Below are 72,089 nucleotides of genomic sequence, written 5' to 3' on the forward strand. Positions count from 1 at the left end.
CACTTTAACTTTTCTCCGCCCACCCCTGGATAAAAAAACCAACGAGAGAGCAAGAATACAAAGACCGCCGACGTGTTGATTTTAAGTAAAAAATATATATACAAAGAAATTCCAAGAATACGCCGAAGAAATTGAATAAAACATTTTATCAAAGTTATGCAAATCATTTTTGGAATTAAAATGACGCCTTGTTTTATAAAACAAGCCACATTTTATACAGTTAAAAAACCAAAAAAGATATATTTGACAAAATACTTACAAATTCACTTAAATACAAAATATTTATTTGTAAGTTTACAATTCGATAAAAAATCTGTTCTTTGTGCTAATAATAATAATTAATTAAATTTTACGAGTAAACCTTAAAATGTCAAGTATAAATAAAACTTTGGTTATTATTCTTATCATCAGCTGCGTCTTAAATAAAATAAAATTAATATGAAAATAATTAGTAGTCGCTAGTATAGTAGCTCTTAGGACCTCTGATAAAATTTTTTTATTATTTAGTCGTGAAATCTCACTTATTCTCTAAACCAACAATTACGTGATTTAAGATATCTAATGGTCATTATAATAGTAATTAAATAAATTTTGACATCATTGCTTGGAGAACAAATTCATTTTACTTATTTTATTATTTGTGTTGTTATTACTATTATTAGGTTCAATGTTATCTAAAAATAAACTGTCCACATAAAAATATTTGATGCGGAATTGCTTGTGAAATAATTTATCTAATGTTTTAAAAATCCAGATATTTGTCTACTTTTCCACGGCTGAACGCGATGAAAAACAAAACCTAATTGCTTGATACACAGTAATTTAAACTTAAGCAATTTTGTACTAAATGAAAGTTTTGTATTAATTAGTTAGATAGAAACACACTAAAAAACGTTTTGAATACTTTCACATAATTTGTTCTGGTCTATGTAATATATTACTTATGATTGGTTTTTAATTAATTGAAAAGTAAATGAATAATTAGATGAGTTCAATGAATACATGTATTCGTTAAGCTACATTAATATACACACTCTAGGAAAGCGTTGTGTAGAATACAAATAACCCTTTACAAAAATGAATTTGAAAAATAGTACTTGTTTTTAGTAATCATAATCTAAATATATATATATATATATAATAAATAATATTTATAATAAAAATTGATCACTTGTGGTTAATATTACTTAAAATTAAAACTATATTAAAAATTAGTAAATTCAGTAATTTTTTGTGGATTTTTGGGTTTAATATTTTTTAGTTTTATATTAATAATATTTTTAATAAAGTTTTAATTTTAAATAGATATATATATATATATTATATCTACGAAAATGAATTGTTAATTTATTATCAGGCCATAGTTTTTCTCCAAAGAATTTGAAAATATAAAAAATTGTATTAAATTAAAAATATCACTTAAACTATAGCGGATTAGTCATATTAGTATACTTTAAATCTACATTAGATGCTGTTTACTTATTTGAAAATTTCAGATTAAATTGCAATTTTATACACTGTCAAATATTATCCCACGCATTTTTTATTCTCATTCGTATTGCCTTTGGGCACCGCGTTTACAGATGTGGGAACGATAAATGTCCACCGACAGATCTACTCAACTACTGCACTGTCCGTAGCCCCAGCAGGATTCCAGCGGTGTCTCGCTGTGCTGGGCCCCGTGCACACGTCGCAGCATCATCGTAACGCGATCATTTCAGTTCGATGAACGTTTCCCATCCATATCGTAGCGGTTGTCGGGCGGTGTGCAAGGTGGGCAGAGGGAAAACGCACGAAGAAAACTTTTTCCACCTGACCAAAACCCAATGAAATCTTCGCACAGGACACGTGTCTTGTGTACATATGTACGCGTGCACGAGTTACATTTTTCTTTACACACAAAAAAGGCACATACATAATATGACAATGATAATAATATTGCACAAAGTCGTGACTTGGTTAATCCGAGCGTTGGCGTCATCGAATGACCCACAGGCATCGTTATAAAAAGAACCCTCGAAATGAATGCACTTCACTCTAATTCTGCTCATAGGTCACGCGGAGCTTATTGACAACAACATTTTTCATTCTATAGTATTAATATAAGACTCGTGTAAACTGTCATCGATTGTAATCCGTATAAACGATTAAACACAACATAGTAATTAGTGAACGAATAAAATAAAGAATCAGAAAATAATAATAAACATTGAAAAAACAAAATGTAAATAAATCTATAAAATTCTAATTTGTTTGAACTACTTTTGTGCGAAGGAAATCAAGTCAAATTTTGTCATGTTAGTTTATTTATATATTTTATTTAAAAATATCCAATGCGTTAAGGGGAATCAATTGTATTTCTATAAGTGGTTAAATAATTTTTGTTTTACGGCGATTTGAAATGAAAAGTTTCATTTACCACCTCCACCTTTAATATTTCAAGAGATTAAATAATTGAAATATTTTCATTCGGAGGTAGGTAATGGGACTTTTCAATTTTAGATCACCTGAAAAAATATTATTATAAATTATTGGTGGTTAAGAAATCACTCGTTAATTGACAATAGATTTTCGAATAATTCATTATTTTATAGTTGTAACGGTTTGATTTGATACAGTAAGCGATTAATGAAAATTAAAAGAAAGAGTCTTACAATTTATTAGACGTACTTCTTTTACACAAAAGATTATTAATCTGATGATTAGAAAACTATAAGAGTATTCTAATAATATCTACATATTCGTATGATAATTTTTAATAATGACTCGGATCTCAATTTTACGTCAATACATTAACCTATTTCCCCTCTAATTTTTATTTGACTGTATTTTCTACTAAAAAACAGTGTACAGACTCACGTAAATTTGTTGTACACCAATTCGTTAATAGTACACTTTACTCGTGAAACGTTAAATAAATTCTTGTTTACGAATTCGTTTTGAAATAAAAATAAAATGTAATTTTTTTATTACAGTCATACAGTCTAATGCTTTTTGTTTATTGAAAGTTGTTTGTGAATTTTTAAGTCACCGCTTTCCCTCCGACTCTCTTAAAATCCTTTTCTTTTTGTTAGTGTTGTTTTCGCCGTATAAATAATATGGTGCGCATATATATGTACGCGTATATAGATACGAACACGCTACGTTTGAGGAGAAAAAGGGATGAACTAGCGGGTAAGGAGATAAAGAATACACAACCTCAGAGGAAGGAAAAGAAGAGTTTGTGCGCCCCAGCAATCCCGTATTCCGAACAAATCGTACGGCAAATTGAATCATGCCGCTCTGGGAAATCCGCCGAGCTGTTCGGTCGACTGGAAAAGGCGTGAACTAAATGCTGACGAAGCCTTTTGTATACAGTACACATCACCTACAACACCAGTCATCACTTCCCCTACAGCCGGGTTGCCAGAATGACCCGGGGCGGCTTTCGATACTTAAACACCACCAAGTATTTTTCACAACAAATCTATTAAATTCAATAGATACATTTCTAGGCCTTCTTTAAGATTAACTAACATATATCAAGCACGTACGAAAAATAAAAACAAGAGTGTTAGTCGGTAGTTCACATTTTAAAAACTCAGATAGAGGCAAGGCTGCATTTAATACCACCTTCAATTCCACCGCCTCCAATGACCTTCTTAATTTGCTCATCAAAAATATTTTTCTCTGCATCGCTATTTTTTCAAATTTGAATTAACAAAAAAAAAAAAATGGTTTCTAACTTTACGTTTTATATTGCTAGATAGTTGGCTAGCGTTTACTCCCTCGCTACAGGTAACCTGTTATTCGGGGCACGTGCACCCAGAGCCCCCTGATTATAGGTCATTTTTATTAGTCTAACTAACAACTCTAATGAAAATAGTAATCGATAGTTTTACAAAATTAAAAAATATAATTTAAATTATCTCCATAAACTGACTATTTTAATTGTAAATAATCATCGTTAATGCTAGTTTTGCTTTTCTAATAAGGTAAAACTCTAATATACTTCCCCTATTTATTCTATTGAATAATAATTAAGAAATCACGATTTCGATAGTGCTATCATTATCTCGAAATTCTACGAAATATTTTTACTGATATTGAATTATTTTCGTAATTGTGCAAATTAAAAAAAAAAAAAATTTGAACTTTATTTGTAAATTTGATGATTTTAATCTATTGGAGTCGTAAAAAGATCATAAAAATCGTTTCAAACGGCGTCTGAATATATGCAATTATAATACAAAAATGTCGTGAATTATTAAGGAGTGACTAATATTAAAAAAAAAAAAAAAAACGCTGTAAAAAGTGATATTAAAAAAAGTAATAATTAGTTTGCTGAAATAAAGTAAAAATTAAAAGAAGCTTAATAAACACAATTAACTAACGCGCAATTTAATAATTGCGTGTATTAGATAGAATCGGTCTAATATTTAAAATTAATAAGATTGATCAAATTAAGTGTAGCACAATTTATTATTCGAATCTCATTGACATTAAAATGAGTATGTTTTAGATTTATTTTTCTAATGAAAACATACAACGAAAAATTAAAACAATAACTATTGTTATCAGTACACATATTATAAGATCAATTGAAGTTTTGTCCCCTCTGTGTGGGGTACTGCATATCGCAACATACACACTGTGTATTATTATATTTTATACCCATACAATGAGTTGTGTAATAAATATACATATGAGTGTGTGTGTGTGTGTATACTCATGTACGTATATAATATGTGTGGACAAACACACGACGGGCAGATGGGCGGAACATCCGCTGGATATTTTGACGCAACGCCCCTATAACCAATCGTGTTGCGAGAACTCCTACGCCCTACACAGAATCCATAGTGCGTACCACAAGGTACGTACAGTGCTCGAGGTATGCGACCGCGGCCAGCCGATCATCTCAGTCTGGATCCCTCCGCGTGTGCCGAAAGGCTTCTCCACAAACACCTACACACGCGTTGTGTCGTCACCGCAGATAGCCGTCGTTCGGTTCCGTAGTAATTAATGTTACAATCATATCACATTTATAGTATCCAAGTACACATAAGTGCACGTGTGTGTTCTGCTCGTTGTTTTCCCGCAAAAATGGTTCGGTCGCGATATTTTTAAACGGGCTCGTTTGGCCGGCTTACGGACGTTTCCTCGGGATTAAGTAGCCGCCTCCGCAGTACCTCAGGAAGATTATCGAAAAACAAGTCCGATCAATCGATCGGACTTCAGTCGACTGTTCCTCGAAATGATCCAAGAAAACCGTTTTGAAACGTATGGATTGCCAGCATCGTTTATTAAAAATGTTAAGGTAAAATACAAAATTATTATTCCCACGAGTATTTATGTTAAATATGATATTATATTTGTGTATTTTTCTAATGGCTAAGTGTAACATGCAATTATTTCAGCCAAGGGAAACAAAAGATGTTCAAATTTATTCATTTGTATAAATACTGAGAAAGTTTAAAGCTGTGAAACTCGAATATTTAGTTTTTGTTGGTAATTTTTAGCACATTAAATAGGTAATTTAGTAAATACGATTGTTTATCAAAGTAAATCATTTAACAATATTCAATAATATTTATGACACATTTGAGATGAATATTTAGTATAATGAAAAACTAAAGTTTCCATTTACTTCTTGGAATATAATTCATTTTATAGTAAAGTCACCTTAATAAAACGGCATACTTGTAAATAATTATTAATTTTCATACTAGATATTTATTCCGAACTAAAGATACGGTTGAACATTAAATAGCCATTTAACGATTACCGTCGATCGATGTACTCACTTGGATTCACCTACCTCATATAAATGTCATTACATAGTGTAGGTAGTGATCTAACAAGATTGCTCTTCTGATAGTGTTTTTATAGTTTGCTTCAGGTTTAGGTATTGAAATATTTTACTGGATGACTTGCGTAATTAATGAACATTCTAATAATATATGCACTGTACCATCGTGAATAATAAATGTTTATTAATTTATGTTTAAGAAAAAATATTTTTTAATCAATTTTGTTTTAAATGAAAACATAAATAATAAATTGTATTCGTCAGTTGGTTTAAATTTACTTATTTCAGTTTGTTGGTAATGTCGCAACAATTATTTCTTTATATTTATCTTAATGAGATCATCTTGAAGTCTCAACAATAGAACTAACTAGTTTGAAAAAATGTAACTAATAATAAGTGATTGTTTTGAAATATTTTTAAAGAAATCTTTAAAATTTACTTGTCAAATTCATTATTAAATTTTTATTGCTACAACATAAATATTTGAAATTTTTTTTATCTTATATAAGAGTACAATTTCTTAACGCAAAATGTTCGTACATCCAAAATTAACTATTGAAACATTCAATATATTTACAGTACGTGACTTAAAATAATTTTTGTAATTTAAAATTAGACGTATAACTTGCTGTCTATTAGATACACTTTTCAAAAATATGCATGCAAAAAACAATCACTAATATAACACAAACATACAGTTATTATTTTTTAAAACTATCAATATTTCTTTAAATGACTAATAATTTGAAGTGTATAAGAAAACTTAAATATATATTTATAAAATATAACAATTAAACTTGTATATAAACATTGTAAAATAATTGTTGGCTACAAATTTTATAAGAATTGTTTGATATAAAAATAATTTAACTGGAGAACTTTTTAAAGTTTACGATTTTTAAATGCACCAATATTTTATTATAATTTAAGCAATATAGTTAAAAATGCCCTGTTATACCTTTTAATGAATAATTATGTTTATATATTCTAATCAGTGGCGAATTTTAAGGGATATTGATGCACCCTTTACATTGATAAAGCTATTTTGCCATAAAAATTTTAAATAATTTCTTTTTTTTTTATTAGAACTTGAAAAAAAAAGGTTAACAAGTATTTTTATAATAACTTGCCTGTTGAATGTTTTTTTTTTTGCTACCTCCATTATGATTTTACGCCTTTGTTTCTAATCATGATAAGTTATAGCGGTAGGATAAAGCCACTTGTGCACTTGCGTAATGCTTAAACGCATAGATTAAAAGCTAAAAATAGGTATTTTTTATTTAAAAATAAAAAGAGGCCTGCAACACCTAGCGTCATCACAGTTTAAGTTCAACTTAAGCGTAAGCCATAAAAATAGAATTGCTTGTTTAGATAGCCCTTCAAACTCCATTCAAAATAGATTATTATCGTTATTATTTTGAAATAGTCAAGGAGGCTCTTTAAATTTCAGTCTTCGCTGAAGTTCGCCTAAATTAAATACAAGTTGTGACTTACGTTATTTCTCAAATTTATGGCTCAGTTATTACTAATATTTAAATCGACATAAACTTATAAAAATAAATCAAAAGGTATTAAAATGTATAAATCAAAGGTAAAGCGAAAGTGGTAAAAGTCAATTTTTGGAAAAAATGAATTTAATTTGAAAATAAATGTACTTTTAGTTCAACGATAGCTATTATTATGTAAAGTAACATAATTGTTGCATTTTCAAAATCTACATTTATATTAATCTTTATAGAATTAAAATATTTCAAATTATTCTTATGAAAACTGATCTAAATTGATTTACATCACTTTCGCTTATATAAGTTCATATTGATTCATTTTAAACTAAAATTGCTTGCGCACATTATTAATACATTTTAAAATATTAACATTTAATATCTGTTACTACTGTGTAAATTACCTAAAATAATTTTTAAAATTGAATTAAAAAAAAATTGTGTCAAAACTCTCATGGATTGTTGTATTATTTAGAAAATTTATGTTTTTAGTTTTGTGAATATTTACATTATCTGTAAATACTCTAAATAATAATTATTTATTTATGTAATTATTACATGGTGCTATTACTAGTTGTATATTTTTTTAACTAAGTAATAACTATAAATAAAATCATAATAATTCACTTTTAATTAAAGAGTAAAACAATCAATACTGTTAATACATGATAAATTACCAGTAATAGATTAACCTACGTAGAGTATAATAAATAACCTCTAGTTTGCTTTAAAAGTATAGAATGAATTTTCAAAATGTGTGTATATTTGTGTGTGAATTTTTTTTTTTAAAGCTTCGACGCTAAGGCAAGTTTATAATGTTATTTTATAATATACATATACTATTATGTGCACAGTGATTGAACTTGTTATCTGGTTCTCATTACGACAAATACAAGCTCAATGAAGTCTGCATTTAATTCGGAAAAATCTCCTATTGAAAACATTTGATATTATGGTCATGTAAGATTTACTCTCCGTTGACTTGACTGGAGAATTCCGTTACACTATTCACAAAACTGTTTGTTGTATCAGAACACAATTGACATATACTTTAATATAATTTTCATAGACGGTCTTGCTATAATTTCTTCAGGTGTGTGGTCGGCGTGTGTCCTTTTGTTGTCCTAAAAGCACAAAACAAAAATTTCCAGCTTATAAATAAAGTATAATGTATTATTTAGTCCACCGAGAGTTCATTAATTTCCCATTTGCAGCGGCATCATCTTTACTCTTCAACTACCTCATCTTACTTCTCTAGTGATGAAAGGGTATCATTTTTTTATAATGCATTATATGATCGTACATACAAATGATAATACAATATAAACACAAACACACTACAGTAACATTTGTGTTTGATCATTACCGACCATGTAGTTAAACAAGAATTAATAGACACTAATAAGTTTTTTTGGTATTATTGTTATTATTATGTATATAATTATATGTATATAGTTGAATAATAAATTGTTTAGTGTTATTTAAAAAATTTTAACGAAAAATAGTGCGCATAATTTTTTTAAGTATTACATTTTTAAAATATTTTTCCGACACAATTGTAATATGGCTAAATAAAAGAAGCCGTATGCTATCATCTTATTATCTTTGTAATTAATGAACATATTATTTTATTTAAGAAAACCTTCTAAAGTTTCATATTGTTTTAAATAAGAAACTTTCATTTTTTTTCTTTTTATTGGTTTTTTATTTTTTGTTTAGATTAAATGTAAATCTTATTACATGTTTTATATTAACACTTATATAGGTAGGTAGATTCATCATACTATTTCCCTAGGTGGCATTAATATTTTTACACAAATCCTCTTTTAACGTCAAGATTATAAAACGAATAAAAAAGGATAATAACGAGATTATGAATAAAATTATATAATAGCTAGAAAACTGATTTGTTGCTTCACTCTTGTGGTTTTTTAAGTGACCTCTTACCCTATCAATGGCTGTTTCAGCGCCCGAAATCCGGTGGCGGTCGACGCGTGTGTGTTTTTATTACAATTTCATTGACTCGATTTTACAAGTTAAGCCCCATAGTTGTCGCACATAATATAATATGTACAGTATATTATTCCGGATGATAAGTCCCCGTGTCTCCTCTCTTTAACAATAAACCGCACACTTAAAAGTGTATATACTGTACAGGGTGACATGGCTGTTCAATGGACCATGGAGTGACTGAATATGTATGTGTGTTGAAGGGCAGATGTTAAATCCTCTCTGGTAGTTGGTATTATATCGATTATCGTTTCCTCTGTATATATCTATGTATATATTATACACATAGACGTGTAATAATAATGAATGGACCCCAATACCACATACTATGTGGTTGCCGCCGCCAAGTCTGAAGTAAAAGTATATAGATAAGTCGTTTGAGAAGTGGAAATTCATAAACTCGATGTAAGGGCGAGAGGAAATTTATTATTATCATGTTTTTAAAACAGCCATTATTGTATATTTATACATAATTTTAACACGTCCGTCCGTTGTATTTGGCCGGTACGACATTTTAAAATAGCAGCACCTCCTCTCTATAAAAAATATTTTATAGTATACATTATATTATTTCTCTGTGAGCGTACCGCGTGTGTGTAATATATAAGTATACAAGGCGTGCGTGCCTGACTCCTGTTTTACACATGCCGCCACAGAGCTGCTATAACAAATTATACACATAATATAATATAAACGCCCCCGACGGTAGTCTTACATATGCAGGCTAAGTCGCGTGTCACAATCGCCTGCAATAAACCATCAAGTAGGGTAACATAGTAGTCATTCATCTCTAACAACTTTTTACCACTATCGTATAATTGAACATATTTTAAATACATAGCTAATCAAATCAGAATTACACCTCCGTTAAAAATGTATTCTAGTCGCCTCTAAGCATTTCCATAGCTATTTCGTAATATCGTAGACTTGACAAAACTATTTCTTAAATTTTATTGACCGTTTGGCGACGACTTTTTACTTCGATTTCAAAACCAGAATATAGTTGTTTTATTTTTGAAAGAGGGATACCTTTTACAATAAGGGTTCATTCAATTATTTATCGTAACCCCTATCATGTGCCGGTGGTTGGCTATAAATGTTAAAAGTTACGATCACTCCGTGTCATCGCGATTCAGTTTTCCCAAGAACGGTAGGGAGGCAACGGATATTCAGACAACTTATTATTTTTTAAAAGAATAATAATATTGATCGTATACGATTATTAATCCTTTCGTCGGTAGAACGCGGTAGCTATTTCTACAAAAGTATGTTTTCATCCTATTTATCACGCTGTGCGTATGAGGAATAAGAAGCCGTTCATATCCTACCCATGAGTAACCACCGCGTGTCTGTATTAAACACCCTGTATAGACTTATATGCGCACCGGTCCAATTTACTTGGGATATGTGTCCGCGACGTTATTAATATTATTTACTGGGCGAACTGGTGTGGTGCTGTACGTATGGATTTTATTTATCGATGTCACCTCGCACCGGTCGCTTTGCGGCTTTTTTCTTTTTAAACCGGAGAAGAACATACCGACGGCGGGGAGGTGTCGTGGAAAACGAAATGAGAAGTAGTATAATGTGTGTATACATGCACGTACACGAAGGTAAAAAAAAATATTAAGTGTAATAAAAATTGTATATTTAAAAATATTCAAAGTACGCTAATAAGTCATGCTGCGTTTGGAATATATGATACCAGTTGTCCATTATCTTCAGCCAGGTCCCCGACGAAATATTGCCCATATCCTCTACTTACATCTCACCGACGATTTTACTTTATTATTTTGTATTTCTGTACACTGTTCTTCGTATATTATTTTGAATTTCTTATTTTTTCGCGAAAAAAAATCTTTTGTTATTAGTATAAACATACAATTTTAGCTCTTTTCTATGGAAAATAAAATCATTATTTAATACATCAAGAACTTATTTTCATAAGTCTTATTAAAGATAATATATTTTTTAATGTTTACTACAATTATTTTCCCAAGAATAAATATGTTCGAAATTAAACGAGGAGAAATTTATATTAATACTGAATTTTTAGATAAATTACATTTTACGCTATTTCTACTTAACACTATTCTTTGTTCCCGACTGATAATTATAAAAGGTAAACTTGATTATAATCAAGTTTAGCTTTTTCTTTTGAAAACACAATACACTCATCTTTAAACACATTTCAGTATTTTCTGTAATTATAATTATTCTTATAGGGAAAAAGGTGAAACTAGAAGCACGACATAATTAAAATATGTATACAATTTTTATCTTGTTTTTGTCTTCTTCTAGAATTATATTACTAAAGAATCATTTAATATTTCATCCTCATAACTGTATTGACTACTGTAAAATTAATTAAATTTTTGCTAATATGATTAATAAAAAACGTGTTTAATATATTTTTCAAAAAATTATTTCAGCCTAAACACAACTACTTAAAGACTAAAAATTATTTTTTAAAAATACTAATGTTTAAAATACAGTTTAAAAAAAATTAACAGTAAGTACTGCTCGTGTAAAAATAATTTATTATTGATTATGAAATCACATTGAATTTTATCAACATTAACATATTTTTTCTTGGTTTATATCTTGTTGAAAGATTCAAGTAGTAATTTATTTGAAAATAATTATTATTTTGTTAAAAAAATTATAGTATTTATAAAAATTTACTTATATGATTTATTTTTTTCACAGGAGAAAACTGCCGATAAAGTCAGACATTTGACGGCAGATGACGCCATCTGCGAAAACAAAAGTTTGAACTTTAGAGACTTGTACGACTTACAATTTGTTAAGGTATGTGTTTGCATTACATAGAATAGAACCTACTCTTTATTCATCTATTAAAAATGTGTAATATACATACCAATTCGGAATGTCATAAAAAAATAACACGACGCTAATTTATTTTTATAAATTCAAACTATATTATTAAGATTTCTTTTTACAAAAATGATTGACAGCATTTTTGAGTTATAGGATTTTTTATGGCTACGAACATGATTGTATTTATATTATTATTTACGACATGTAATCATTTTTGAATAGGCATTGAATTTTATTTAATTCTAATATTTACATTTATTTGCTCATCAAAAATAATTAAATTACATAAAACACGGTTTTTTATTTGTAAATATATTGGAACTAGAAAACAATTTTTATATCGGCTAAAAGTACCATTATGACAAACTCAAATTTTAGAAGTCGAATTCAAATTTAACTATAAAATTAAAATCTGAATTTTTATTGAAACGTTTTTCTTCGACACTTAAAAACAACACATTTTTTATAGTACTAATATAATAGTTTGAACAATTTGAAATACTATAATTATATTAGTAGTACTATTTCGAACTTGCGTCGAGTTTTTATAAGTTACATAAACTTTCATAAATGATTTACTATTATACATCGTAAAAATGATATTTTTATTCCAAACGACTGCGCGTTTAATAGTCGAGTAATTTGTATTTAAATTTAATAAATGACGCTTAATGGTGTTTGTACTTTGTGTCCACTGGCACATGATTATATCATACCATGTTCTAAACGAATTATTATGTAATAACTCATTTGTTGTCATCGCCTTCTTCTTTCCCTCCTGTTCAGGCAGGTCGCGTTTACAAAAATTATTCCGGGTCTTTGACTTTTCTCTTTAAACTCGCATTATTCCCGTGTACATACAATAACACGACAGTACTTACTGTTGATATTAAACGTATTACAATAATAATATGTAAACGCCACCGCCTCCCTGAACCGCGGACAACACCACATAATGCAGCCATCTGCTGCTCTCAATAGCCGGGCGTATGCCAAAATCCGTACAATCCAACTCACAAATAAAACTGCGGTGGGTGCTGCGACCACTGTAGATTGTTATTGTCATACGTTATTTGTAACGGACGTGTCTTTTTTTTTTTGTGTGTGTCTTGAGGGTTCTCGGTAATATCATTTTTTTGTGTTTAGTTTTCGGTTTTCGAAAAAGTCAAAAAGCCACTCGAACGTCCAGAGCAGCAGCTGACGTTACAACCTCCTCGCGCGTTTTTATGGATTTTTAATACACCATCGTCGACACATAATAATAACAATGCCCACGCCCCTCTTGTACACGGTCGGCCTTGTACACGCATCTTATGTGTATAATAGACACACGTATAGATATACAGTGGCAGTACAACGGTAATATACAGTGAAGTCGCAAAAAAACTCATTGTTATTATTATTATTATTATTATTATATTATAGACAAACAATAATTTTAGCAAAACATACAGGTCACCCCTCTTTATATTATACTGTGGTTAATAGAAAATCCACGCGCTCTTATGACCAACACTCAGAAAACTTTACGTTCACACGCCGGTACTATACCCATTATCTTTTTATATGACTTTCATATAACCCACCATCATATGGCATACTCTATTTTTTGCTTAATCATACATTCTACAATTATATTGCTCTTACAATTTAATGATACTCATATACATTGGTGTATTTGATAATTACTGAATTTTAGGGATACACGTACGACATTGTGCAAAAAGACATGTCGTATTTAATAAACCCGTTTAAACATTTTCTAAAAAGGTATATTAATTAAAATGTTCTCGGAAAAAAAGATTATCAATATGTATTTTAATGATATCCCCACTTTTTATATCCATATTAAGAATACGACAACTAAAAAAATAATTGTCTATAAACTCGTTTACTACATAATTTAAGTCATATTAACAAGTGGGAAGGATGGAGTAAAAGTGGTACAAATAAATATACCAAACTTAACTCTATCTTTGGTTTCAATTATAACAATATGATTTTGTATAGTAGCAATATCGTTGCATGTTTAGATATAAATATCTATTAGTCCTTAAGGGATTCAAATGATATTTCAAACTGTCCAGAAAAATGATTTAAATTGACTTAAACAACTTTCGCTTTAACCTGCCCACAATTGTTCAATGGTAAAATTGTACTAATGAATTTTTAATGAGTACCCGAGAAATTTTTTTTGTTAAATAAATCGTATTTATTATTATTCGAGTAAAAAATTTGTTAATTTGATAAATATTTTATTGATCTATAGTTATTTTTAATTTGCTTAACAAATAAAATTTGATAGGCATTTATTGATTATAAATGTTTTGTTTTTCTAGGGTAGTAATGGGTAAATAAACAATAAAGTAATGTAATAAATAATATCTATCAAAATATGTAGAAATTAATTAGAATTTTTTCAAAATAATGATTTAATATTTTTAAAAACTCTAGGTTGCAGTGTCGCACATAGAATATAATAATGACGGTATAGGCAGGGTTATTACTTGGACATATTAATAAAAATTCATCAAAATTATTCATTTTTAAAAATGTTTATTTAATAATTAAGGAAGTATTTTGAACCCATTTTCCTTAGAGTTTTATTTGAAACCTTAGATACTATTTCTTTTGCAAAATATTGGAAATGTGAATAAAAACTATATACTCAATGATATAATTTTATTGGATTCCAAAAAATACATATTCGTTTTGGTGAGTATTTTTTTGTGTGTTTGAATACAAATGATATGTACCTATGTTATCAACGAAATTTGTCGTTCCGGTGTATAGATTCAAAAGAGCATGTGATGGACGTAATTCTTGATGTATATGGAAAAGACAATGCCAGCCATATTGTTTAAATGGCGGGGTAGGATATAAAAAAAGGAATAGGGATGCTAGGAGGGTACGAACAGACAGGCTGATACAAAAAACAGTAGTAGTAGTCAAAGAGAGAACCGGTGTGAAAACAAGGATAATTTGTTTGCCCCGATGTCGTTTCCCAGTGCTTATTGGTGGATGTGGAGAGGAAGGAAGAGGCGACCTGTCATTCGAATCAACGTACCGTGACTGTCGCATGAAAGGGGCAAAACGTTTCACATACCGTTTATGCCCTTACCGACATATATGTATTTTATTATTACTGTCGAGTAACACATTTTAAACAAAAACATGTTTTATTATTTTAACTTTATTATGGCCACTATAAAAATAAAAGATAAAGTCACTTAATCTATTTAACGAAGTATAAATGAAAAATTAATGAAAGTGACCTAGAAACAATATAATTTTTTTTTTTTGAATTTAAAAACAAAACATATTGAAGTCTATTTGTTTGATTATCTTCATTGCCTCCATGAAAATTTTATATTTTTTTTTATTCACTTGAAGTAGGTATATACCGATATTAATTTTCATTGGCTGTAAACATTGTCATAATGTATGCAATTAATTGTAACCGCATAACATTAATAACATTTTTCTTATTTTCATTCAAATATTTGCTGTTCGTAAAATAAATAACTAAAAAGTCGTATAATATATTAGCATAAATTATTTATGCTAAAACGACCAAAAATTATTGTTAGTCGTTTAATGTATATAATTGACAAATAAACATTGCAATAATAAAGCCATAAAAATATTGTCAATATCAAAAATAATAAAATACATAATGTTGTTTAATATAAATACAACTAAACACTTATAGACTATAAAGTTGTATTCGAAGAAATAATGCCTATCATTTTAAAAATATACTGAACAACGTGTTTTACAACTTGTACGGGTTTTGTAAAATATTGTATAATTTATATGACACTGCACTATTTTAAACGTCATCGCATATATTACACAGATACAAAATAAACTTGGCAATTTCGCGGTATAAATTTTATAATATTAGGAAAAAGACCAATGCCCACGTCGTCACCAACCATGACACCCGAGAGTACATGCGACTCACACCTTTACCAATAAAATGTCTAGACCACATATTTATGTATTTGTATGTAATCGTTGTTCGTCAAAAGCTTTTGTGTTAATATAATTTGTGTTTCCTGATGAACGAGAAAAATTATAATAACATACTGCAGAGAGAATGAATGAACATATACGTAAGTACATTTTGTCGGTTAAATAGATAACCGGTCGGACTACCTCGTATATACTGCCACCGCAAATTCTGTATGTCTCACAATATTTCTTAATAGTAAAAGTACAAGTAGCAATAAAACACTTCCCACCAACGGCTGCCTTTTTGTATGGTTGATAATTCAAACCCAAAGGGTATCGACAGATCGAATGATACTGCAAAATGATGTCTTAATACAGTTGACACATCATTTAAGTCTCTACGTAAGAAAAAATGTAATCATTTTGTGTGAAATTATTTATTGATAAAATTGATAAATTGTTAAAAACAATTGCACTGTTGTAAAAAAGGATTATACTGCTAAGGCATAGTTTTATCTAGTATTAGTAAGTTTAATTTTTAGTTTAAGAGCCAAAATAATTAAATGAAATTTCTTGTACCATAGATTCTTCTATTTAAATATTGAAAACTAGAAGTATGGTAATTACAATTACCATACTTCTATTTTTACTGCCCATTCTTCGGAACTTCAAAAATTATTCATTATCATCTGCAATTTATTGAACGTTATATAGAAGTTTTAAGGTGCATTTACATTTTATATCACTGGGGATCTCTCATAAATATGAACCTCGCTTCATTGCACATAGGGTAATTTCTTTATTGAGTAATAAAATTACACACTATTAAATAAAAAAAAATATAAATGTGTATCTTTATCAATTTTAACTACCTTAATATTAAACAATAATTTAATGATATAATTTTGTGAAAATATATATATTTATAATAAAAACAGTTAATATGCTATTCTTGTTAATAAACATTTTCTAAAAATTTAACATTCAATTTCTCTTAAAATAATGAGTTTTTTGAAATTAATTTTTCTAGGATTTTGTTAGTTACATATTTAGCTTCATTTATCTACTATAAAATAATTTTTATGTCCATCCTTTATATCTTATAGAGGTGTTAATTTAATTTTTTTTTTAATGACAACATATGTATTAAACTAGCTTATGAAATAGAAATGGACTAAAAGTTGATAACAATTTTTGACCCTATATTTTGGAAGGTATTAATATTTTTAATTGAAGAATGTAGGAAGAGTGCGGCAGAATGGTGCGTAATCATAAAAATAGCAATATCCGCTTTTCACCTCCAGTCTATATTTTAAATTGCTAATAACTTACTACATATTGATCTAAAAGTTGTTGTCATTCATTCTTGATCATTTTCGATTTTATATGTTAGATTAATACGTATGTTGCCATTTAAAATTGACACCCTACAAGATATAAAGGATGGACCTAAAAATTACTTCATTATAGATAAATGGAAATAAATATGTATGTAACATTGTTGTAACATATAACATGTTAGCAACATTTAAAAGAAAATGTAAAAATATATTAATTTTTTTAAGAGAAATCAAGTGGTTAGCGTTAAAAGAATTACCTTGTATAGACACAATTAAAATAAAGTAAAAAATGTTATAAGTGATTGGATATTTATTGTTTCTTAAAAAATATTTCTTATAACAATAAACATAATTTTTTGAGATGAGAAAGAAGGGTTTAAGCACTTTAGACAAGACCTGCAAAAATGATCGGAATATGCTTATGATGAGCAAATTATACCTTATAATAATTATAAAATGTCGTAAAAATATTAGAACTTAACACACATAATTATTATGTGTACGCACTTTGAACATTATTTTTGCTTCCAAAAGCGTAACTAGGTACATTAGGATGTATGCAACGTTAGTATCGAAGCGTAATAACTAGTATACCAAATGAGTTTTAAAACATAAAATAAAAACTTTACCATAAAAATTCTTTATCTTGCACTCTTAAAAAAAATGTCCATATAATATATGGACATATTATGTACTGGAAGTTTTTAACGCATACAATGTAAGGAAAAATATTATACTTATGTACGAAGTTTCGATACTTATTGTTAAAATTACATTACTTGTTTGTAATAGTAATTGCCGCCGTATACAAAGGGTACCCCCTAATATAATCCGTAGTAAGTTTGGCTTTAGTTTAGGCTTTACATAATCAGTGAAATAGAAGTTACATGCACATTTTTATATCTTATAAAACTATTTAGTGGAATAAAAAAATAATTAACAAGCAGTATTACAAACTACAGTTAATACTAAGGTCGCCGACCAAACACATTATAGTATGACATGTTAATACAGTTTTTATAAAATCTGCGGGAGTCCGGTCTTAAATACGTGTATACAAGTGTTTATTCGTTTGTTTTAAACTTCAAAGACGCTCAACAGTACGGACATTATACAGTATATCGTGTCTGCGTATAAAAACAGTGTAGAGTAATTTGTTTTCATTTTTATGGGCACGTGCTATCCACAACTATCTTACGTATATTATAATCACGTCAAAGTATAGCGCCGTTTACGATTTTCATGAACGTTCAGTCTGATATTTTTACGACACGTCGAAAAAACAACAAAATAATAGTTATCATATTATTATTACTCGGATGAACAAAAAAAAAAACACATTTGTTGTTATATATTTAGGCAAATATCACGGATGTAACGACGGGACGTCTAGATTTCTTTAATGTTTTTTGTCCATCCAAAACTCGAGTTGGTCACTCAATAAACCCCTCGGTTATGATTTTAGATATTGTTTATTTTATTTTTCTAGTATGCACGATAACCATTAGACATCGACCACGTAGGATGAGCACCACTACTACATAGACGTATTCATCATAATTTACACTAATTTAACAGCATGGTAAATTATTCGCTGTACTAGGCGCGCTCGATCAAATAATAATTTTTATTCGTTTCATACGCGTGGTCACATTGAAATTGTGATAGTGTTTCGTCTGTAAAATTCTTTTAATACACCTCACAGCTGTCCTACACCATCGTTAAAGTCTATTCATGTGTAGTAATATCTGTTAAATTAATGGCCGTTTGGAAGAGTTGCATTGTAAATCCTTAAGAAATTTTTGTCATATTTCAGTAAGAAAAAGCAGCAGTATATTTAAATTAGCTTACATGATATGTTGAATTATTCTGTTAACTATTGAATAGTATTTTTTTCAAAAACTAACTGTTAAGACTTTAAATTGAAAATGGTGTAAAATAAAATAATCACAAAAAACAATGGAAAAATTGCACAATATACCCAAGTAATTGATGTAGATTTATTAAATTTTAAATCATTTGTAGGTTTTAATGATTTTATTTTATCTGGTCAACGTTAAAAACTTAAAAATATTTTAATATTAAAAAGAATTATATGGTGTAAGGTGTTGTAATTTAAGAAAGGTAATATTTTTTCGATATCGACTGCAATACCAGGTCAGGTTAGTTGTACGCATAATTTATACGTTAGATATATATCAAATGGACTGTCCCTATTGGTTTATCGGCAGTTGCGTGCAAAACCGTAAACAACCTAAAAAATATATTGCTGCGCGGTAGTTTTGTACGTTAATATAATTTAACCATCCATCGATTCAAAAATATGTTAGGTATAATAACTGAATACATCAATAATCATTCGTATCTTCGTTTTTTAGAGAAATTAAAATAAATTTTAAATAAAATTTAATTTGTATTTTTAAGTCGATGATTCTTACTTTGTGTCTACGACTGGTTGTTTTTATGACTTCTGCTTAATCGTATGGAACAAGATATGAGATCTAAATATTAATGACGATTTACTGATCAACGAAAGAGTATATTTACTATATTATCATTTACAACTTTATCGGTTGGAAAAATATTTCGATATACAAAACATCGAAAATTGTATGAACACCGGAGGACTATAATATGTAACCAATCTGTTGTTGCATATTGCTTAACAATATATAATTATTTTTATACATCTAAAATTTATTTATGTTACCAAAATGTTTGATAAATTGCGTGTTAAAAGTTTTCCATTGAAATAATAATTATTTCAATTAAATAATCAAAAAAAGCTTAGTTGTCTAGGGAAAACTTCTTTTTTTGTGTGTGATTTCAATAGTTACATTTTAATGATATCGAATTATTTATCTATAAATATTATACTATATCGATTGATTACATATAATTAATAATGTCAAACTGCTTGTCGTGTCAATTTTAATGCAACGCGTTCTCGTCTGTCGAGTAATTAATGAAGTCATTTGTTAATGTTTAAATCTTATTCGAATGAATATGTTAAGTCAATGTTATTCATACATTAAAAAATATTAAAAGAGCATAATATGTATGGGTACGACAACAAGACTGAAAAATGATTGACTTTAGTTCCAATATCCTAGTAAATAATTTATGCCAAGGTCGTTGACTACCATATTTTGATTTATTATTCGTTTAAAGAGAATTTATTTCCATTTGAGATGTGTTTTATACAAAACTCTTTATTTCTAGCATTTATATTATATATTTTTTTAAAGGTCTTTAGGAAACCTAAATAAGTTATGAATTTTTTTCTAAAAACCAATTAGCTACATACGAAATTTAATGTTGCGTATTTTTACAAATTTCGAATTTTCAGTCCTATTTTATGTTTTTAACGTTATTTTAGTAACGTAAATAAGAATAATATTCAAGGAAGTAAAACATGTACATAATCTAAATTTCACACCATAACGAAAAGGTTCTAATATAAAGTAGTAATTGCTGTGGATAATGTCTATTAGATTAAAAAGAGTTTTCTGTGATCAGTCAATGAAAATCTCTGATATTTTTATTGTATTTGAAAACTGGAAAAGCTATAAAAATATTAGAATTTTAAAGAAGCCATTGATATGATAACATTTTAGAGAAGCCATAAAAATGCTCAAATTTTAAAGAAGCCAAACAACTGTTCGAATTTAAAAAAAACCATAGAAATGTTCATATCAAAAAAAATCATAATATACTATATGTTATTAAAGTTATGCATTATACTACGATTGAAACTTGACTATTCTCCGAAATAAAATTAATAAATCTTTTTTTCTTTTTAAAATTTATGTATTAAATTTTAGTTATCAAAATGTAATTATATATGTATTAAGGTTCAATATTTTAATTTTTAAGTTTTTACATTTATTTTTATGTATATTTAGACGCTAAAACAATACTTTCAAGTGTTTATCATAACATATATTAGAGTTTAAAATAACACATTTTACTACTATAAGTACTTAGTTATATATTAATATTTTTCTTCATTTCAGACTGAAGTTCTGCAATGCCGAGGCTGTTCCGATCCTATCACCGACAGATTTTTGTTGAAAGTATCTGATAAAATATGGCACGTGTCTTGTTTGAGATGTTGTGTTTGTAACTTGATATTAGAAGACGAACCTTCCTGTTTTGTTAAAGATGATTCTGTTTACTGTCGTCAAGATTATGCCAGGTAAATATTTCTATTTGGCTTCTTTTTGTTTGTAATACAAATAAATAATTGTAACTATTTCATTAGCTGTTTGGTAATCATAAACAAATAGACAGCTGCAAGATGAATCGATTATCTGTTAATTAATGTTAATATACACGCGTTAATTTAACAGTTACACGATTGACTATTGTGTCGAGTAAAACAATATGTGCAATTATAATTTCATCCGTTTACAGCATGCGTTTACACAAACAAAACTGATGCTAGAGCTTGAAACATGCATAATTTTCAGTTAATGTAATGTAAATCCCGACACCCGTTAGCTACAGCGGTTGCAGAAGGTTTCAAGCTGTTGAACAATTTAAACAAAATTATAATGTATTTTTTTTTTTTAGTTGGCCAACACTTTTGTAATTATTTATTTATTGAAATCATCACAGTACCTTCTCGATGCGTGTCCAAACAATCAGTTATAGTATAGGGTAAATCTAAATAATATGACATAATTGTTGTTACCCAAAAGTACAGTGTATTAAAAATGAAATCGACAAAAGAATAATCCTCTTAGGTCTTGTTGATATCGGTGTACAAGGGTTTAATGCAACAACAGAGATATTCGTGAGACAAACCTTCTAGAACTGGTGTAAGACAAATCATTAACGCCTTTTTACGAGCAATGATTATTCTGGCAAATCATAAAGGTCTCCATAAGTGTACGGCAGTATTGTTTATTTAAAAATTTATGACCTCCCAAGTCATTGAGAAGTGGCCGAATTTTCAACGCGGACCGTAAACACAAGCCGCCGTTTATAATAGGTGTTATCCGTAGTGTTTTTTATGTATTTTTTCGTGAACCCAGTATCTGTGATTTATGTGCTTCGTTGAGTAATGCAGACACAGAAGCGGGGCCGGTCGTATAAATCATAAAATCAGACATGTTTCGGGATACTTGGTTTGAGAGAGCAGTAAACGTGTAATAATATGTATGCGTGCACAATGGTTCGCACCTGTGTTGAAGCGGGTTGACATTGACTTCTGTGGACCGCGCGAGAAGATGATTTTTTTGTTTTTTTTTTTTGACATCCTATCCACCCCCGAATGACGACAATACTAGGACATCTTACAGTTGTGTAAAAAACCGAAACTAATCGCCACCGACCGAGTAGTTGGTACCATCAGTGTTCCTATTTGTCTCTAAATTTTCTATGCGGTTGCCTTTTTCTTTTACTTCGCCTTGTGTTCGGTTAATGGAGAGTAGAAAATGTAAACAAAACTGTTAACATAATGGACAAAAGGATGAGTTTTTAACGGTGTTCCCGATTAACATATGATTATAAAGGAAAGTAAAAAGTATGAAAGAAAAAAATCACCGGTTTTATCATACAACATTAATACATATTGTCGTAATTAATATAAAAAAATAAAAATGTTCATAATGACTCTGTGATGTCCAAGTGAAAATAAAACATATCGATAAATATGTTTTTAAGTGCTGATCAATCGCGAAGAATTCGCAGTCTTTAAAACTTAACTAATTTATCGATTTTGGTTAAACTAAATATTTTTGGCGACAACCTACACAGTAAATATCTTTATATCGTCGAGAGCATACTTCCCACTCGGATTTCTAGATTACCATACATATTGTGTTTATAAATGAACGAAAAAATATAAAACTAACAGAGACCCGGCTCGAAATCCTACTCATTACTTTTATGAATGTGTAAGTGTATATAAAAACACTACAAGGGGGCCAATTAAATAGCACGTATCGTCCTATAAATCTGCCAGTCGGTACACACTACTAGGTACGATAACGGAATTAATTTCTACCTACACCGATGGTGGTCTCTTCACAGTTTAACTATAGTCCCGAGCTTCTTTTATTTTATCATCAATGTATTTGTCTTTTTACTCATTCAATCGAGTTATTTGTGTGTTTCCTGGACGACTCGCTGAATTATTACAAAGTAAGCTAATGTGTAACGATAGGAGCGTGGTTGGTGTTCATTTCAAGTTTTCACTTCATAGTACAATAAATTAAGACGGGTACTTTTTTAATTACTTGTTGAATGTAAGCTATTGCTCTGTCCTATTACGTTAAACGAATTATTAAAAAGTCGTTAATCTTTTTAATACACGCACTCGTTAACTCATTAAAATTGTAATGCAATGTCCATAACTTAATTATTTTAGTTGATAATTTTCAACAGTTCAATAGCATTCAAATTAATATGTAGTTATAATTCTAATTTACTTTTCATACGACCAACGGTTATTGCATAATTTATAGGCACAGTCAAAAGTATCGAAATGTATTAAATATTTTTTACGCTGCAAGTTGCTGCAAAAACGACGAAAAGCTTTAGAATGATATATAAAAAGTAACATGGCAAGGTATGATGATGGATTGGATAACATCACCATGTGTGCCTACAATGACAATACTTGAGCAAAAAGGCATCCATTTCCGGGCGTATATAGTCACCGGAGGCTGTGTGATAATAAAATAAAATCTGTTTTCATCATTCGATCGGTGTTGATGACCTCAGAAAACTAAGTAACATTTCGGGGTCAGACCTCCGCGCCCGTCTTGCGATCCGATCAATACGAATTATTACATTAATAATAATAATGATAGTAAAAAAAAAAAATTGATCGTAATATTGGTCTCTCGATGATGCGGCGGCAAGGTCGAGTGGTTCACACTTCTTCTTTTTTAAACACAACTATGATATACGGCTACGTGTAGAAAACGCATATCGCCAGAACAGTGTTATGTCCCTGGAGACGAGGAGAAGCGGAGGAAAAAAAGAGAGAGATGACAAATGGTTCCTCAAACGTCCGATCGTATACAATAAAAAAAAAAAACAAAATAATATAATAATAATAATAATAATAATAAATATATACCGAAAGGAGAACATGCCTACTCATCCGGAGTGTTTATATTATTTGTACAAAGGTTACACACTCGAGAGGCATCGTCTATAGTGTACGGTCAGTACTAAGAGCGAATGATAGAAATCAAAACCAAGCTAGTTTTATAGATGATAGTTTCAATGTGCAGTGTATATATTTTTATGAATATATATGAACCCTCGACAAAGATTGATTTCTCCAAAACGATTTGGTTTTTATTTATTTTTCATTGTCATTACCGTAAGCGTCAATTTTGTATTTCCATCATCATTTTCAATGCGATTATTTCTCTAAGAACTACTCCCTATATCCAATATATGTATACAGTACTACATTGTGTGTACGAATAACAATGAATAATGTTACAAAATAACAATAACACTATTGTAAAAAAAAGTATATTAATAATTTATTTTTCTAATGACAGTTTGTTTTAATAATCCTAATTGCACGTGAATTTTATGAATACTTCTTAAAAAATAGTCTTTGGAACTTTTTGATTTTATTTTGATTAGAATAAAATCTCTAAATTGACAATTGTTTTAATTATACTATTTAATTAAGTTAACTATTACAGCTACAGCTGTAATAATATATTTATACAGCTTTTTTACTAATGCTTTACGCATGCACAAATTTTTGCATTTTAAACATATATGTTTTAAATATATATATATATATATATATTATTCCCTCGAAAAATATTTGAGTACAAAATTTAGAAATTAAGAATACTATAAATTTTTTTTCGAATTTATTTGAGGAAATTTAAACTCTGAAATTTTAATTAAAAAAGTTCATAGTAATATTATATACATATTATGTTTTAGCTATTTCATTTGAAAAATGTACAATTGAAATTTATTGATAAATTATTTCTTAGGATAAATTGTGATTAGCAATATTTTTCAATTTAAAGCAAATAGTTTCTTTCTTGTTAATTATATAATATTACACTAAACATATTATATTTTAGATATATGTATTATTTTTTTAATTACATTTAGTACATTCGAACGATTAAAGATTTTAATATTATTATAATGTTTTTATATATTTTCTGTTGTAAAATATACATAATTAATAATGGGAAGCCTTAAAATCTGACGGAGATTAATTGTTGTTGATCAAACAATGAGTACGTAATATTTAAATAATAACGATCAAGTTTATGCTTTATTTGTGTTACATTATACAGTTATATAGATAGTTGCCAAGATCTTTTTAAAATCTAATCATTTAGTATAAGTAGTATTAAATCTTTACACACTCGGTCAAAGTGAAGTAAAACTCGTTCTTTATTATTTATATAGGAAACATAAAATAAGTTTACTGACTATTTGAAAATCTAATGCATTCATATATTTATATTTACAATTATGTTATTGAACTTAATTAAAAAAAAATTCATTTGTTCTTAATGGATGCGATAGTCAACTTAATAGGTTTTTTTCTTTAAAAATTTTGCGTCGAATTGCATTTGATGGTAAGCTTAAGAGCAAAATGTTTGAATACATTCGTTCCGGGCAAAACGGAACGGACGTGTGACAAATCATTATGTCAAGTTGGGTTGTGTTGTTTTAAAATTTTTCATAAGTCTTAGGAACATGAGCGTTTTCTAAAGGTACACACACGATTCGTCCTTCTTGCGTGATATTTTTTTATAACGTACATAATATACACCCGAGAAAAATAATAGTAATAGTAATAATAATAATAATAATAATAATAATAATTGTATGTACGGCGGTGCGCGCGTGATTTTTTACAAAATGCTGCATATTACCATGGACCGGTGAGTTCTAAACAAAACACTTTTCTCATTTATTCCGCCGGTCGCCGTTACTAATGCCTTAAAAAACAGCTATAATCCGTCCTCAACAAAAAAGCACACATACGCGCTCATATTTTGTTTTCTTGAATAATGTATATAAATGCATGTGTGTTTTTCTTTTTCAAAAAGACTTGCGTGTAGTAATCGTACAACGCATGTATAAATGCCGCCGTTGTCCTCCGAACTGTTAAGGTAATAATAACATGATATATATTTATATGTTCAACGTTTATACACATAATAGAACAGTTGTAATAAGTTCTACCCTTTGTACGGTGTGTTAGTAGATGGTTATGAATTACTGACCACCCAAAAGTCACTTTTTTACTTTTTACTACAAGCAAATAATATCACAGTGAGGGAGCAAAGTAATTATATGTTTTTATTGAACAATATAAGCCGACAGTTATCTACTGCTGCATATATCTGCATTTATTTTAAAACGCGAATAAGTTTTTGATGTGTTTTAATTACTGATGACAAGCCATAATTAAATATTACTAAGGGAAGCCAAACGCTTATTACTCTTGGCTACGTTTCTGGCTCGTCGCTGGCCACGTTTAACTCTTCACATAACTCATAGGCACACTCGTGAAGACGGGTTTCATTACACTTGAATGTTTTTTTAGGTATATAAATGAATAATGGATTTATTATGATAAATCGAAATTCCCACAGCAACTATGTTTTGATTTTAGCTTAAACTTTTTTTAAATAAATATTAAACGCAGGTCCATATTGTCGAGTTGGGAGTCATAAGAATAGTATTATAGTATTTTCAAATACTCTTCATAACATTAGTTAAAGGAATTCCTAATGCTCATTTTTATTTATCATACAGACAAACGTAAATTTTTCTTAAAATGTTTAATTAAGTTTTATAACATCATTTAATAAAACGCTAATTTAAAATAAGTGATTGTTTTTAAGTTAATATAAAATCGTATCAATACAATGATATTTTTTTATTTAGCACCACATCGCATTAACATTCCAAATTGATGAACGTGTTAATTTTAGACAGACATTGCTTACTAAAAATTTTATTTTTTCATGTATTGAAAACGATTAATTTTGCATATTTTTTATTGGTCGAATTTGAAGAAAAAACCATAAATAAAAACACTTAAATATCGTCTTTTTAAAGTTAAATAATATTAACTCGTTTCAACGAAAAGAACAAGTTCGATTGAGTTATTTACAAAGCAAAAATAAAATTCAAAAACGTGCAAAGATAAGATGAAATAGTATTTCTGACACACAGCCTTTCCTTAATCAATATACTATCCACGTTTCGAGTACAATATCCCAATGCCATTCCTATCATTCTTTTCAGCCTTCACTTGGTGAATTTTTGTGCAAGTGCGTATAACACAAAAGCTTCTGTCAGCTAGAAAAAAAAAACAATAAAAGTTTCGATATTATTTATGTTTTGTTGTTGCTTTTAAAAAACAAAATAAAATAAGAAATCCGCTGTGGACGCGAAAAGATACGATGAAAAGAATAATTCCGGTCACGATCTACTCGTATATTTTATGTTGTTCGCGTATTGTAATAGTATTATACTCAAAATCCGAGTTTCGCGAATATAATAACATAATGACATTTATACCGAATAAATGTGCGACGCCGTTTTGTTTGCAACCCAATTGTCACAAGGCGGGGCGGCACGACGTACGTAATTATTATGATTAGAGTTAACGGTAGGGGAGTAACAAGGATTGCGATTATTATATTGTTTTACACTTGGTAAGCAAGTCGACGTTCGGCTTAAGTAAATTATACGTCCCACACGCCCCGCTGTGCAGCCGCACCAGCTCCTCCTGCCTCCCCGGGGCGTTCGACAAGTGTATTACAACACATATTGGACATAATTTACATTTTTATCTGCAGTATTTCCGTACTAAAAAGATTTAAAAAAAAAAGTCACCAAAATCTCAATGACCAGTACAAACATATATTGTACGGTATGTCTTTTAAGTCTTTCGAGTCTTAGCTGTCCAAAATTGTTACTTACCGGTATTCATTTTTTTATTTAACAAAATTATTATCAGTTCAATATCTTATGCTATCCGCGGTCATATGTTTTTTAGTCGGTAAATGACGAGTTTTGAAAACTGCAATATAAGAACAACTATTTGGAGAAAAAAAATCGGTTTTCATCTGTTTACCGAAAATAATTTTTGTACCGGCCGTTTATAAAACCATAGTATGTTGTTCACCTTAAACTAAGAACATTATAATTACTGTTATGCTTATGGTGTATAGTATTTGATTACTTGTTGATCAACAAGTAGACTGGTTAAACTAATAATTCGTTTAAAGGCATAGATGATATTTTAGGACTTAAACGACCACTCCACCTTGGTCCAGCTTTATGACATGTTTTCTCCTTCCGGTAAACTAGAAATAGTTATTTTATCACACACAACATATTTTTTTTTAATGTTCAAATATTACGTATCAATTGCTGATTTTGTGAAACATTTTTTTCCCGTGGATGAAAAATGTCGCACAAAAACTTTATACATTTATCAATGCACATTGTGTGCATACATACATAAACTTGCGCGTTCTTCCAGAAGCATTTCTCCGCGTTCATGACGCCAGTCTCCCCCTGGCCCCTTTGTGCACCGGAGCTGATTGGACGGCCAATTGGATTAACCGCCTTTGCACGCCCGCACACGTGCCCAACCGTATGAAACTTTTCTGTCTCGCCATCCCTTAGTTTTCAAAGCTCACCATACCATACAATACCCTTCTTTTAGAATTGTTATACAAACGTGTCTTTTTATTTTTTATTTGCATAATAAAATATACGAGAAGGGTTCAAGTATCCATACGAAAAGTTCACGGAATAAAACAAAATAAATAAAAATAATTTTACGTTGCACTAAACTGAAGAAATCTTGTGGTGGCTCAACCGGGTTGATAAAATACAATTATAAATAGTGGAACATTTTATTTTCTACGAGTAAATCAACAATTTTAACGATCTATGAACTTTTATAGAGGAAAATAATATAAAAAATGAAACCATTCATTGCGTGTAGTGTTTGATCTCATATTTCTTACTACCTTTACAATATTAACGTTAAACACATCGAGTCATTTGTTTTACACTGAATTTTTACCAGGTTCAGTCGGACACAGTATGATAAACCAAAGTGCGTAATGTAATGTTTTAGTAGTCAGTTAAAAAACTGTTTTGTTTTTCTTTGTTTTAAAACACTTATTGTATTACAGTCATAGCGATCCTTGCTTTGTAACTCGCCTTTTCCGGTCACGCCTATTTTTTAATGATTTCATATGAATTTTCAAAACTTAAAAATGTGTCCGTAACATTATTGTGTTGCTAACGCGTGTGAATTATGACTGTATCGGTTCTTTATAAAATGAAACATTTCTACAATCGGGGCAAACTTTAGGCAGAATAGTATTATAACCAATAATTTGACCATGTACACTAATAAAGTACACTACTTTATAGAAAATATAATTACATCGAACTCGTAGTTATCAGAAAGTAATTTTCATAAAAAAGTTTCTCTCGAATTTTCTACGACTCATCAAACGGTTCTAAATTATTGTAAAAAAAATTCACGCCGTGAAAATGTTATCTTTTCTGTATTAGTACAACGCAGTACTCGATACACGTAAGAGAGCAGCAATACTGTTTAGTATGCACACAATGTCTCTGTTGGGCGTTACCCGTTCGATTTAACACGCCGGCGGTCCAGTTACCGGGTGAGTATACAACAATATTCACACTCGGGGAAAAGGCACGTCCATAGTTAGCCCTGCAGCTTAATGTGCCCTGTGATATGTACACGTAGTGTTAATCATTGTTCATTTGACAAAGCAGAACGTTTAAATAATATTCCACTAGGTGCTGTTTAAACAGACGCCTAACAAATGATTCATCGATGATATTTCGGCATTCAAATCTGTTGGCATTGCGTTGTCCGTTTTTTGTTTCGTGTGAAAATAGTAGTTGGTTTCGGTTTCGAACATTGATAGCGTTATGTATTGATTTCAGGAGTTTCGGTACAGTGTGCTCAAAATGTTCCAAAGGCATTTCCTCTTCTCATTGGGTCCGGAAAGCCAGGGATCATGTTTACCATTTGGCGTGTTTCCGGTGCGACGCTTGTGACCGACAACTCAACACAGGCGAGGAGTTCGCATTACACGAAGGCCGAGTTCTCTGCAAACCGCACTATTTGGACATAGTGGACGGCGGCACGACTAGTTCTTCAGGTACGTTTACAAATTAGACGGTAGCTGCTCCACTGGCCGTGCCCGCGCTGATTGCGGTCTTACAAACAATCTAGCGCAAATATTACAATACACATTGTACGCGGTAGACAACGACACAGTACAAATAGCAGCCGCCTTTGTTCTTAACGTGATTATCCCTCCGAGAGCTAGTAATGCGATTCCTCGGGACCTTTGATTCCGTAGACTAATCAGTGTAACGTTTCCGCCGTACGTTTACCTTAAGGTCCGTCCCCGAGGGAGCGTTCGTCTTGTATGTGCGCGCTAATGTTAATTAGGTCAACGTCGGGGCAAAACGGCGCGAGGAGAGACGAGCTGGTGTATGGGACGACACCGGGAAAGGGAGCCGGCGACGAGAGATTCATTGTTTATCCGCCAACCGTGAAATCGCCGCGCCAAATCGAATTCACCCGCAATAATCAAATATAGTTGTCGGACGATAAAAAGGAAACGAAACAAGGAAAACGTAACCCCTCCGAAATTCGCGATCATTACTACCCATCCGCCCACACAATGATGTCATCAATAGTTCGATGATGAGAGCGGTCGGCCGGTTTTCTGCACACACCGGAAAATCGCACTAATTCGATTCATCCGGCACACACCGTCTTTCCGCCCTCTGCCGTCGTCCCCGCAATATTTAATAACGGGTTGTGTTGTTGCGTGAGGTCTACACAACAAAGGACGGATTTATATAACGGTTGGGTTGATTGACGTTTACAAGCTGACTTTTGTCCCTGCGACGCACTTTTCAATCAGAGAAACATAACATTGCGCGACGGCCACCCGTTCGTTCACACTTAGTGCCGCACGACTGTCGAAGGACCGAAGAATTCGGACATTTTATCGACCACGTTTTTTTCTCAACATAATGTCGTTAATCGCTAATAAATGAATAAACCTCAGACATACTCATGTTACATTTACATTGAGTGACGTTCGCCACAAAACGCTTTTGCAAGTAAACAAACGTCTTCTTAGTTGACCGAACAAAATCGGACCGTTTCAAAAGTTATAACGAACCAATTGTTCTTCTTTCAGAAAAAAAAAAAAAAAATAGAGCTAGCAAATATGATAGATAATGATGCAAACGCGTCGAAACGATTTAAGACGGTATAAAAATATTCACAGCGCATTAGAGAAATCGTCGGTTCGGTTAAAACAAATGCAACTTGTGAACTTTGCAAAACTCCAATTATTATTGTAATTGTCGCGTGTTTTAAAAAAAATAAAATTATGGTCAATTCCAGAAGGCAAAAAAAACAAACGAAATTTTTTTATCTTGAAATGTTTTTTCAACAAAATATTTTATTGAATCCACGTGTACATGCTCAAATAAAATAAAAATAATATAAAAACAAACATGTTTAGCTATTTTTCATTTCAAGATATTAAATATTTTCCAAATAAACCAATACTTTACAAATATATACATATAACATTCGAGTACTGTCATTATGCGAATTTATTCTTTTATTATTATTATTATTATTCTTATTTACTCTCAGTACATTTTTTGAGAAATATTTTTTGCAGTTTAAATTACATTTCGAACAAATCTGACGTACTATATCACAGTCCTTTCCTGTAGCCACCTATAAATACATCAGTACATGTTTTTTAGCCGCGAGACAGGAATATACCTATTTGGGGGCCTAGGGTCAAATTTTTTGATGGACCCCAAGAAAATTATTTCCATAAAATGTCTATATTTTTTTTTAACAATTATTTTATTGAAATACAAATAAAAACTGCGGGTGATAAAAAATTTAATAAGAGAAATAATATAACTTTAATTTTTTTCAAGTTATTTCACCAATTATTCAGAATAAAAGACTAGGTTCCTATTTATTTTTAGACCTTTATTACTCGTGAACCCAGGTGCCATTGTCCCTCTTGCTTTCCTCAATCCGGACCTGTTCAGCCGTAGTTAATTTGCTGGCCTTGCTCGGTTTTGTTATCAGAATATATAAATATTAATATATGTGTTTAAACACGTGTATAAATTAAAGCATATTGAATATCCTGTCGAGATTTATATTCAAAGGGTTTGTGTTCTTCGCTTTGTAATTATCCGTATATCCTTCAAACGTTGTTATTAATTCTATAAAATATTGACCTTCACTTGCATATATTAAAGTTTATTTTAACTTTGTTGATTTTATATTATTAATATAGTAGCATCATGTCATTTGAGGGCTCTTTTGAAGGATACTTGGAAGAGCCATCACTAATTCAAAATTTAGTTTGCAGTATATAAAGTTTAAAATTGATTATTTAGAGGGTGACAAAATTTCCGTTCTGGTAACACTTTCTTCTTATAAACGACTTTAATTTAAATTAATTAATTCAATTTAAAAGTATAATAAGTGTTTTTTATTATTTTACAGAAGGAGGCGATTCTGAAAGTTATCACAGCAAAAACAAAGCAAAACGCGTACGAACTACGTTTACTGAAGAACAGTTGCAAGTGCTACAAGCTAATTTTCAATTAGACTCCAATCCTGATGGCCAGGACTTGGAGAGAATAGCACAGATCACAGGTCTTAGTAAAAGAGTAACACAAGTTTGGTTTCAAAACTCAAGAGCTAGGCAGAAAAAACATTTACACACTGGCAAAGTGAAAAGCACACCGAACAGTATTCGTAAGTATACAATCCAAATTTATTATTTAAAGATAATCAAGTGAAGATATTAGAAGGACTATAAGAGATTTCAAATGGTTATATTTTTATTTTAAAACACCTATTCAACAAGTAGTAACAAAAGGACACTCTAACAGTATTACTTTAGTGTGTATGTAAAAGGTTTCTGTGACAAAGTTCAATTATTTAACTTGCCCATTTTTTTTTTTAAATAAAACTCTTATTATACTTATGCCCTCCAATTATTTTCTCCTAATTTTATTTCCGAGGATAGAGAAAATATATTATACTAATAACAAATTCCAAATTCAAAATACATTTTTTTTATAGTTCAACATATTTTCTAAGGTAATATTTTTAAAAATCACATTTTATTTTAATTGAAATTTATCAAGTGTGGGATTTGCCTTTAGACCGTCACAGTATCACTGTAAATAGAAACTTTATGTTGTCCGTTAACATGAAAATGAATTTATTACACAATTTTCAAATAATCTCTATGCCCTTCATAAATCTATATTCTGTAATATTCAAAATAACGACTTAAGTAACAATTAGTTTATGTTTTTTTAACGGCATACAGTTCACCATCAAAACGGTTCGGAAAACCACTTCAACAGGCATATAAACTTGCATCTCACGTACTCTTTTCAACAACCACCGTCGTCCAATCATTCTCATCAGAGGGGATCACCTGTTTACATGCCGCAAACAACGGGTAAGGGTTAATCGTGACTAAATCTATGACTAATTAATAATATAATACAAATGTATATTTGTAACGAAATTAATTGACGTTGGTGATAATTAAAACTATTAAATTACTCATAAAAATCAGCGTGAAACAAACTAAATACGAATTTTTTATGGGGCATATCAACATACTTAATGTTATTAGACCGCTTATAATCACAAATATAATTAAATTAATTGGGTACTTATCATAGACATACATAGATAGGTACTAGGAATGTTATTTTATGCTTTAAAATGATGAGCTAAGAAAAACATACTTGAATTATCATAATATTATACAATAATTAATAAATCGTTACTAGCCTTCAACTAGATGGGTTCACACACCTATTTTATTCAAAAGTATACTTGACCAAATAATTGACAAAACATGAACGCAATTAAGCTTTACAATCATTATATGCAATTTAAAAGTAGCGTGTTTTAAATATATAAAGTTTTTCTGCTTATATATAGAGTATTCAAAAATTAAGGAAACAGGTAAATTTTTATAAACAATCAGAACAATAGAAACCGTTTTCCTTACTTACTGAACACCCTATATAATAATTGCGATTAGCGCACAAAAAATAGTGTCTAAGCAAAAACTATTCGCATGGACTTAAAAAGCTCATAATTCGGTTAAAAACCAACGAATTTCGACAGAACTATCAGGTTATCTTTGGATGTTTCTGATTAAGCATGGTAAATGTCTAATTTTAAATCGTAATACAATAAGTGTTTTTGTTAACATTTTTAAACGCTCACGGAATACTGAAAAAATTGTTCTCAACTTCGCGAATAATTTTTCCAAAAGAGGCGAGCTCTTTCATTAAAAAAAAAAAAAAAAGGAATTAAATATTCTATTAGCTTTTTATAATTTCGACTGCCATTAATTTTAGCTTCGATGCGAAGCTGAGAAGGTATTGGTTTTACTAAGATGTGTTTATTTCTTTTTTTTTTGTGTCTGTTACCACTTTTTCTCAACTCTCACCGAACCGATTTCTTTCAATGATACGTCAAAAGATCACAAATCGTATCTAGTCGAAGACATTACCCTCAAAAATTGAAAAAAAGTCCCTCGTTCCCCGTAAATGGAGGAAACCTCCAAAAAAATTACAAATTTAAAAATCGCTAATTTTCAAAATTTTTTCAATTTTTTTTAATAAAAACTGCCATAACTTTTTTAAAAATGAACATATCAATATAATTTTTTTTATATAGATGCATGATATCTTTCATTTGGTATATTTTTTTGTTATATATGATCCTTTAACTGTCCACAGGGGGGGATTTAAAATGACAACTTTTTTACAAAAAATTAACTTTTTCAACTTAACTTTTGAAAATGTTCCGGAAGGTCTGACACTTTTATATATATCTTACATTAAAGCTAATGTAATGTACTTTATTATGAAAAAAAAAAATTTCGGACTTTATTTTATCTTCATGGTGAAAATTGCTACCGAATGCTATTTTCGTGTGAAAATTTTCGATTTTGTATTTTACATTTTTAACTTTAAAATGCTATAACTTTTAGAATAATGTATGGATCAATAAAATTTTTTCATGAGAAGTAGTATTTATATACATCTTTCATTTGACATACTGTTTTTTTAAATCGGACCATTTCCCTATATACAAGGGGGGTTCAAATCTAAAAAATGCATGTAAAAAGTAGAACTTTTTCAACTTAGCTTTTGAAAGTGTTCCGGAAAATCTGACACTTTTATATATATCTTAAATTAAAGCTAATGTAATATACTTTATTATGGTAAAAAAAAATTTCGAACTTTATTTTATCTTCATGGTGAAAACAGACATCAGAGTTAATAAAAAAAATACGATTTTTGTAAAAAAATTCTTTTTTATATTTTTAACTTTATAATGCTATAACTTTTTGAAAGATGTATGGATCAACATAATTTTTTTATGAGAAATAATATTTTTTAATAATCCCTTTTTCATTCGACATACTTTATCTTAATCAGGATATTAATAAGGAACTAGCAGATCATGTAGCTTTTGGAATAATCCACCAATTTTTTAAAATTAAACACTATCTAAAGATTTGCATCAAAGCGTTTTTTTTTTATAATGATTTTAATCACTGTCAGATATCATTATACTTGACTCAACTAAGCCATGTCACCACTGTGCCGCGACCCTCCTGTGCAGGGGTTTTTATTTAATTGATTGTTATTTATCGTATACTGACATTTGTGATATTTATTGCCATTCAAATAATAATTTTCGACGTACTTAACTCTGTGTCTTACCTCATTCATAGGTACCCGGGTTCAATTCCGTTGCGCTGGGCTTTGTAGGTTTTTTACGTTCTCTCTGGCATAAGTCACAGTTTTTGGAGAGGAAGTTAAAAATGAAAAAAAATATACATATATAAAATAAATTTAAACTATTATTATGTATATTTTTAGCTATTAATTTTAATAAAAATTTTTTAACATTCATATTTTTTTATTCACAGCATCAGAAAATTCTTCTTTAGATGAACTTTCCCAAGACTCAATGATGATGTGTTCAGTAGGTCGAAACAGCGATCCTGTATGAGAAGACAATGGCTGCGGGGCGATCTCAAGTGATAAAATTCTTCCCCAAACTCATCAACAACCTACGCCACCGTCGCCACGTTAAAGAAATTATTATTATAATGTTGCGTTAAATTTGTTTTATGATAATTGTTTTTTTTTTTTTGTTTCACTGTGATATAGTCATATAATATTAATTATAAACTTCTATTGTCGGATAAGTTTCCGAAAATGCCCAAAGGTATAACTTTAAAATTATTTTTACAAAACAATAAAAATTTAAATCACTATAAATATTAAATGTTGTAGAAGGATAAACCTTTTTGAATATTTTTACATATAAAAAAAATTTAGTATAATGACATACTAAGAATACATGTATATTTGTTGTCCAATATGACATTAAAGCAGATCATCCATAATATTTATAATCCAATAAAAAAATTACAAAATTACTATCTAATAGTTTCAATGATACTACTATGTCATAACAGATTAAAATAAGAGTGTACACTTTGATAAAATAATAACATATATTATATTTGTTTAATGATTTCTATATTAGTTGTATAATGTACATTGTTTGTGACACCTATTCACCGCCTTACAATTTCTTTGTCGGCTAATTTGTTCTTTTATCACACTACTAAGTTACCATTAGTTAGGTCCTTGTAATATAAATATTAAATACATATTATAATATTACATATTATTTTACATATTTTAGAGATGAATTATACTATTTTATACTTAATACTATTACTCACTTAATAGAAATAAATTCTAAATTATTTCCAATAGGGTACATATTTGCGCACATTTTTGCAAAATCATATAATATTAAAAAAAAACATACTACTCTTTCCCAAAATTATATTATATTTAAAGTTATATTAAATTGTACTTTTCTTTAAGTTGAAATAACCTAAATGAATAATTGTCAACTCAATATTTAATTTGTTTAGTTATTTGTTATTGTACCATATTATTGTTTAATTTTTACTGAAATAAAAATTAGGCGTGCAATTTTTATTTAAATAAAAAATAAATAATGAAATAAAATAAAATGTGATCACACATCGTAATTATTCACAGAGTTAGGTATAGATTATTCATGTAAGGTGTCTGAGTACATAATCTTATACTACATTATGCTTAATAAAATTTGATTTCAAATAAACAATTTTTAAGATGGGGTTTGAACCCCAACTCCATTTTTTGCGCACATGTATAATTTATCTTGAAAATCTGTAGCAAATAATGATAATAATATTATAATTATGAAGTCACAGATACTTGTACCGTGTTGTTATTTTAGCAATTAAATTTTCTTAGTTTTAACTATGAGTATATTATTATTATTGTAAAAATTAACTATATGTTGTGTAAATTATTTGTATTTATTCATGGTATGTTGTAAATAATAAATTAATCAATAAAAATACAACTATTAGATTAACTTTGCATTATTAACAAAATTATTATTGTAATTATTTTTAAACCATCCGTGTTTATTTTCTTAAAAATTCCATAGTTTTAAACATTGCAAAAAATGAATATAAAATTTCAAAATTATAAGATTAAAACACAATTTGTATGCTTTATAAAATAATAATTAGAATGAGAATTAGGTACAAAGCATTAATAAGAAAAATATTAATATCACATGACTTTTTATTCTAGACTAACACCAAGAATGTAACCGTGGAAGATAAGGCGACACCATGATTAAAAAAAATTACGTGTAAAAACACGTTTTTATTTCGATTTGAGTGTTACTTATAAAATGTTTTCTAATGTATCAATCACTCAAGAGAAATCTTGAGTGACTGCTTTTTTATTTTAATCACTTTTTACAATTTTTAGATAATTGAGTACATTAAGGCTATTTGTAGAAACAGGTCGTTAAATGCCAAAATTCTATTAAAAAAAATTTAATGTTTATAAAAATATTTCTGATACTTAAAATTTAACATTTGAAATTGTACAATCATCATTTCAAATAAAAAAAATAATTTAAAAAACGGTAAAATAGTGGAATCGCGGCACAGTATGAACGTGGTATAATTGGGACAAGTATAGATGATAACTGAAAGCGATTAATTTGACTATCGTTAGAAATGCTTCTATGAAAATCTGTAGATAGTGTTTAATTATAAGAAATTGATGAATAATTACAACTCCTATTTCCTTAGTTATAACCTTAGTTATATAAGGATATATAAGTAATTAAATTTAGTATGAAATTGATTTTTAATATTTTTTTATTGCAATTTTTACGGAAAAATAATTAAAAATAATAAAGTAGTTATATATTTCGTTACTTCTAAGGCAAACGTATATACAAATTAAAAGGGTTGAATGCATACATTATAAATTTTTTTTTTGTTATTTATGAATAAATAATAAAGAATTTCCAAATTATTTTAAATAAATTATACTTTTCTAAATCAACTTTTTGCACTGTTTTCAAATTTGCAATAAGACTTTTCTATCACTTCTAAATTTTGATACTAATTAGTGAAAAACGAGTATTTACATGTAAATAAAATAATTAAAATCAAAACAAAAATTTATTTTCAAATTATTACTGATTTTGATTTTTAATATGTTCAAAATAATCAGTGTAAAATTTCATTTCAACTTATTTTTTTGGTCCTTTAAGTTGATTTTTGTGAAAGTTTACAATTTAAAAAATTTAATTAGTTACTATAGCTTTTAGCTCAACTTGCATGTTTGTAATTAACATCATCAAATAGAAAATTTTATGAGAATTAAAAAATGGTACTGTTAAGATTAATATGGAGTCTGAACATTTTTTAATTACTATTTACAGTAAATTTATCAAAAAATCTCAATATTTTTTTGTATTTTTATCATAATAGATAACTGAAAAAGTTAAACATGTGTGCAAAAGTTTCTATTTTGAATCTTTCACTGTGGGCAATCAAATGGTAAGATTTAAAAAAAAATCATACAATATGAATGAAAAATACCTAAGGTTTCAATATAACAAAAAATTATTTATATTCGTTTATTTTTCAAAAAGTTATAGCAGTTTTAAGAAAAAATTAAAAAAAAAACACGATAGTAAAATTAATACCTTTGCATCATGCAAATATATAAATCATAATATAATAAAATCATCTTTGCATGGAAGCTAAAAAAGAGACTTGAGCCCTATTAAAATATTTTGGAACGTATAATTAAAATATGCAATCAAAATAAAGTTGAGTTTTACAGCATTTTTAAAAATATTAAAGCTGAATTATTCTCTATAACTTTTTTATTCGTGTTATTTATTAAGACGAGTCACATTTAACACAAGATTAGATAACTACTGATATGAGTGGCGTTATTGATATTTTAAGTATAATTAATCGCAGTAATTTTTATTTCAAACTATTATTAATAAATTTTTAAACATCACTTTGTTTTTCTATATTTTACATCTTCTCATAAAACCCTCGTACTCATACCCCGAAAGAAAATTATATTATATCATTTTATTCAATAAGTATATAGTAACTCAATCATTCCCATAAACATACAAAACAACCAATTAGTAAATTAACTAATTTTACATTTCATTATGATTTACTATATATATATTTGTTCAGCTATGTTTTTAGCCATTCGGCATATGCGGGTTAAAACAACTATATGAAAAAATAAATACTTTTTTTTTTAATGAAAATTTGCATGATTGAATATTTTTGACTATCAAACTATCAAGTAAAACATACGGTAGTTTTTATTCAAATGAAAACCACTAAATATTTCATACGGTAGTTCGATAGTCAAAAGCTTTTAATCATGCAAATTTCATTCAGCAGTATTTATTCAATTGAAAACTATCGAATAATTCAGTAGCTTATATTCTAATAAAAACTATCGAACATTTCATTTGGTAGTTTAAAACTAATTAGTCACGGATAATAATAATCGAATGATTATTTAACTATTATTGTTAACTATCGAATATACCAAGTAGTCAAAACCATTCGATAGTACTAACAATGTCAGTACATGGCCTTGTGTGGGTACAAACAGATTTTAATTTTATTGATAACAATTTATGAATAAGTTATTTTGTCATTTCAGTATTCTTTATCATTTTGTCGGCAACACTGTCGCCAATCATTGATAATTGGCCAGCTGATAAATTGTTATTGTTCGTGAATGTTCGCATTTTATTAATAAAATACATTCAATAATTTCGTTGTTTTGCAATTATTCTGTGCTACCCTGTAAGTCAACTTTTAACATCAATCGCCTAACATAGACCATTAGCATTTTATAAGCCTTTGCTGTCATTTATGAAAGTTAAATCTGTCATTTAATATTTTTGAAGAGTTCACTATTTGACTACAATTTAACGGTTTACTACAGCTTTTTGTGATTCAACATTTCGAACTTTCATTGTATAGATTATAAGGAAATACTCATTTCATTTTCTTTGGCAAGACATTGAAGTAACCTTATTTTTTATGATGTTTTATAAATCAATCTACTTATCGTTTTTGGGATCGTAAAATTTTTGGTGAGTAATATTCCTAATATGTACCAAACTGAACGTCGTAGAATACCTATTAAATTTAGACACAAAGAGAAACGGGTTCCAGAATCTCTATTTTGTTTGTGTCTTAAGTATGTGGCACGAAATTTAAGCACTCTGTGTACAGAAACACCTCAGGGTTATACACTTCATGAAGGCTTAGCATTACCAAGTGAGATATGTGAACCATTCATTGAAACTTACCAAAATAATGGTGGTGAAATTTACGACTGTTTTGCCCATTTATTTGAAGATGTTACTAAAACAAATTTAAGATCAGTGCATATACGAAATTCAAGCATAACAGATGATGGCCTTGAATATTTATTGCGTCATGATTTATATGAACTAACATTGACCAATTGTCAGAACTTAACTCATAAAACATATAAAAATATATTCAAACATGCCATCAATTTAAGGTCATTAACCATAGGTCCTAGCGTACAAATAACACCTTATAATAAGTTAACTAATTGTTCATTATCATTGGATGATGTACCCATACGGATTAATAAAAAGGCACCCAACTTAAAGCATCTGGTCCTACGAGCAATTGCTGAATCTCCATACAGCAGCGATAATATATTTTTGGGCGTTATGCTTGACAAGCTGTTACAACTAAGAGTACTTGATCTTTCATATTGCCTAGGAGTTGGTAGTCTACGTTACCTTTGTAAACTGACAAACTTACATACTTTAATTTTATTTGATGTCCCTCATTTGCAAGATAATGAAGCCATTCACCATATATGTACATTACAGTCATTAGTGTAAGTATATTTAATATATTTATAGCATAAATATCACTAAAATATGTAATTTTAGTGTTTTAGATATATCTCAAACTGAATCTTATCCAGAACAAGGAGTGTACAAGGATGAAAACAAAACATTATCTCTTATTGTTAAAAGTCTTCCTAATCTTATGTCACTAGATATATCTGGGACAAATTTAGCTGGAAAAGGTAAATTAGCTGATAATATGTAAGTTTTGTATAAAAGTTTAATTGGATCATGTTTTTGATAACTTCATTTTTACAAATAATTTAATTAAAATTTTAATAATTAGCTAGTCAAAATTGAAAACATTTTGAACCATATAAATGATAACCTTTTTAAAGAGAACCCTTCATTTTTAAGTTTGCAAATACATTTTGAATTTTATTATGGCACCACTATAATATGATTTTAGTAACCTTGATTATAAATATATAATACTTTATATATGCTATTAAATCTCATTTTTTTTTTCAAATTTACAATATTATGATTTAGGTTTTTACCTATAACTACAGATAAATAATATATTTGATGTAATTTTTAATTAATTAAAAAAAAAAAAATAGTAAATATTTCAATAATTTTGAAATTTCATTATAATAAACTTGTGATGTAAAAATATTTTTATAGTTAAAAAATTAAAATTTTGAATTAGTTATATAAGTTATTTAAAAAATTTAAAAAATTTTAATTATTTTTTTTATAACATTTTTATTTAAATAATTATTTTTTAGTTTATTAAATTATTAATATATTGAATTTAAAATCTAAAATTTAATTTCAAAATATTCTCAACTAGAATATTGAAATATTCTGGTTGATAGTGTGTTTAAAATAAATTAAAATTTATAAATACATATAATTTCCGGGCCATGAGTTTGTCTTATACCGTGTTATAACTGTTTGTTAATGAAATAAATAAAAATTTTGTTTTAGTACTATAAAAAAGAAATCATGATGAGTAAAGTTTTAAACATCCTTTAAAGATTTATTTGAAAAAGAGGCTTTGATATAATAATCTTAATTTAATTAATAAAAATTTATTTTTGCCTTAATAAATTTTTTTATTGTTTCTTGTGTAAAAAACACATACTATTATTTTAATAAAACAGTTGGTTAACATTTTTTTGAAGAAATTAAAATTATTTTATCATAGATTAAATTGAAAAAATATGTTTTTTTTTTAATTCGAAAAATAAATTAAATCTTTACAGTACTTAAATATTTGCACTATTTTATTTAAAAAAAAAGTCAACTTGAAAATTTATAATAAAATAAAAATAATACTTATTATTACTTTTATATTTAGTAGTATAGCTTGTACTTATTAAATTTACTGCAATGATTATATTTCATATGTAAACAAAATATGAAACATAAGATTTAAATGACACCTATATAAAATTCTACTTCAAAATGTTATTAAATTTAACTGTATTTACTATCATATATAATACTCATTCAAAACATATTTTATCTTCTTGTTCTTCCTCGCCTTAATCCTAACTACTTGGGGTCGGCCACTCTTATCCTAAACTTCCACTTGACACAATCTCCCACATCATCTACGCTCACATCAGCTGTCCTCAAATTGCATTCAATAGCATTCCTCCATCTCTTTTTTGGTCTTTCTCTACCTCTTCTTCCTTCAACATTCATTTCTATAACTGTTCTTACAGCTTCCGATTGTTCTTTCCTCATAGAATGACCAAACCATCTAAGTCTATTTTCTCTCATCTTATCGTTGACGTTATACATATACTCTCTCTTATATGCTCATTCTTTATTCTATCTTTTCTAGTCACTCCACTCATCTATCTAAGCATTCTCATCTCTGATACATTCATTCTGTGCTCTACTTTCTTATCAACCACCCAACACTCTGAACCATACATCATAGCTGGTCTCACTACAGTCTTGTAGAATTTATCTTTCAGCCTCATTGGAATTCTTTTATCGTATAAGACACCAGATGTTTCTCTCCACTTCAACTACCTGCACTTAATCCTTTGTCTTATATCCTCATCAATACCACCGCTCTTTTGCACAACTGATCCTAAATACTTCAAACTTTCCACCTCTCCAATCACGTCCTCGCCTATTGTCACTGGTCTCCTTATGTCACCTACCTAGTGTTCTCCTTTGTTAAACTTGTACTCTATATACTCTGTCTTACTTCTACTTATTATTAAACCATTTTCTTCAAGAGCTGATCTCCACACCTCTAGCCTTTGATTAATTTCCTCCCTATTTTTTCCTATTAACACTATATCGTTAGCAAAGAACATGCATCACGGAACCTCTCCTTGTATTTCTCTAGTAATTTCATCCATCACTATAGAAAATAAGTAAAGGTATAAAGCAGAACCCTGATGCACTCTTACTCTTACCCGAAAACCTTCTGTTACTTCTTCCACTCTTTTTACCTTGTTAAAAGTGCCATTATACATATCCTTTATTATATTAATGTACATTTCTCATTAATGCCCACTTTAGAACCTCTCTCGGTATTCTATCATACGCTTTCTCCAAATCTATAAATACCATACAAAGCTTTTTCTTTTTTCCCTAAACTTTTTATTAATTGCCTCACACAAAATAATGGCTCCATTGTTGACTTACCAGGCATAAATCCAAACTGGTTTTTAGATACCGATGTCTCATTTCTTATTTTCTCATCTATTACCTTTTCCCAAATTTTCATACTATGACTCATAAGCTTTATGCCTCTATAATTTCCACACTCCTGTATGTCACCTTTACCTTTAAATATCGGCACCACAATACTATTCATTCATTTGGAATTTTGCCTTCTAATAAGATTTTATTTAAAAGTTCCTTCAACCACCTTATGCCAACACCGCCTAATATTTTCCATACTTCTACTGGAACTTCATCTGGTCCCACAGCTTTATTCTTTTTCATTGATGCCACAGCCTCCGATACCTCTTTCTCACTGATTAAATCTACCAATCCCTCATTCCACAAGAATTTCTCTAACGTCTCTTTTGGATACTCCTCATTTAGTAATTTTTTTCAAAATACTTTTTCCACCTTTTTTTCACTTCATCATCACTCGAGGGTACCCTATTATCAACACTTTTAATACACCTTATATAATGATAATCGTTAGTCGTTTTCTCTCTTGAGAATAGACTGTGATCTATTCCTCCCACTCTTATAAGTTATTTAATGTTCTTCCCTCTTTCTAAAATAAGTATTAACCATTTCAAAATATATTATATAATTCAAGAAATAAATGCTTAAGTAATCTTTTACTCTTTTAAAATCTATGTGTCTGATTATTAAATAGTATGTATTAATATACTTAAAAATTATTTTTTGTAACATAGTTTAATTTGTACTTTTGTAGGTACTGCAGAGCATCCAATCTGTGAGTCTTTAAGTGGAAAAAAATCTGACATTCCTGGTTTAGAGTCTAGAGTAGATAATCCTTTAGAATTTTTGGGGCTCTACCATACTATGCATAATGCTTGTAGACGACATGATATTCCAGCAAAAATAGTAATTTATAATAAAATTAACAACTTTTTTTTATCTATTAACATAATGCAATTTTATTTTCAGATAAGTGGTGATGCTAATGAAGAACAAATATTTAATGCAGCTGCTTCATGTATGGACAAACCAAAACTTCTTCAAAATATTCTCAATGATCTTTATCATCTATTAAGATATGACCAATGTACACAGATTGACCAAGCTTTGGACATAGTTCTAGAAGCACTCACAAGATATGTTAATGAGAAATTAATTCAAATTTCTGGAAGGTGAGTTGTCTATTAATATTTGAATTTTGATAAAAATAATAATTAAAAAAACATTTTATAGTGCAACTCTCTTCTACATTGTTAAAAACAAAGAGAGGCCTTTACTTTTAAATGATATAACTATCAAAAGAAGAATTATTAGTACATTATTAACTGGAATGGATTACCATAATTATGATGAAACTATGATGAGAAACGGTTGTCTGACTTTATGTCAATTAAGAATACCTCAAGATGTGGTTAGTAAAATAAGCAAATTTATTAAAAGTAAAGTTTAATAATCCTATTGTACAAAGTTATAAGCTAGATAACTTAATAATAACAAACTTAATTAAATAGAAAATAAATATCTACCACTTAAATTAAAAAACTATATCTTGAAAATTTTTTGCTGTAGGAATATACTTATAATGCATGTATGATAGTACATCTCTGGTTGGGACAAAATTTTTAATAAATTTTCACATAAAATGAACATATTATTGATCTTCTAATAATTTTAATTACCCATTTTTCAGATGTTTGAATTTAAACGATTAGTGCAAATGCTACTGCATATAGTATCCACAAGTGATCATGAAGGTTTTGTTCAAAGAATCGGTATATATTTACTGAACTCAGTTGCATGTCAAGTAAACAATAAACAGAAAAATGAACTGGGTGATGCAGGTGCCATTAAAGTAATTAATAGCAGTTTAAAAGTTTTATCTCTAAAGCCATAAGTGTTATTGTATTATTTCCTTTTTTTTTTTTACCAATTAGATATTAAAAATTATTATTTATATGTATTGTTTATTCAGAGTAATAATTTATTTATGTTTTTAAAGAAAATGATGGCTATTATTAAAGATAGACTCCATCGCCGTGTATGTGATGATGTTCTTGAAGTAGCATGGTCAACAATGTGGAATGTAACAGATGAAGCACCTACAAATTGTAAACGGTTCCTTGATGGAAATGGAATGAAATATTTCCTAGGGTGTTTAACAGTAAGTTATATTTGGCTTTTTTATTCATTAACAAAATGAAGATAAATAAAAGTTCAATGACACTGTTCGGAAAAAAAAAATTTTAACCAAACCCTGACCATATTCTATCCAATTCTTATGTAAATATACTCTTCCAAATATAACTTCCTATCACTTTCTATTTTTATTTTGAACTCTTCCCCTTTATATATATACAGGGTGGCCCACCACTCACTGACAACTTAAATAACTTTTGATCCAGTTAATATTTTTAGTTGATTCTTTTTTTAAATAATAGTTATACGTTAGGTCTATAGCAATATCTCAATATTTAATTTTTTTACATTTTATTAAAAATATTAATTATTTTTAAATTTTAAATAAAATGTAAAAAAAAAATCTAAGATAGCTATTTTGTAGAGTAGAATTTAAGAAAAATTTTAGTAAAAAAATATCTTATTAATATTCAGTAGTAAATATTCTGTAGCGTTTTGAAGTTTGTGAAAATTTNTATGTAAATATACTCTTCCAAATATAACTTCCTATCACTTTCTATTTTTATTTTGAACTCTTCCCCTTTATATATATATATGTGTGTGTGTGTGTGTGTGTGTGTGTGTATTTACCCTACAAGATTTTGATAAATCCATATACTTTTCTTATGGCGATTTATCAGAATCTCGTCTTAAATTATTTCTATTCTATTGTCATATTAGATAATAAAAGAATCTGGAAAAAAATAGAGTATAATTACTAAGATATGTAAAAATAATAGAAAATATTATTTTTTTCAATTAGATAGGGAGTATTGTCCAAATTCTCTTCTTTAGTACAAATATGTATTTCACTAAACTCTTTATTTATAAAAATATTTTTCCATCTTTTAATTAATTTGACATCTATAAGTACATCAAAAAGTGATAAGATCTAAAAAAAGTATAATTTTGCTTTGTATTAATACAATTATCTTACTAAAAAATATTTTCAGACATTCCCAGATAAAAATGAATTGATGCGAAATATGATGGGTTTATTAGGCAATGTTGCTGAGGTAAAAGAACTAAGACCAAGATTAATGCAAGGTCATTTACTTAAAGTATTCTCTGATCTTTTGTTTTCTACTCAAGATGGAATTGAAGTAAAATATTTTGATTTATTAAGCAAAATTATTTGATTTTATTATTAATAATTTCAATTTGTAATCAGGTGAGTTACAATGCTGCTGGAGTAATTGCACATTTAGCATCAGATGGGAAAAAAGCATGGATTATAAAAACACCTCCAAGAGAAAAAGTACTTGAAAGAATGACTCAGGCCATTCAAAATTGGAATCTTGATGCAGATCGTAACATTAATTATCGTTCTTTTGAACCTATATTGCAACTTGCCCAAGTTAGACATACCCCTCAATGTTCTCATTGGGCTGCATGGGCTTTAGCAAACCTAACCAAAGTTTACCGTGAGTTTTTACAAAATAATGATCATTTTATTTTTAAGATACAAAAAAGCAAAATTAATTCTTCATAAAAAGTCTTGAATTCTAAAATAAAAATAAAAATTATGGATTTTATTTTTGCACAATATCTATATATAAAAAAATATATTAGCTAAAACAATTGATTTTTTTTTTAATTTCTAGCTGAAAAGTATTGTTCAATTGTGATAGCAGAAGGTGGTTTAAGAATTATGAGTGAACTGCTTGATGACAATGACAGTATGATCAATCCTCCTGGTGTAATCCATAGCTTAGCTCAAACTGTCATTAATCAATGTCTTATGTATATGAAAAATACTGTAGATGAAACAGTGCAGTGTAATTAATGAGAACATTTTGCTTTGCACTTATTTTTATAAGTTCTACCAAAACATTATTTCATTTATGCCTGAAGTTCTCTTGAAAAAACAAAACTTCATAATAGAGAATTGGTTTTATTTTTGTTTGAGATTTTTCTATTACTTCATTGTATTATTATAATAAGATATTAAAAGTAATATTGTGTATGACATTAAAACAAAATTAGAACCAAAAATTAACTTAGTTCATAAGGCAAAATGTATGGAAGTTAGTTTTAGAAAAATATTATTATTATTAGTTAATAATAATAATAATCTACATATACAAATGAATGAATATATTTAAATGAATTTCAATGTTAACTGTTAAATGTTTATATATTTTTTATGTATATATATGTATACATGTATTAACATATATGTGTATTATGTATAAATATGTTCATTACTATTTTTTTAGACATCATGTCCTTATTTATATAGTCTAACTTTTGAATATTGTTTCATGTTTATTTTTTTTTTAATTCTAAATTTTTATGTTAGTTATTACTACTTTAATGTATTAAACTTGTTTTATAAAATTTAAATTATTATAAATCACGTAAAATCTCAAAAATTAATTACTGCATTTGAAAAGAAAATAGAATATGTTTTTGTCTATAAGTGTAGCTTTATTAAGTTTTCCAAAACGAATTTGTATATGATAATTGAAAATGAAAAAATTGTGTTAAATTACAAAGTATTAAACTTATTCATTTAAAATTTTCATTTAATGTAAATAAAAAAAAATCAAATACTTATTATTTTATCAAATTGTTATGTTGCTCAATAGTGAATATTTTATTTTTATGCTATATTTCTATCTATCATTAAATTTTCAATGCAATGCAATTTTTCCTAATAAATCATTAAAAATTCATTTTGGACATTCATATTACTCTCATACATAATAATTGTTTATTTTGTGCCGGTTAAATTTGATTTAAAATATTAATTTTACTTCATTTTACATTAATAGTCAACATTTAGGTCTCATTGATATCTAACATTATAATACATTCCAATATAGCTGAAGTTTCAGCTATTAATTATTTACTGAATACAAATGTTTAATCTTTTTTTATGTACACGAATTTCAATTTGGCTGTCTATAAATTAAGTATCTATCTCTTTTAATTAGTACATCACATATAAGGATTATTTTATTGATATTAATCTTTATGATGTATGTCCATTGGCTATCTGTCTTTTATCTATGCTGGTTACTATACTATTGTTAACAAATCTTTATTAATTAAAATGTGCATATGAATAATTTGTTGTTACATTTTACTGTCTTTAAAAAATAATAATTCAGGTAAAATGAGTAGCATATATATTTTAGTGTTAAAAGTTATTTTGTAAAAAATTAATGAAAATTGTTTATGATAGAAAAATATGTATTCTGGAACGTTATAAGTCATTACTTTTAAAGTAAAATTGAAGGATCCTGTGCATTTACCATTTATTTCTATTTTTTTCAAAATTCACTGAATTATATTTTTTGACAGAATTATTTTTTTTAACTATTAGATGTGATCCCTGGGCCTGTTCATCCACACAATAAATTAATATTGTAAGAATAGGAATACTTAATGATCAGAGTTAAGTACTAAAATTATTTAGTTTTTGTGTTATTGCACTGGAACCTTCAATTAAAATACATATGTACTTCTAGCTCAAAATAATACGATTTTTATGCATAAAACATTTAATTCATGTACCGAGTTGAATATTTTTTAGACTTAAATTAATATTTTATATACACTTTTAGTTTAAAATATTAGCCACAAGAAATCAATTCTTATTATATAATTTATTTTATTAAAGAATTATTGACACTTATTTCGATTAATTTTCATAACTTAACTATGGTTTATGATTTTATTGAAATGTGCACATTTAATGATTGAAAGTTCAGTACAATAACCAATTATGTTCATACTTGAATATTGATCAGGAGACACTAATACGCTCGATTAACGTTCTGAGCTATTTAAAAAAATATTCTCTATTAGGTTATTTTACTGTAACCATTAGTTTAAGACTGATATAAATAAATGAGGGTCGAAAATTTCGACAAAAATTCATGAATTGCAATACTTTATAACTGACAAATGAAAAATAGCGTAAAAATACAACGAAATTGAAAAATTCAGACAAAGTTCTGTTAAAAGCACTATGTTATATTATTTCATTTTGAATTTGTAGTATTTATTTCTAAAAATAAAAGATAATATTATTAAGAGTTGTTTTTATTTAATAAAAATATAACGTCAGTTTTTTACTTAATGCAATAACAATAATTTTTTACATTGTTTTTTCAATTTATTGGTACCAAGTAAAAATAACTGAAAATTGTTATCTCAGCATTATGTGTGTTACATTTTCACTTCAACTAAAAAGAGATTATCTTGAGCTTTTCAAATAAAAAAATAACATTAGCAATAAATTCAAATATGTCGATGAAACTGAAAGAATCAGTCATCAATATCTGTGAAAAAAAGAGTCATTAAAAGATTTAATTGAGTTTGAGACCAGAAATTAATTTAGTTATGACGATTTCTGCAAATATTACGAAGTAAACTTGATCGAAACATTACTGAAGGTTGCAGAACAAAAAACACATGAGCTGTCTCTCATATTGGCAGAAGTTGAAACATCTATGCCAAATTATATACCAGAGATTGAACCTTGAGTGAAATTTACACCGAACGACAAACCATAAAAAGTATATTATCAAGATTTTAATTATGAGGTATTAAATTTGACAGAATAGTGAATATAACTGAAAACTTCTATTGATTACTTCCAAAATAAGACTAGTCATTGCTGTGACGAATTTAAAAGCGTGTGAAATTTGATCAATATTACGTGCTCTCAGACGTCTTAGACCAGTATGATAACAACAGTACGAAAACTACAGCACCTAATTTACTGAGGTTTACAGTATTATTTGGTGTTCACAACCACTAACGTATATCACAAAAAGATATTAAATCAAAATTAGATAAAATATTTATTTAAATAATGGGCTACCATTGATACTCTGAGAAACTAAAATGCTCCAAACAAAGCTTCGTCATCGAATATTTAACTGCTCATTAACATCGAATAACTTGGAAATTTATTAACGTTCATATAAACAAGATGTCGAACTATGCATATAAAAAAAAATCAAACCGATCATAACTTTTAAATATATAAAATAAAAAAATTTAAGTATACTTTTATTTTTCGATAATCAAAAATTTATCTTGTGGGATTTGTAACCAAAAAATTAAATTACTAAATAACAAACAAAAGTGTAGACTTTACTATTTTATAAGACCATTATAATTAAACTTTATTAAACAAAAATAGTAATATTATTACACATATGATATTAAATAACAATATTTTTTCTGTGTTTGTTTATATCCATAGCTTTAATTAGTGAAATTAATCTAATTAATCTTAAACCTATAAAATTTTTTTTTTACATTTTAGATATTTTTATTGGTGTCAAGAAAAGTTTAATTTAAACTTAATATTTTGAAAATTGATAGCGTGGTCGTCATTTAAGAAAAAAATAACACTTTTTTTTGTCTATTTTTGACGCTTATTCCCTTTTGTTGCTTTTGAATCCGTGCAGACAGGTTCAGAATATTTTTGTAGAAGTCATTTTACTATATTCAATAGATTTTTTAAACAATGAATATAAAAAAGGTACATTTTCTATGCATATTAATTTTCTAGCTAATTGGTTTTAAAATAACAGCTATTATAGAGGTTATGATTAGTGTGACCAGACGTCTTGATTTTGAAGCATGTTTTCCGCTAAATATGGTGATCAATTGGGATAGTAAAATGTATCGACTTTTAATCGACGTCCCGCTTTTGTCCATATTCCAAATAATAGTAATTTTATTCTTATTTTCAATTATGGTGTGTATATTTTATGTTTCATCAGATTATTAAGCACAGTTTTTATAATATATACTGTGATATAATATCACAGTATAGATATTTATATTATATTATCATAGAGACCTAGACATTAGTTTTTATCATATTAAGATTTAGATTCTCAATCGACTATAGGTAACCACAGTCTTAGAAATAAAATCCAAGTGGTTACAAGATATCTATGTATAACATTTTCAATTATATCAATAAAAAATGTTCATAATTATTTTATTTGAGTTTTGTTTTTTTATCCTATTTTGATTATGATTTTTTGTGTATTATCTAATTTTAGAATGAAGAAATAAATGTTTATCCAAAACCAATTATTAAGGGGAATTAACCACTCTTATAAGTATGATGAGAGATACTCCTCTTCCTCTACTTTTTTTGAATACTTGTCCCGCTTTTATAGAATTTTAATCTGGTCACTCTAGTTATGATCAATCATTTTTGATACATCTCAGTCATTTAGCCTTGATTTTTGGACAATCGATTCAAAATTATAAAAACAGCCCTCTTCTTAATAATAATCTATAATAATTATATTTTATGACATATGTTATTTAATAAAATAAAGTAAAAAAATATGTTATTTCCTAATTCTTGTAGACGGCGCTTATGAATTTGTTGCACGTGGTTTGCGACCTCATAGAAATGTAATGTTATTTTATTACACGTGAGTAATATACTTTTATATTATAATTACAGTACAATTATCAAAACCGGAAACAACCTTTTCTATTAGGTACCTTCTATGAATATATCGCAATAATGGTTATCAACAGGTAAGTTACTAATGATAAAAGAAGAGGTTTGTGATAAAATTAACAATTGATGGGTTATATGAAAACAATTCAATTTGCGAAAAGTACTCAATTTGAAGTAATAAATGTTATCACTCTAAATAGAAATCGTGTAATAATATTCATGATGCACTTTAAAGCACTAAGTTGATACATATTTATTTGTAAATAATTTACCTGATAACATTTTTTTTATTTATCGTAGCTACTTATTATTAAAAAATATAAGTATATCAAACTATAGATGGTTTTTTGAGCCTCCTCCCTGAAAAACTTATAGCAGTTCCAGGGTAGCTTACAATGATGTTGGCTAGAGGTCCTACATAAAATTTGTTGGTATGTTAATTTTTTAATATTTGTATAATTAGATGACGCATTCTTAAAAAATATAATATGAAAAAACAGATTGTTATGTTTTATGTCCAGAAGTAAAAAATTGTACAAAGAATGTAAACTCTGTTTAAAACTAGAAATAAATAAACAAAATATTTGGAATTTCCATAGTTATCAAATTGGAAACGATGCCACATAACAAATATAAATATAATATTAGAATACATTAACTAATATAATGTAATTTGTTTTGATTTATAGAAAAAATACAATTTTGTGCAAGCATGTTCCACTTACAGATCATAGTCCACTCAGATATTAAATATAATCAAATAAAATTAACTATAATCCAGCGAATATGTTAATACTAAAATTCAAAACAATGTTTCCGTAGTTTACTATTATCTCTCAATTTACATTTAATTTATATACAATTATAAACACTTGTTTTTATAAGCTACTTGATCATTTTAGGTTTTGGCGCAAAGTCTGACTAGTAAGAAAAAGTATCTTTCCTTAGTTCATATATGACTCGAATCAAATATGGAGCCAAATGCGTATCCATTAGCGTTTATTGTTTGATAATAGTAAATGTAAAATCGATAAGAAATTTATAAGATTTCTTTTTGCAGAATAATTTGTTTTTCAAAAACGCTTACGTAATCGTTTATCATTTTTGCGAATACAATGTATTAATCTGTTTAGGAATATCCAACATTTACCGTTTGTGAATCATAAAGATTAAGTATAAAAGCAAACTAATTTTACTAAAATTTTTTTTTAAATTTTCTATGTTTAATGAAAATATTATTTACTATCCCAAAGTTAGTGGAAAATCTTAGTCAAATGATCATATTATAACAATTTAGCGTATAATTTATACATTTAAAATAATAACATTTTTATACAGTTGGTAAATGTATATTTAGTGGCGCCAATTTGGTTATAAGGGGGGCAGTTGCTACTCCTAGTCAAAATACGGGAGGACATAAATATCATTTTGCCCCTTTCCAATTAATTTAACAAAAAAAAATGTCGCTAAAACAAAAAATTATTATTTTTAAATATCTTTGTTAAATTAAACAAATTTACTTCAATTATTTGATTAAAAAAAAATCGTTCATTATCAATTTTAGATTTTATGATTATCCCATAGTATTATGTTAGTTGTTATTATACTATCAATTGTCTTGATTCTATTTGCAGAAAGCTGCCAAAGCTAAACAAAAAACATTATTTTTTTGTAATAAAACATCGTTTTTTGTGGTTAAATTGACTTCTTCAATATATTTTTCAACTATTTATTCTTATATTTCAGTCCAAACAGTTATACATATTTTTAGGGTTAAGTAAGTAATAATACAGATGTTAAGTAAGTAAGGAAACGGGTTAATATTGTTATCATTGTTTATAAAGATTTACCTATATAATTATGATTGAATTTATTGATGATATTCTTAATTATGTGATCAGATATGAATATTTTAATTTTCCATAAAATGTGTGTCTAAAATAAAATACACTATTAGGAATAAATATAATGATTTAATCATGTTTAATTACCTCTATAAAAGCTAATGTTAAAGCTTATGCCAGTGAGGATATGAAATCCTGCACAGTTCAGTGCAACGGAATCAAGACCTATTACTTACACACCGAGGCAAGCCACGTTATCAACTGAGTTAAGTAGGCCACTAACCTAATAAATAAGATAATACATTAAAATANCTAAAAGCTAATGTTAAAGCTTATGCCAGTGAGGATATGAAATCCTGCACAGTTCAGTGCGACGGAATCAAGACCTTTACTTACACACCGAGGCAAGCCACGTTATCAACTGAGTTAAGTAGGCCACTAACCTAATAAATAAGATAATACATTAAAATACAAAATCTATTTTTTAATTAGGTCCATCAACATTAGTAAATAAAAATCATTGTTTAACATTTAATTTTTGTTGTTTAAGTTATTTTTTAAAAAGTAACTCTAATTTTAGGGACCATTGTTGCGATGGTCCCCTTGTACCTGTTTTCGAATAATGGTAAATTTTAATTGAGGAGCTTAGCATTAGAATGACCTAAGTCATTAATTTCCAAAAATCGTTTTATTTGTTCAAATTACATATAATTTGATAATTTATCGATGCCATATCAACTTAATATTCTAAAGTATTTTTATTTCTAGATAGCGGCATTCTATGACATCTGACATTTTGAATAATTAATTTTTTTAATGACCTAACCCACAATCAGTGGATTAGGCCTTTACAGATCTAATAAATATATCTGGTTTAATTTGGCGCAAATTTAAAAACTTTAACTAATAATAAACAAAATAGAGAGTTATTATCATAAAATATTTTATGTCTTCGATAATGACAATTTTCATAGTTTAAGTTATTTCATAAAGTTATAGTGTGCAATATATTTTGTCTTGATTTTTTTAATTTTAATTATTTATTTTAAATGTTTATGTACTATAAAAAAAGGAATTTTAATCAAATTGTTCTGTCTAGTGTGAAATGTATTTTTTCTTGTTTACAATTTTGATTTTAATTGTATAATTATGTTTCTTAATTTGTATTGATGATATTATTAGTAAAAATGTACTCAAAGACAAGAAAATTTGTTTTTTTATTTAATGTCTAATTTTTTTAAAAGTAAACTAATCCACACAAATTTTTTTTTGGGGATATTAAATTAAAATTTTGTGATGTTAAAATAGCAAAGATACCTATGCCAAATTAACTTTTTATAAATTTAGTATTTGAGAGAGATTAATGGATAGGTAGAAATATGAGGTTTTTTACATATAAAAATGTTTTTTTTGCTAAGATTATACTGAATTTTTTTTTTAAATCAATGAAAAATAACTCAAACTTATATCAATAACTATAACTTTATTTGTTTTAGAATGATGAAAAATTTTTAATTAAATTAACCCTAATTATTTGAAGGATGTCACTGAATAGCTGAACGATTAATTATTATTTTCAACAACTAAAAACTAAAGAATTTTTTTAATACTTCCGGTTTAATAAAAATTATTTGATTTTACATAACATACGGGGCGGTCAATAAAATAATTAAGTAATCAATAAATAATAATAATAAATCATTAAATTAATACAATATTAATATACAGTAAAACTTTCTTTCATCGGAAAAAGTTAAATTATTTTTTATTTCGAATATTAACTATACGTCATGTATGGTATAATATGTAATTTTGACGAGGGGATGTATCGTTAGTTCCGCCTATAAAATAAATAATTCTGAGGTTCATATCTAAAAGCTAATGTGTCACAAAATTTTTTTTTTTTTTAAGATTTTTTATAATGTATGGATGTTATCTGTCATATTCTATAAAACTACAAGTCAATTTTTCAGGAAAAATTGTTTTTTGCAAAAATAGCAATTTTATCAGATACCATTAAATTTTTTTAGAGAGCAAAAAGCTCTCTAAAGATCTATCGGCTTTTGAAAAATAACCACAAAGTTAAAGTACTGTAAAAAAGGTGAGTTGTAACAATTTTAAGGATTTATTCAACTCAAACAGAGAATTAAAAATAGTTTTAAAATTAAATTTAACTATATTTTAGAGTTTTATTGTTAGCAAAAATTTAATGTTATCAACTAAATCTTTGTCTCTAGATTCTATAAAATTAAAATTAAATACCCATTGTAATAAATTAACTTTATATATATTTTTGTATATACTTTATATATTTTATGCCTATGTTGCAAATCGCATTTACAAGGGTCACGAAAGGGCGACGATACAAATCTCTAGGACGCCATACATTTGAGTAGTGCCAAAAAAATATGAAAACATTTTTTTACATAAAATGTATCTTTTTTAAAAATATATATAATGGGAGTATATAGTGTATAAAACTAAATATATGATTGCTATAAGGTACCAATGATAGTTAGTACAGTACTCCATGAGGTAATTTGTAACATTCATCTTTATATAAATCTTATTTAAACTCATTTTAACAACATATTTTGATTTGCAACTTATCATCCAATCATTTTCAAAATGTATGTTTCCTTAACTGATGTAATATTTTATCACTATTTCTCCATTACAATTTGGGAGTAAAAAATGTTTCATTCATTTGGAATGTTTGGAATCATCCACTTGCAAAATAATAAATCGCGTGTAATACTACATTTTATACTGTAAAACGACTGGCTTTAATTCAAGTTATTCAAAACAGATTTTGTGGCGGAGATGGTCTACAATAACATTTCATGTTGTTGTTATAATTGAGAATGTAATATTTATTATATTGATGATCAAACGCACATCCCGTATGTGCGCATAATGGGCCGTATGTTATCTTTATATGTATAGCGATGTAAAATATTATTCCTATGATATATTGTTGTTAGTGACATGAGCCATACAGGGTCATACGTTATTGCAAACCATATTCGTAGATGAAATAGGTAATATCAATATTTAGTTAAGAATTAAAATACAATCAATGACGTAAATACTGAGAAAAAGTTGGAAGTGTATATTTAACTCGAGAAAGAGATACAATTTGTTTTAGGCCTCATCTATGTTTTGAATCCCTGGATTATAAAATATAATGCTGGCTTGGTAAGATAGGGTTAGAAAAACCGATGCCTCAAGGTTAAATCAAATATATATTCTATCCCTTAGATTACACCACTATTACTATAATTTCAATTGAACAAAAAAATTACTATTTATATTAATGACATAAAAAATTGTTAACACATAAAATGCTTATAAATTTTAACTTTCTATTTATAAATTATATTTTTAAGTAAAAAATGACAGAGTATCTTAAGTGGATTTTGAAACTATAGTCAATTGCAGACACAAATACGGGGGGTTATAATCCTCAGGCCCACGAGGGCTTATAATGAAAATGAATCTAGTCATGTATTTTTCTAATTGATAAAATAACTTTAAAAATTCAAAGTTATATTATTATTAATTTTTTTATCACCTGAAATTTTTATTTGTATTGTATTGTACTGTATAAAAAAATATTGTTTACAAGAAATACCGTTTTTATGAAAAACATTTTTTTGTGGCCCATTAAAAATCTGACCTCAGACCCCCGAATAATGCGAACCTGATTTTTTGGACTAATACAACATTATTCGATTTTTTTATAATTATTAATTATTTGAACACCTGCCCCAATGATCTAAAAATATGGTAGTTAGAAAAAAAGATTGGTGAAACTCCGCATAACTTTCAGAAAATAGAATTCTGAAAGTTGGTAAATTTCTAATTAGAGTATAAAATTTAATGCCACTGTGCTGAATCCTATTCTACATTGGAATAATACCTTCTTCATGTTAGTTTTAAGTTAATCTTCATATTGTCGTTTAAAGGGATAATATGACTGAATCATATTTAATTCAATACTGATGCAATATAATACTATCAATAACTCTTCATAGAAAACTGTGATCAACTATTTCAAAATTTGGTGTAATAATGTACTAATTTGAAAATTAAAAAATATTTAGTCATAAATTAATAAATTATTTATTATAAAATATAGCAATGAATAATCTACCACAGAAAATAGTTCATTAATATTTATTAAGTACAATACATTTTCAATTTTTTTTCATCATTTCATTCATATCATGTAGATTTATATTCAGATATTCAATTGTGTCTATATGTAGGTCGGTGTTTATTCTGTTCTAAAAACTAGTTCTGTAGGCACGGGTCCCAAAAAAAATATTTTATTCTTAAATAATGATTTCATAAAACACCTCTTTATTATAATAATTATAACCTGTACTGTCCTAAAATTAAACCTGGGCATACTTCTGCAGATATCATATTAATTTGTATATTCATAGGTGAACTTATAGTTTAAACCTTGAAGGTGCTATAAGTATAATTGCCAACCAAAAAATGTAAATGACATTGATGAATTTTTTTAACATCGGAAAATAAGAAATTAGAAAAGTCATCTCTGTATACGCGCGTGTGACTAAAACAGCATTGTTAATAAAAAATAAAATTTTCACGTGAAGTATAAAAATGCTCATAATACTATAATAATTATATAATTAGTAACATTATTTACTTAAAATCGTTTCTGCAGAATCAGCATTTATAGATTTGTAAATGTGTTATATTTCCTTATGGTTTCAATAATTACATTTGTATTAGGTGATTTGCGTTGATAATACAGACGTTCTTTATTTCGTCATTCTGTTATCGTTGACGTTACCAACGCTAATTATAAACAAACTACATTATTATTTTTAAAAGCTGTTTTAAGAGTATTAAGTATATAAACCTTGAATCTAAATAGCCCAAATGTACTGATGTCCATAATCATAGTAAAATAAATTTTGAACATATTACAAAGTGTCTCAGGGCTAATTGACAATTTACTGAAAGAAAAGTATATGGTTTTGTCAGTTAGGTCTGAATAACTTTGTACATTTATAAATACATGTATATTTTGAAAAAAAATCCGTTGTGGTACTCGGACTCCTTGGACTCTCGTTAGATATGGTTTTGATTGATTATATTTGTAACTAAAATTAAATTATACGCGATCAACGATTTTTCTTTTCTAGAATTTTCGGAATAATTTCTGAAATCAATTGATGTCGGAAAGCTCTAGGAGTGTGATTGTTAATAGGAGTAAACGCATTTGATCATCCTGTACATAATAATCGCGTATAGTTCTCTCTCTTTTTCTTATTTGTCTGATAGGGCTGCGTCGTTTTAGTGTAAAGCGTTTTATTCTCGTTTCAGTAATCGCTTCCTTTGGTTCCGCGCGGCCAGTCGTTTCATATCATTTGTTGTGCGCGCGTTTGACGTTATAGTATTATATTAGAATAACAAGAATTTAAAAGTTCGCTTGATTATTTTTTATAATATTTAGACAGTGCGTATAGTTTACCGTTGTCGATTCATAATTATTTATTTAAATTTTTTGCGTATAATTACTGTAATATAATTTGCGCATAATTAACTGTTTTGTGGTTATAGCTGTTATTGCTTTTGTTTGGTGTCGGAGTTCTCTATTACATAGAAAATCTACTGGAATACTATTTTGGTTTAACAATCGAAAGAGTCGTTGCTGTACAAGACAAGGGGAAACGGGATCGTTTAGAGTAAGGATTTTTGCTTTGGTCGTACGTCATCATCCCAACCGTCATCGAATGACGTCCAGTAAGTTTTGACTGTAGAGCAAATTTAATTTTACATAATGACATAATATTTCGTTTATATTTTTTGTACGTGATGATTGTTATAATTATTTAAGTATGCGACACGTGTGTGTGTGTGTGTGTGAGCATTCATATTTTCTTATAAAAAATAACCTTTGTAGCCGTATGAATAATAACAATAACAATATGGATATTGAGCTTAAAACAACGGTCAGTGTTGTTTTTAATTAGCTTTGTAGAGTGATGTGAATTGAAGTGTTTTACATTACTTTTCATCTCCTACCGCTTATGTTTAAACATATTATTACAATGTTTATTCTGTTAAACCAACAAATGTTAGTCGCGACTCAATATTGATAAACGTTTAATTTATAGGAAAACTTTATAAGATTTTTGCACGTGATCAAATTACGGCTTTTATCAAGAAAAATTAATAATGTTTAAACGATTTAATACAAATTACAACAGTCCTGTTGTATATTAAATGGTCATTTAGGTTTAATAATGTATGAAAATGCTATTTGTTCTGTTCTGAATCTAGCAGTTACCTAAGCCAACATTAGGTACCTTAGAATTCCAGTGCATTTTTATTAAATAAAACTGCCATTTGATATTATTGTTATGGTTTTATAAAAATAGAGATAAAGAATATCAAATGATCATTCAAAGACCAAAATTGTTATCAAGATAGTGTTCTTTTTTTACGTCACTATAATTATTGTCATTATAGGGACTCTCTTGTTTATTAACAAACTTTAAAGTTTAAAATTCACTAAAACTTAATACGAAACCCTATAGCTTTGAAAAATCGTTTAATTTCATAGTATATTTAATTTTTTCAGTGGGTGGGTAATAAGTATACTTGACATATACAGCTTATTTTTAAAAGTTTTAACTGTGAATTATAATTTATGGATACAATTTGGTGACTTAAAATGAATGGCTCTATACAGACATTTTCACTAAGTGTTTTCTATCATTGTTAAAATATAAGAGTTATTAAATTTTAATACGTTAATTCGTGAACACTACGTATTAAGTATAAAGTATAATTCTTAATATTATCCGGACAATGATCTATAAAAATTATTTTAAAGGGTAAATTATGATTTAATATTATGTAGCTTTATAAACAAAATGTTATTATCTATTATAATGATCTCTACTACAATTTTCATCTAGATCTACAAATGAAATTTCCATTTCTTATGTGACACATTTTTTTTCAATCATTGAAACAATTCAATCACTTTTCCAAGAGAAAGGAATATTGTTAAAAAATATATTAAATGAGGATATTAATAAAATTAATTGTAATTGATTTTATTACATATGTATGTTACCTAAAATGGTTAAAAAAAAACATGGTAGAACTGTATAAGACTCATAATTGTAACAATTTGTAATTTTTTTTAATATTATAGATTTTTAGAATTAAAAACAAATAATTGAATTCCATTTGAACGCATGTATTGAAATTGGATGTTTAGATAATAAAAACATTATTGTACTTTGGAACTCTGTTGATTGCTTAAAATTATCATCAAAATTGTTAAATTTTCATAATAAGAGCAGAACACCCATAATGAAAATAGATGTATTTTTGAGGTAATAGTAAAAAAATGTTTTATGTTTACCCTAAGACAAAACCCTGAAAATGCCACTGATTAGTATTTCTTTTTTATATAGAATCGTATACATTCATATTTTTTATGTTAATTTCCAGTAAAAAATGAACATCTTTATATTATATAAACTAATATTCTTAATTTATTATGAATTCAAAAGTTAAAAGCTTAGGTGCTATTTCATATCATTTACCTTGATAGTCATGAATCGACCTTTAAAAGATTTTATAGATCATTAAAATAGTTGACAGATTTATTACCACGTCATGGAAAACACTTATTATTTAAGGAAATTGTTAAACAAGAAACTTTAATTAAATTATTCTTCTGACTAGTGATACATTAATTTGGAATTCATCTAATTGTTTGTTTTTTTTTCAAATATTATTACAGTTTGCTTATTATTTAAATGGTTATGTTCGGGGTTACCATTTATCTATAACAACATTGAAGTAGTCATTAAATGTAATATCCTAACGCCACACTGCTCAGTATATTTTACACAAACAAGTAGGTAGGTAAATTGATAAACGAGTAATATATAATTTTTTTATTAATATTTCTACAGAACATTAGAAAACATCATATTTCATACTGTTAATTGCATGATTAAATCGTCGTATTATTCTTGAATATATTTAAATGGAGCAATTTGCCTTACTGACAGTACAATCTTAAGGAAGAATTCAAGAATTATAGTTCTAATAATTAATAATAATAATAATAATAATTATTATTATTCTAATAATCTATAATTCTAATATTCTTATTTATTATATAAATGATCATTATTTTAAGTACAATATTGAACATTTAAAGTCTTATGAAAATTTAAATCAATTTTGTTGTAATATTTTGAAGTACTAAAAAGTAGTCGACAGTTTGATATTTAATTTATAATGATACATTAATTTATTATGTTATATGTTGATATTTTTCAATATAAAATAGGTATTTATTATTTTATAGAAAAATATAACTCCTATAAACTTTTATGAATTTATATAAAAGAAAATTTTTATGGTAAATAATTTTGTATTAAAACTCAAAAATTTATATGATTTTGTATTTTGCAATGTAATTTTAGTGAATAACTAAAATAAAGAAAGCCACGTACTTTAACATTTCAATTAAAGGGTAAAACAACATAAAAACTAAACATTAATTTAGTTTTTGGGTAATAAATTAGGGTTTATTAGTATGGTTTATGTGGCTTTAAGTACTCATAAGGACATTCGTAATCTGCACAAATAAATTATTTTTATTTTTTGAGAGGGAAGAAACAAAGCAATGTAGTTAAAGTAAAATTTCCCCATAAAATCTAAGCATTAGAGTATAGGACTATAGTTTCCATCACATATTTTTCATGCTACGACCATGGTAAGGTTAATTTTAAAGATTTTGTTAATATTTCATACTCGCGACGATTAAGCTAAATAAACAGAAAAAATGTATTAACCTTATGATTTGATTTAAGCGAATTTGCATTAATTTTAACACATATTTTTAGTTCAGATTAGAGATAAGTATTGATTATCCATGATAATAAGGTATATAGTTCATCAATGTAATTCTATCAACTTAAATGAATTAAAATTATTAATCGCTAAATGTTTTTAAACGGAATCATTGATAAACAGTTCAATTTATTTTTGTTGATCCGTTATGAAATGTTAAATTTAATTTCAGAATGAAACTTTGTTTTACAATAAAGTATAAATTACTTATACTTTGTTGTAAAATAATTAAAATATTTAAAATAATAATAATGTTTTAGAATTATTAAACAAAAATCAGATTTATATTAATTAATAATCTTGTCTACATATTCCAGTCAAATATTAATTGCAGTATTTTGTATAAATTCTTGTAATATATTAGATCTATGATACATCTTTACATCGTGTGTATGGTTATAGTATTACATATAAGTTACCCTACCATTTGGAATTAACTATGATAGTCTTATCGTCATATTTAACATCAAAACTAAGGTATCTTTATTTATCTACACTTCTTAAACATTATGTGTTCTTGAATTCTAAACCAAGAATTTTTTTAATTCAAATTTTGAAAATGTGTCACAACAAAAATAATTATGTGCTTTTGATATTTTTTTAAGGTTTACTAAAAAAGTTTTTATGTGCTATGTCCATTGCACAAACCTTCACTAAAATGAAAGATATGCAATAATTAAATACGTATTGCATGTTGGACTCTCCAAATCAATATAAAACGATAAGCAACCCCAATAAACAAGAAAAGTATTATAATAATAATAATATAGGCTGTACAATTGTAGGGTTAATTATATGGGCATGTAATTAAACTATTAAACGAGTTTTAGCTTTACATTGCCTCGTTACTTTCATTAATCAGGATATTCATTTAACCTGGTTAAGAAGTAAAGTTTACTCGAATTTGGGGTAGGGGCTTAAACTATTCATGCTTATGTGTTCACACGTTTGACGAACTAAATAATTTGAAACATGATTGATTTTAATCTATTTAATGGCTTTTAGATTAATTATTAATCAATCATAATTTTTGAATCAAAAGAGTTAGAAAAAATGATTTACTTATCAGTGAATCTATAAACAGCGATTAATATCTAAAGTTTTATAGAGTTTAAAGTGAAATTTTAAGTTTAAATTTATATTTAAATGAAATTTTTTAATTTTTAATCATTATTCTAGTGAACTTACAATATTTTTACAAAAATAATAAGTTAAATAGTTAAAAAATTAAACTATAGTCATAAAAGTAATTTAGGGAAGACATGGCTTAAAGAGTTTCACTAAAATCATAATATAATTATTTATATTATAATATAAAATATATTTTAGGACAGAACAAACTTGAAAAACTTTTATAAAAATTATAATCCTCTTATAGTTTTGTTATTTTTATTAGGGTTTATGGATATATTTTTGGACATCGATATGATTTTCAGGGATATTATATGGCAATATTAAAAAAAAAAAAAAATGTTTCCAATATTGCAATATATCAATATCATATGAAAAAATAAATCGATATCGAAAAAAAAATTATATTATTTAAATGTTTCAGTGTTTTTCTTTTTCAAGAATACCGTTAATTTACTAATGTAAAAATTTGACTATGGTATACAAACCAAATCACATGATGATATTAATATAAAAAAATATAGATAATAGCTATATTTCATAACGATAATCAAATATTTTCAAATTACTTTTAATATTGAAGGCATAAGTTTTTTTTTGTTACAAAGCTTTATCATTATGTATTGGTTATATTAAATGGATGAAATTGTTCTTTATTGAATAATAGTATTATAGTCTGTGTTTTGGTTTTAAATAATAATTATAAAAAAGATTATATGTACTGTTTATATTTTTTTATTGTTTTATCTTAACTGAAAATAATTTTTATTCTTTTCAAAAATAAAATTTAAACTCAGAAATAAAGCATCATCATCTTTATCACTGTCATCTAATAAGGATCCTATTTTTTTTGGACTCAATAATTTCATTTTATTTTCAGATTGAGTTGTAATCAGTTGTTGCTGTGTATCTACTAATTCTGAACTTTCTTTCTCTAATTCTTCTCATACATTACTTTGTTCGTGTCTTGTTGAAAATAGGAATAACAACAATGTTATAATAAAAAACCTGTTCAATGATTAGAATTTTGTATTAATAAAAATCAATTTTCGTCTCATTTGAAATTTATATTTCAAAAATATATTAATTCATAATATATTAACAAGATTATCATGAACTGTTTTTGCCCTAATATCAAATAATATATATTTTATAAAAAATTATCAAAATTCAAACAGAATTACCAATTTTATATTATTACTTTTTGAGTTAATATAATATTTAGTTAAAGACGGAGGGGTATGCAAAATAGATTATCATTCATGACCTACGGAATAAATCATAATGTAACAAAAAAATGAGGGGTAGTATTTTGAATAAATCAAAATGTACATAATTTTTAATTGGAAATATGTTGATAAGAATTTAATCTATGATTAGGCTTATTATGAACTTCAGTACAAACTGTTTATGTTTAGAAAAAATGTATGTTTTAAAATATAGACATTTTTAAGTGTAAATAAATACTACTTAAAGTTATTATCAAAAATAGGGTTATTAATTACACTAAGGTCCTCTTTGTTAGTACCTTATCTATTGTTATTTTGTTTTGTTCTGTTCTGTTTGACAATAATTTTATGATAAAAAATTTGTACTGCAATTATTTTTGTAAATATTTTCTTAATTGGAATATTGAACAATATAATAATTCATTTTATCAATTTGGCTTTCCCATAACGAGCCTCAGATTCATTTCTGTTAAGCTGTGTTTACAATAGACGTGCGGACATTTAAATGATACATTATAATTCTTGTATTGTTGATAATCATACGTGTAATAGGTCAAGATGAACGATTTAAAAACTCTGAATTTGTTTTAATTATTTTTTCATCGTATGAACATTAAATTCCTGAAGTAGTATGACCTTTACGCAACATCAACGACCGTTGTAGCAACATAATATTTCTTTTTCACTAAACAAGATTGACAAAACACCACGAAATATTGAGTGTTTTGAAGTTTCATTGATACTCTTTTTCATTAATGTAAATAATTGCTTATTTAAAAAAAAATGTTATCATGATTTTGATAAGTATTCATTAAAGGTGATTTATATACATTAGTATTATTTACATCGATATCAGAAGAATTCAGTTTTTTAATATTGCTGTTTATAAAAAGTGATAAATTTATATTATAACTAAGAGCCAAGTAGCTCATGTTAAATTAATTAATAAAAAAAAAGGTATAATACGTGTTGAGTTAGTTTTAACAAGTTAAAAGTTAGTTCAGTTAATAAGTTAGTATTGAAAATTCTCTCAATAAACAAATTTATAATTTTATGGAATATATTTTTAAAATTAAATTTTTGTTTGTCTATAATGAAATATAACTTAAATGAGATTTAAACAGTATGTCATGAATGCTTTACACAAATTAAGTAACTTACATGTTTATTTGTCACGAGACGAAGAAAAATTTGTTGAATACGAATCATCTTTACAAATTTTAGGGTTGAGTTTTATAATTATACATTACTTTATCTCTTAATAAACGGTACATAATGTCCTTTTAAAGACCTAAAAATAAGAGTACTGAAAGGCTATACAGTTTTTTCTCTTATTAATACATTGCTGGTCAAGTTCAATTTTTTGAGACCAATAGTAAGAGAGAATAGTAAAGAAGTGGGAATAAATTATGTTTCTAAGTGTGAATAATGATCTGCAGTGAGGCCAGCTTAGAGGAGTGACCGTTTATTTGACCCGACCGGCGCCGTCATCGGTGTCAAATTGATCAATATAAATAAATAATAAAATAAAGAATGCTGATTTTTCTGTATTAATTAATGAAATGAACTGATTTCATGTGTGTTGCAGCAGGGATGTGGTGTATAACTGAGACGTCACCATCAGCAACAGCAGCAGCATCGTTGGTGAAGCAGTAACAGTAGCAATAATTCACAAACTGAGTGTAGCCTCTTTTTCTATTTATTATTCGCAGTTTTTTTTTTTTTTCAATTTTTTAAATATTTTCTTACTGTATTTATATTAATATAAATACACATACATATTAAATATTAAGTAATATACTTAATATTTACTGTATTTAGTAAACTGTATAGTGAACGAAGAGTAAGCCTGGCTAACTTCAAAGGATTAGAAGCAACTATAATTATAATTAACCGGTGTTACTACCAGTTAAACTTTTGGTGAAGTAGCTAATGGACTGTGTTGTCAATATGAATTGGATAAATACAAACTTGATAGTCTTTATATCACTAATTGTGGGAAGTATTTGTGGTCCCTTTTCAATCGATGACACGATAATACAATGTTCAGTACGACGAAGTATAACACCGTGCACGTGTAGCTATAATAGTTTGATGGTCAAGCCTCGAATTCTAGTAGTATGTCAGAAAATGGAGTCCTTTGAGAGCGTCATCGAAGCCCTGCAGAATAAGTTCGATGCTTTGTTCGACTATGTGCTTAGCATTGAGTACTCGGAACTACATGACCTCCATAACAGGAAGTTCAATGAACTTGGCATACCTATTGTGGACCTCAAGCTTAATAATAATAATCTCAGGTGAGAAATGGCTAGTTATAACATTAATTTGTAGAACATCTTTAAGAGATTAAGTTTTATTGATTTAAAAAGTATGGTCGCGTTAAATTAAACAGTTATCAGTCGATAACTTTTGATTAAACCATTTAAAATTCAATATTATTTTAAACTCATGTTAGGTTAGTTTTATTGCAATAAAACAATTTAAATATTTTAATAATATTTATTAAAATAATTAGCTACATCAAATGCCATAAAGAAGATGTTCAAAATATTAGTATACATTAAATTTCCACGAAGTAAAAATTCTTACCTTATTGAAGGTGTATCTTGGTTTTATTGAAAAAAGTGAAGCCTTTAAACTTTTTTTTAAATTTACCTATAGTATTTTCTAAAATATGATTTATTAATGAATTAAACTCATGTTACCAAATTTATAAAATACTATGATTATAATTTCTACGCTTATGAACAAAATGTTTATGATTGCTTAAATTACAAAGTATTCTATTAAAAACTATGGCGTTTCAGCATATAAACAAATCAAGACATTTAATCATAAATATTTTTAACTCTTTATCAACAATCAAGGTCTTGTAATAGTAGTATTTAGAAAACCCTTATTTTTGTAATTGTTATTAATATTTTTATTAATATACATTAATTAATTACATAATTACAAATAAAAACTAGTAAAAAAGTTTTTATAAAATATAATGTAAACAACCCATAATTTATCACAAAAAAATTTTTTTTTCTTTATTATTTTAGGGCGTCATGTATCATAAACGAACAATTTACCTGCAGGCTTCATCTGAACTTTAATATGTTAATAGTTCATTTTAATTCTTTGAACATGAATTCTGATAATGTTTTTAAAGTATTCAAGTGAATGGCATATTTAAAAAAAATATTTGTAGAATTAAATTCATGAACATTTTCTTCTTTGATAGAAAAAGTGTGCTATGTAAATTTTTTTTTCAACAAAAGTATAATTAAAATAATAAAAAAACCCAGCACAGTGGGGTGGCGGCACAGTGGGGTCGTGGCATAGTTGGGTCCAGTATTGATGATATCTGACAGTGATTAAAATCACTATCATAAAAAACGTTTCGATGCAAATCTGTAGATAGTGTTTAATTTATAAAAAAAAAATTTGTTAAAATAGCATATTTTTGAATACGGTAGCCTTTTGCGCATAGAAGATAGGTCGTCGGGACAAATTTTTTTTTTTTATTTTATAGTACATGAAATAAGCTTTAATTTGATATATGTTTAAAGGACGCAGTATTTCCGGAACATTTTCAAAAGTTCAGTTGAAAAAGATCTATGTTTTTTACAATATTTTAAGTTTTGAACGCCCCCTATATAAGGGAAAATTGTCCAATTTTAATAAAAAGTATGTCAAATAAAAGATGTACTTATAATGTATTTAGAAAAAAAAAATTTGTGCTGATATATACATTTTTCAAAAAGTTATAGCATTTTTAAGTTGAAAATTTAAAATCGAAAATCGAAAATTTAACACAAAAACAGTGTTTTTTTTAACTACGGAAGCCGTTTAAATGTAGAAGAAAAAGTGTCGGGACAAATTTTTTTTTCATTTTATAGTATATAAAAAAAGCTTTTATTTGACATATGTTTGAAGGACGCAGTATTTCCGGAACATTTTCAAAAATTAAGTTGAAAAAGTTAATTTTTGTAAAAAAGTTGCCATTTTAAATCCCCCCCAATGAGCAGGTTAAGTGATAGATTTTCAAAAAAATGATATCAAATGAAAGGTAAATATCTAAGGTTTTAGTATAAAAAAAAATTATGTTGATTTGTTGATTTTTCAAAAAGTTATGGAAGTTTTAAGAAAAAAAAGTGAAAAAATTTCGAAAATTAGCGATTTTTAAATTTGTAATTTTTTTGGATATTTCCCCCATTTGCGGGGAACGAGGGAATTTTTTTCAATTTTTAAGGGTAATGTCTTCAACTAGATACGATTTGTGATCTTTTGACGTATTTTTGAAAGAAATCGGTCCAGTGAGAGCTGAGAAAAAGTAGCAACAGACATAAAAAAAAACACATCATAGTAAAATTAATACCTTCTCCGCTTCGCATCGAAACTAAAATTGTCAACAATATATTTTAATATTAAATGCATTTAAAAATAGCTTATTAAAGAAAATTATTAGATCATGATTCAGTTAAATTATCAAAAAGATGACAAGGGTGAACAATTTTTACTAGATATTATTAATGCCAAGCCAGTCTTGTAAAAGTTAGCTTTTATCTTAAAATTTTGTTAGTTTTTACAAAACATAGGTAATATAATTGAGTAAGTAATAAATTTAAGGGGGTAATATACACAAGCAATACAATTTTAATTCAATTTTTACGATTGTTGTTATTTGTATACATTTTTTAACTGATATTATTCGTTTTTCTTTTATGATTAAAGTTCAGTTATTATAACATATGTTAAAAGAAAAATGAAGTAAATCCTAGCTTTTAATTAAAATTTGCCTATAAAAATGATCTCGTGACTACCATAGGTCAAAACGTGATACCATCCTCCTTAGAGTGTGATTATTTGTGTTGACTACATTGTCGTATATATTTACTGAAATTTTAAATTTACTCCAATGAAATTAGCTGATGTAAAAAATTGACTACTAAAATAACAAAATTATGTTAATTAGAATGATTTTCACATTCTTATCAATAAGTCATTAATTTATAATATACTACTACTAATTTCAGTCAAAATTTACTATAATTCAACTATGTACTAGTAATATTTGTTTTAATTTATTAATTATTCAGCGAATGTAGTATTCAATCTTTCTTTTTTTTCTTGATAGCAATTTAGTCTAAAGTCTAATCGAACATAATAATAAACGACGTGTTCACATTGCCCTTCAGAATAAAAAAAGTATTATATGTGTGGATGTGTATTAAGGCATTTATGAAAATAATTATGAACCATTCTATTTATTTCATTTGTATTTAAAAATAAGTTTTCTACAACCTATGATTGTGTATTACTATCTACAATCTAAGATATTTCTTAAATATTAAATGATATACCTATTTTAATTATTTAACTAATAAAATAAAAAATTAAGCATAATTAATAATGCATAAAAAATGCACATATAAACAGGACATTATAAAATTTAACTATCTTTTACTTAAATTATACCGTGATACTTGTGCATAAGTAACACTATGAGTTTTAATTATATATTTTTAATGTATCTAAAGGCTTTCTCAATTTATATCTCTAGAGTTCATAGTGATATAATATTTTTATGACTAATTTCCTATTTTTTGTGAAATAGTATTATTATTAGACATACTAAATTTTAAAATATGTCTGATTTAGAAAATTCTACTACTATTAATAGCTATTAAGATTTCAATGAAATCTATTACGTACAATGTTGTAAAGAAATTGAAAATTTTGTTTGAGAATAATAAAACTAAACACGAGAATTTAAAAAATTTTTTTAATTTTTTTATA

At 27.3% G+C, this 72,089-nt stretch overlaps 3 protein-coding genes and 1 long non-coding RNA gene across 6 annotated transcripts in view; 3 read left to right on the forward strand and 1 right to left on the reverse strand.

The window, feature by feature from the left end:
• The first annotated feature begins 4,873 nt into the window (after nt 1-4,873).
• On the forward strand, nt 4,874-38,040 carry LOC126904111 (LIM/homeobox protein Awh). Its single transcript, XM_050682835.1, has 7 exons — nt 4,874-5,299; nt 12,013-12,114; nt 21,458-21,639; nt 30,417-30,634; nt 33,043-33,297; nt 33,881-34,015; nt 36,521-38,040. The coding sequence occupies exons 1-7, from the start codon at nt 5,237-5,239 to the stop codon at nt 36,601-36,603; spliced, it is 1,038 nt and encodes a 345-aa protein (XP_050538792.1). The 5' UTR covers nt 4,874-5,236; the 3' UTR covers nt 36,604-38,040.
• A 2,690-nt stretch (nt 38,041-40,730) lies between these two features.
• On the forward strand, nt 40,731-48,764 carry LOC126904179 (protein zer-1 homolog). Its single transcript, XM_050682942.1, has 10 exons — nt 40,731-41,912; nt 41,968-42,107; nt 45,296-45,447; nt 45,511-45,713; nt 45,775-45,952; nt 46,232-46,393; nt 46,541-46,702; nt 47,670-47,819; nt 47,888-48,140; nt 48,321-48,764. The coding sequence occupies exons 1-10, from the start codon at nt 41,143-41,145 to the stop codon at nt 48,500-48,502; spliced, it is 2,352 nt and encodes a 783-aa protein (XP_050538899.1). The 5' UTR covers nt 40,731-41,142; the 3' UTR covers nt 48,503-48,764.
• An 11,609-nt stretch (nt 48,765-60,373) lies between these two features.
• The window catches only part of LOC126903554 (protein artichoke-like), a 17,971-nt gene continuing 6,255 nt past the window's right edge, over nt 60,374-72,089 (forward strand). Inside the window, exons 1-3 of one of the 3 annotated variants that reach the window (XM_050681758.1) lie at nt 60,374-60,798; nt 67,891-67,984; nt 68,124-68,599. In XM_050681758.1, coding sequence (XP_050537715.1) covers nt 68,235-68,599 — 365 coding nt within the window. In that variant the 5' untranslated portion in view covers nt 60,374-60,798; nt 67,891-67,984; nt 68,124-68,234. Of the gene's footprint in view, nt 60,799-67,890; nt 68,600-72,089 lie in introns of all 3 variants that reach the window. The other 2 variants (XM_050681757.1, XM_050681759.1) reach the window with 2 other exon arrangements.
• On the reverse strand, nt 65,786-67,621 carry LOC126903557 (uncharacterized). The gene is made up of 2 exons (XR_007703525.1): nt 67,464-67,621; nt 65,786-66,081 (listed from the first exon to the last, which is right to left on the reverse strand). It is a non-coding gene; the product is annotated as an uncharacterized LOC126903557 (long non-coding RNA).

The sequence above is a fragment of the Daktulosphaira vitifoliae genome, unplaced genomic scaffold, assembly GCF_025091365.1.
Source record: "Daktulosphaira vitifoliae isolate Bord-2020 unplaced genomic scaffold, ASM2509136v1 Scaffold_4, whole genome shotgun sequence".
Taxonomy (NCBI): Eukaryota; Metazoa; Arthropoda; class Insecta; order Hemiptera; family Phylloxeridae; genus Daktulosphaira; species Daktulosphaira vitifoliae.

What these genes read in the sequence shown, in the direction of transcription:
- LOC126904111 (XM_050682835.1), top strand. Translation starts at nt 5,237, where the DNA reads ATGATCCAAGAAAACCGTTTTGAAACGTATGGATTGCCAGCATCGTTT. An exon ending in AAGCACACCGAACAGTATTC is followed by an intron (nt 33,298 to 33,880) that starts GTAAGTATACAA and finishes AACGGCATACAG; the next exon opens with TTCACCATCAAAACGGTTCG. An exon ending in TTACATGCCGCAAACAACGG is followed by an intron (nt 34,016 to 36,520) that starts GTAAGGGTTAAT and finishes TTTTATTCACAG; the next exon opens with CATCAGAAAATTCTTCTTTA.
- LOC126904179 (XM_050682942.1), top strand. Translation starts at nt 41,143, where the DNA reads ATGTACCAAACTGAACGTCGTAGAATACCTATTAAATTTAGACACAAA. An exon ending in GACAAATTTAGCTGGAAAAG is followed by an intron (nt 42,108 to 45,295) that starts GTAAATTAGCTG and finishes GTACTTTTGTAG; the next exon opens with GTACTGCAGAGCATCCAATC. An exon ending in CTACTCAAGATGGAATTGAA is followed by an intron (nt 47,820 to 47,887) that starts GTAAAATATTTT and finishes ATTTGTAATCAG; the next exon opens with GTGAGTTACAATGCTGCTGG.